Genomic DNA, 60,948 nt, shown 5'->3' with positions numbered 1-60,948 from the left:
AATCGATAAATGTCCGAAATCGGGACATTTATCGACCACAGTCGGTAAAACCTTGGATTTACTGGTAAACCCTCGGTTTTACCGGCATTCGTACTTATACCGTAACATATAGACATTTTATAAAATAATTTCACGTTATTGATTACATATATCTTAAACGTCCTCGTGCTCTTATTGAACCATATAATATTACTCGTGAGATTAGGGTTCGGACACTTATAATTAATAATATAATGGTGTTATTTTAATCCCAAGCTGCTCTCATATTTGTATGAATCAATAAACTGAATTTTCTATTCCCGAAGGGTTGATGTGACGAGATTAAAATAGATACCTATCATAGTCCGCAGACTGACACTCTTTCATCAGAGAGTTAATGAAATCCTCCAAAGTTTCGGTCCATTATACTCGAAATATATATTTAATATTATGTGATGCATAATACAATATATATATATATATATATTCTATTTAAAACTATAAGACTATGACCGGGTCTCCTACATTATGGCTATTGTGTAACGTATTAGGTATTTTCTTATATGTATAATTTAATAATTAATAAGTAAAAATGAGTATGACGTTATTAGAAGAATTAAATTATTATTTTAAAAACTTACCGTCTATAAATTTACCATTATGTTCAACGGTAAAATAATATTTTACCATGGCAACGTGTGACGTAGAAACCCTTATTTTATAGTATTTTATATTTTTTAAGTGGCTTACAGGTTAATTTTCGCAATTTACCACGAAACTACTATTTAAATTCAGTAAGGTATACTACCTTAATGAATAGAATACCTCTATTTACCTTCGAAAAAAATGCACTTCATTAATGTAAGTCCAAATATAAAACTTCGTTGTTTCACCCGTATTTGAATATTCTTTAGAGGACGCCACACCCGTATGTGCCGTGTCACTCGTGTCAGTTTTAGTCAGTTAAATATACCTACAACATAGAAAATTTTACGTTAAAAATAATCCATTTTATTCTATTATGACTATTGTGATTAGAATAAGAAAAAATTAACTGAAACATAAATTATTCAATTTAAAGGTAAGATTATATATTAACCTGCAAGGAATATATTATTATAGTACGTTTTTATTGATATTTTGATTTAAAATTTAAATACATTCGTAAGTATTTTAAAGCTATAATTTGTTTGTGTATTTTAAACCGATCACGATTTGCTTTAAAAATTAAATATCAATAAAATTTTCCAAGATTGTCTTGATAATGATATTACTTATAAATCATATAATAGGTCAAATCACTCCGATTTTAAAAATGACGGAGTAAAATGGATTATCGTGAACGTAAAACTTGCTATGGCCTATGTTGTACGTTCGTAAGACTTATGCAACTCACGCGGGCGTGGCGTCCTCTTAATACGTGTCGTAAACAGAGGAACAGTGTTTCGAACGCGGACACAATGGGCAATTGATTGCGTTCGCGAATAGCAACACAGAAATAGGTATATTGTTTTTCAGGAACCAAACGGCCCGTGTTGTACGGTGAACACGGGGCAAATGAAACGAAAAACGATTTTATCACAATATAATATGCGCCATGCTCTTTTTTAATTGCAGGTTGTTTATAACTGCAGTGTAAATGTGAACTATCTCGTACAGAACTTGACCGTTCGATGTCGAATCGGTGCGGTATTCGGTGCTTTATACAGCGTATCTCCAGTGTCCAGTGGACGCCGGTCAAAGAATCACATTCCGGCAGTGTTGTGTTCAGATTAAAATTGTCGACGTATAACACTTCAATGACGATCGTCAGGCAATATAAACAATATTGGATCTGATCGATTTTCTAAGAATATGACAAACGCAGACGTGTACACGCATGAATATATTACGATGTTAGATACGTTTATATGTATCATTTATAGGCGTACGCAGACCTGTTTTTCCGGGTAGATGTGCCTTCTCTATCGCGTTATCTGAACGTTATTTTAAACGTACACAATTCCAGTAAAAAAATGTTCACAAATTGCTTATAAAATGTTTAATTTTAAGCGTGTTCAATGTTAAGACAAACAGTTACAATGATTTATATTTATCTCTGATATTTCCGGATATGCAACTCTGAGTACTCACCTAATGCGTACGCCTAAATTATATGTTTTATGCAATATGCATACATAATATAATACTTCATGTACGATATGCATAGATACATGTTATTATAAAAACACGGTATAATATTGAATGCACGACATGATACTTCCCGGTTTCTGTACGTAATTTACAAATCTGTTATGAGGTTTAGACACACAGCCTATACATTGTTATACTATATACGATTTAATGTATTGTTATGTTTATAACTATTATAATACCCAATATCGTATCATGTTAAAATTATGAACCTGGTAAACATCACACGGTATATAACAATTGATAGCTTTTATGAAAATCATTTAATATCGTATATATCAGACCCTAGGGGTATTAACCTAAATATATCTGGCTTGTTTGATACTTATCTTTTTTGTTCACGTAAATCGTCCAGACGGTAAGTAAAAATCAAGACATTTTATACTGAATGCAATAGCGTGTTTTAATAACTCTTAACTTATTGCTATTTTCACCGATTAAACTTAATATTGGTATGCGTTTATTCAAACGGTATATTTCTAATAATAATTTGTATAATAGTACGATTGTATTTTTAACGTGCATATATGTATAGGGCTATTTTATAACACGACAAGACGACGAAATCTTTTCAGTGTTCGGTACAAATACTACAAAAACGAATCGATTGACGTGAACCCTAGCACTGTAATAGCAATAGCCAATAGGCTTATAATAAATATTTAAATAATCGTTTATCATCAAATGCTGTTTTATATAGTTTGAATTTGGTTCGTTCGCGTGTAATAGTGGTCTGTCGCATTTGTAGTAGAATTAATTTCGAGTTCAAACGATCTTTTCGAAAGGATATTCTGGATGGTCTGCGATTCTGGAAAAATAAAACCATGACCGAATATTATATTATGTTTGACTATAGCAAATCAAAATATAGATGTTAAAGTCACTAAATTTTAAAAGGTATAAACCGTGCGTTTAATATATACTATGTGCATGTAAACTGAACGATCTATTGAAATAATATCGCAAAAGTATATTAAAATCAGATGATACATATATTGGACCCATCGGCGTAGAATAAATTGTTTTCAAACAACGTGACGTCCCATAAACTTTGTTTACAAATATTATGACAAGTTTAAAGTGCACCATCTGGTTTTATGAAATTTAATCTATGATAATAAAATATAACTTACCCAGCGAAGAATAAAAGTCGTATAATGCGGCCTCCTTCTCCTGCATCCTGACCAATCATAGCCTCCATGTCTTGCTCGTCCAATTCAAAATCGAAAATCTATCGGCAAAACGAAATTTTTTACAACGACTAGTATGATTTATATTATTAATTATTATTAATACAATTTGTTTAATAATAAATGTAAATATTAATATCATAAAAATGTCATATTTACTTTTAATAATTATTAAAAATACAATATATTTTATTAGAAAAATATGTACCTCTATATTTAACGCTAACCGCTGTGGATTCGTACTTTTTGGTATGACCACGATGCCCTTCTGAACAATAAACCGCAACAACACTTGGGCCGGAGTCTTACCGTGTTTTTCCGCAATGCTCAATACCACGTCGTTTTCCATCATTTCCGGTAAATCCTTGCTAAAATAATACATACAAGCTTATAATAGATAATAATAGAATTGTTATCGCATTCTTTAATGAAGTCAATCAATAATATTTTTATTATTTTGTTGTCATTATGTTGTGTAAAAATATAATATTATTACGTCCAATTCAACCCCATGACTTCTCGGCCGCCTTTCGCACCCAAACACGAATACGCGGTCACAACGATATCGTTGCTTTTGCAATATTCTACGAGTTCAGGTTGTTGAAGGTATAGGTGATTCTCTATTTGCAAGTTGTCGGGCTTGATCTTACAGTTGTCTAGCACCCTCTGTATCTGTTGAATGTTGAAGTTCGACAAGCCGATCGCCTTTGCTCGGCCGTCAGTTACCTGTTTCTCCATCATCTGCAATATATAAATAAGTGTATCAAGCTCGATCGTCGCATTACAAATGAATCGTAATGGTGATTTCCACAAGTCGTTCGTGTAATAAATAGGTAATATACGCCAATTTTTAATACTACGAACGTATTACGAGTGACACATTTATTTAAATGGCTATGACGACGGCCTTACCTCCCAAATCGCCAAGTGATCAGTACTGGTATCGATTTTCATGTCGCTATAGGCAGGCGTTTCTCCCACGATCACGCTGAACGGAGTATGCACCAAGTACATGTCAATGTAGTCCAGCTGCAAGTCGTTGAGCGATTTTTTTAAGCACTCCTCCAGGTCCTCAGGCCGATTTTTGAAAGGGGGGAGCTGCAAAGTTATCAATTTTGTGTTTAGGTGGTAGTTATGTAATTTATTTCTCATGGTGATTGAATCTTGACATTCACAACACCATGAATTCGAATCGCAGTTATAAAGACAGGTGAGCATATTGTAATAGGTACCTTGGTGACGATAAACAACTCTTCTCTAGTCACTTTACCAGATGTGATCCATTCGTTCAAAACTTTTCCTATGACGTGTTCGTTCTCGTAAGCCGTAGCCGTGTCGATGTGTCTGTATCCACACGTTAGGGCTTCATTCAAGGCCGATTCCAAAACATTGTCCACGGCCTACAATAATAAAAAATTGCATTAGTTTTATTAAACGACAATTGAACCGATATCAAGGCTGATTGTATAATATATGCGTAAAAATACGCAGTGCAGTAACACGAAAACTATATCTATTTTGTTTCATACTTAATTATCTTATTTTATGTACAGTGGTATAATATAATGTGTACAATATTACTATCCGAGTGATTATTAACAGGAATAAATATTACATTTTGTGGGTGCACAACAAACATTCGGCGGTTGTTAATGCTGCGTTAATGTTTTATCGACTAATGCCGAAATGCAAATTAAAGCAAAATAATATTTATATTATACATACATATACATACTCTAATATATTATTATTATTATATATTTTATAAACGAGTACATAATATTAAATACGCAACAACAGTAGTTGATAAAAGGAAGGGCGATATACCTCTCCTTAGGCTATTTTTTATAATAGATTGTTCCTTGTGTGTTTTTTCATTTGGTGTGTATATTCCACACAAGTTATTTTAATAAGTCTTGTAGTTTCATAATTTTGAAAAATTACCCCTCCCCTACATCACTTTAAACACTTTTGGATTTACTACTAAAGTAGTTTTAATGGAGTAATGGAGTATTCTCATTTATTAGCGCCTGATGGTCAGCTACGACGTATAAGCTATAATTGTCATACAATACACTGCAGGAATGCACAACCTGGTACTTATTGACACATCTATTTGGTATGGGGAAACCAATTTGTGGAAAGATACATTGTTATACGCGCATTGATATATTATTGCACATGTCATATTATAATGGGCGGTTGGGCTAAATAATAAATACAGTACGGTCGTAGGTATACTCGTTTACATGTACTCCACAGTTGCTGCATGTTGGGTAATGTGAAACAAACGGTCGATTTAGTTTAAAATTGATGGTTTCATAATATACATAATAAATATATAATATATAAGCAATTTCGAATTACACACTTATTAAAATGTCTGACGTTTTAACGCGTACAATGTCGTCCCAATCATCCGACGGCATTTACACGTCCGCACACCGAGACGATTACAAGATCAATTTTTCTATACCTACAATTGGCACCCCGTAAGAACAATGAAGTAATTAAGTATTAAAAATGTAATGTTTTACTGTAGGTTCTTAACAATAAATTAGAGATGAAAAATAAATTACAATTAGGTACAATTTATGTGTATAAAAAATATTGATCTAAAACTAAAAATATCCAATAACGATTTTATACTCGACTATACAGTTATAATATTATGAAGTATTGTTTGTTTTAAATACTTGTTTGAACTGTAATAGTTATTAACTGAATGTTCTAAAATAAAAAAATAAAGAAATACTTATTTGAAATCATGACGATGTATTGATTCTACAAGTGTTTTGTTAAAAATAGTTATGTTTGATAAAATTACGTTATAAAAATTTAAAAAAATATTCAACATTATAATCGATATTTAAAAATCAAAGTTTTTAAAATTCTGAAAACAAAATTGAACTAATATAATTGAAACGAGAATACAGGTGATAACGTTGTTTATAAATGTTTTTAAAAAATAAAAATAAAATTAACAATAATTTAAACATTAATAGCCCATCAGAGGTTAGTTTAATTGAATGTTAAAATGTTCATTAATGGAAGATTAAAAACATATAGATCAGTGGTTCCTACCGAAGGATCTAGCGGATGCTGTATTGCTGTAGCGGATGTACATTGTAGATAATCAATAATATGATACGCAGAAAGTATTAGCTTACCTATATATTTTTACTACAAAAGTCAAGTTCTACAGTTTCAGATCATTATTTCTGATCATATCCATTTAATAATTAATAAAATGTTTAGGTAATATTTACCTATACCAAAATTAGCTCTCCAGTGAGTGGTTAAGTATTAAGTGTGACAAAAAATTGTTTTTTTAATTTGATTGACAAGCGAAATGCAATATATTTCACAAATTCACAACACACGATTTTTGTTTTTAACAATGCATTATTTTACATCATTGTTTCTCAACCTTTAGTCTCGTCTCTCCCCCTCAAAAAAGGTATAAAATATGGTCAATCACTTCGCGACCCCTATCTATTTATTAAGTATAAAATTGAACAATAAAAGTTTCATATAAGTGGGAAAACCATTATCGGTTTATTTTGTAAATCGGTGTTTTATTATTTTTGACTTACATGACCCACCGGTTGAAAAACACATTGTTTTACATTATAGGTACCTAATATATAGTTGAACGTTATCATAAAGTTATTAGACACTGACAAAAAAATAGTACTTATCACCATAAAACATTGTCCACGAATACTAAAAGTATCATTTTAAACTGTAATTATTACGGTTTTATAATTTATTGATTTGAATAATAAATTATTTATTTTTTTGGAAAAAGTATCGACTAAATATTAAACATTTTATGAGATGATATGTTTGAAGTGTAAAACTATTTTAACGTTAATAAAGTATAACGAAATTCCAAGAAAATACCATAGTATATTATTATCCTCAATAATAATCTTGGTGATTGTAGTTTTCATTACTATAGAATAACCTTTAGATATTAAACATCCCTCAAAATGATGATAACTGGTAGTTTTGTTGCGATTCTGGAGTTTGAAAGACTTATTACTGCGTATCATTTGATGAATATCATGGTATATCACACGGCGTAAAGCTGTTTACTATTATTCTTAGTATTAATATATTTTCATTGAACACAAATTTAATTGGAAAGCAGATCTTACACGAGAGTTTGTCCCTTGTAGTGGGTGTAATCTATCACATAAATTGTGTTGGTGTATTAAATTTTAGAATGACGATAAATCTTCTTTTACAAAAAACCGATTCCGAATATACAGCTCATTTACGCTTTTTGGTACTTCGTTGTAGTTTTACATTGCAATTCTTACATAATATCATAATAAACTTGACAAAAACTGGAAAAGTGATTTCCTAGAAGTAAGAACGCCGACATGAATTGACTTCCGGTCATTGATAGACAAGAATAAATGATGTTATATCTGACGAACTGCATTATCTGCTCGTCAAAAGTTCCGCCAATATCAACTTCGCCAGTTTAAGTAGTCTAAGTACAACTTATCGATTCCTTTACCTATCAGTTTGTGGCCAATGGTCATCCTATTTTTTTCTTAACTTATATATTATTTACATTTGACTTAATTATGTAACTAATATTTTTGGAAATAATTCGGTTAGGTGGTGAAAACGATAGAGTGTTTTTAGACTACCTCTAATGACCGAATGATACTGGTGGAATCAATATTCCATTCCCCGAGTATAAAAAGGTCTGACAGAATCGATAAAACCCTGTCAAAGAGTTCACAGAAAGTGATAATACAATAATAATAAAATGAATGTTTATGAATTCCACTGATTTACAGGTAATCTATTTTAGGGTCTAATTTATAACATGTAAATATTTTTACATACAAAAATTAAAAGATAACATTAATTGAAATTCCACGGATATTATAAAAAAATAATATTCACATTTGTTAGCACAATTATATGTAAACGTGTATTATAAGTATCTACATAAAATAAAAATAAATAAATTAAAACTAAATTCCCTTATACACGATACAAATTTAAAATAATGTAAATAAATAAAATTGAATAAATAAAAAAATAAATTCGAATAAGTAAAATTTAATCATATAAATACGTAATAACAAATAATTAAAATAAAATTTATCAACAAGGTCGCTATGATAACGCAACTCTAATATAATGAATCGATTTCTACTGTTTCTAGGGACAACATAGATACTACTACTATAATGTAAATCAGTCAGAAAAAAATTTTTAATCAGTAAAAAAATATCTATGAAAATTTAGTATGACACGCTTTATATGTTTTATCAGTAAACAAAATGTTAATATTATAAAATATGTTTTAGATTTCAGATATTATGTATCAAATCTACACGATAATAATAATAAAAAAAATTTAAATATTTAAGAAATAATAAATTAATAGTGTATGACACTTAACGTATTGTTAAGCTTTAAATTAAGAAAGAATATGTATGTAATTTAAATTTAACTTCGTTTTAATTAATAATTTAAAAATGGAATAAGGCCAAAAAATTTCGGTTGATTTCACGTTTATTTTATAGATAAAAAATTAGTTCCAGTAGTTTTTACATGTTTTACAGGTTAAAAATTCATACTCATCAATAGAATTTGCGTTCAATTAATAATAAGAAATTAATACACAAGGTTAGAATTTTCAATCGCCCAAAAAAATACCTTTGTAAAGCATTGACCGGGCTGACACCACATACACCTTCATTTCTAACGTGCGTTTGAATTTTAAACAATAAAAATATAAACTATAAAGTAACAATATTTTAAAAATAATTATTAAATAACGCATATATAGTATATTAGCTAGGCAAATTTTGAAAATGTATAATACTCATAATTGATGAATAACAGCTACAATTCAAAACATAATTTCAACACACTTTGACGTATTGTAGTCGTGAGGGTGAATCTGTAGGTACGTCACAACCGTTTTATGACAATAGATTAAAAAAAAACCGTTAAAAGTAATTTTTTTCTCCCAATCCATTGATTATGTTTTCCGATGAATAAAAATGTACTCCGATTGTATTATTGTTGTACACGCGTAAGTCTAATTCACATCTATACACTTGTATGCCTATACTGTGAGTGAGGGTTTACAGTATATAATATGCTTAATGTCTGCATCATCATTATTCGCATTGTCAATAAATGAAACGCGATATCCTTAGACTATCAACCTAATTATTGTAATTTATTGTACAGATAATATTATGTCGAGGTCATATTTATCTTACATATATTTATGATTTTTATATTTTTTTTATTTGATTGTCAAGGTTTGATATTTATTTGGCACGTACGTATGTTCTTACACGGGCTTATACATTATAAGTAATGTTTAAAAACTATTTAAAACATTTTTTTTTTTTAACTTTTTAACAGTACAAAGTAAAAATAATTTTATTACACTATATCTGCTTTGATATAGATGGGGTATTTAATTTTTTGTTTCTGTTCAATTTTTAAGGTTAAGTTAGACATTACTACTTACACACGAGTAAACGCACACCAAAATCACCTAATAGCGAATGTAACATTTCCAATATAATAATATATTGCCATACCTAATGAGTTAATTAACACATGTTGGAATGTGAAGCCGCTTAATCTAAATGTGAATGTCGTTGAATTATTTAAACGAAATAATTATTTACGTAGACAAGAAAAATATTATAAATGTATTATATATTGTACGGGAATAAAAGAAAAAAATTAAATTTTTGAGTAAATAATATAGTAAAATCAACTAATTCCTAAGACTTGATGTTTATCAAATATAAAAATAAATATATACATAGTATACACTATTAAACAAATTAAAGACTCCTGTCTGTAGAAGTAGTGATAGTACCTACGATTGAAAATATAATACTATAACTATAATGGTACTATAATAGAATACTATAATGATTGGTATAGTCTATAACTAAATTTAGAAACTATTAGTTATGTATACAGGTTCAGCAATGTATGATTAGACATGTATACGTAATATACTATCATAATATATTATTATGGAAGACGTCAAGACACATTAATAATAACTATTTTACATATTAGTGTCCATCCCAATATTTAGTCATCGAAGTAAATGGTTAGTTAATAAAGAAAATGGCTTATACCTATGTTTTATTAATAAGTGTAATACGTTTATTTATTAATAACCATTTTAAATAATTCCAAAGTATAACTTTCTCTGTCAATGATGAAATATTTATACATTATACTAAATTATCATGATGACTGCCCAAAAATGTAAACGTTTTAGCAAATACAAATAATTGCTTCGATATCAAATTAATAATATGATGATTCTTATATATTTTATTTCGATAGGAATTTTCACATCTTAAATAAATAATAATATATATTATGTTCCCTATCAGTAATAATTATTATACAAACAGCATGAAGATAAAACATTTTAAGAATGATTAGTTTTGAAACAAGTCCTCACTTTGTCCCAAATTTTTTTCCACATTACCAACCAAGTTATACTACAAACGTTTCCTTGGTTATGTTACATTATTTAGTTTTAATTTTAAAAAACATGTGGCTCATAGTGTGAAGTCACTTCAGACTACCATGTCCATTAGTAAGATAATTGTGTGTAAAATGTCGAACATCTCGTCGTTAACTAAATAATAAAATAAATAAGTTTATAACAGTGTTCTTATTGATAAGCTAGGAAAATAGATTTTTTTTTATTTTTGAACTGCTTGACTTAGGATTTATTATTTTTACAAATACTTTAATAATTTTGGTACGTTTAATTTAAATTCATTGTTATTATTGATTATTTTTTTTTTTTACAACCATATCAATCAATTTTTCTAGAAATTGGATTGTTGGAATAAGTAAGTGTAGTGATTTTCCGTTACCTAGAGCTGCTGATGCACAGTTAGAACAGGCGACGCGCAAAGGTGCTTTATAACATTCAACCATAATGGCATAATGTCACTGAATCCAATCACGTTACTCGTGATAGTCAATTATATACAATAAGAAAATGTCTAATATACCAAGTCAATAATATACATTAAAACGAATATTACAATTATTTTCTAAAATGATTCGTCTTTAAGGTTATTGCCTGGTACTTTTTAATTAATTATTAAATATATTCTATAATATACTAATCATTATACTTCTACTAATTATATGGCATACTAATTATACGTCTACGTTTTTACTAAGTTTTTAGCTAGGCATGGCGTGTAGGTAGCATATTAGATGGATGTGGTGATGTCATTAAATTTTAAAATGAATACACTGAGTTTTACCTACGAGTGTAGTATGTAGTTTTATGTAAAATCATTATTTGAGATTTTTATTCTTCAACTCTTAGTACATAATGCGATTAATAACTTAGAAACTGTTCGTTTGAAAATGTAGTTAGATAAGTACATCAAATCTTTCAAAAATGTCATCCATTTAGTAATTTACAGTAAAAAGATCTTTTAAATACCTATATCTTTGAAATAACGAAGTTTGTAACTTTATGACACTATAAATGGTAATAATGATATTAAAATCTAAGTATCTGAAAATATCGTCATTATGGTATACTTAAAAATTACTCTAACTAGATTTTAAATAAAGGAGTTACCATAAGGTAAGACTCCAGAATGAGTATGCATGGTGAATCACCTTATACGTGTATAATATAATATATGGTATTTACTACAGCAATATTATTTCTATTACAATGAGAATAGTGGTTTACTCGATTGTACAGTGTATGTTTTTATATCGTTTTTTGAGTTGTACCTACATTTTGGTCATCACTACGTTCCATCTGAGTTTGTTATAATAATAATTATATTAATAACAATAATCATGAAATATTATTGTTGTCGAATCAGAGTGTCATCATACACCGGATGAAATGCATTGAAACAATACAAACATAATATATAACGTAAAATTACTATGGATAATTTTAATATAAATACTTATATAGTTATACTTATATATTTATATAGTTGAATATAATTTTTAAATTTTTAAATTGGTTATATTAATACGACTAACAATCAAGGCTGGGCTTTAAAAATTTAATATGAGTCGAGTTAAGATAATTATAACTTAACGATATACTTTTAATTGAACCCAAGCTAAGTCAACTCATATACCTATATTTTAATGTACATTTAGTATTTGAACCACATATATGGTTATTGGTTACATAGTGGTATGACTTCTCGCAGTCCACTATAATAGGAAAAATCTCTCGCGAAAAGAAAAGGTATTCAAATCGATGTAAACAAAAAACTTTTTAAATTGTATTTTAATTAAACGGAGTTATTTAAAAAATGCAATTAACTGCAGTAATAAACTTTAAGATCTCGTCAAAATTGTTATTTATTCGCCCGGCCTTGATATGCGAGTACAATGTGTACCTATAGGCATAGTATTATAATGTTTTATTCCGCTAGTAGCACTTACCTGCCATGTACCGTAGCCGACCATCGGCATGTTTCCACCGGAACTCAATTTCAGGTACTTCATTGCGTGGTAGTCTTGTACCTCTAAAAATAATATGATATTAGGACAAAATGTATTGTGTGCTAGCGGACGGACCGGCGACGAGTGACGACTGCGGCTAAGTGTGGGCACCTGCCGATTACTACGGCAGCGGTCCACTCGACGTTGTTTATGGTATGCGTGCCGTCTCGGGAGGCTTCTGATATAATATAGAGGTAGGAATAGATATAGGTATTGTATCGTACACAATATTATAATAAAAATAATAATATCAGCGAAGTACGAACGACTACAATTCGAAGACCGTGGAGCGCGACGTGGAGCGTTCTTCACTGCACAGTTACTACACTGTAGGTTATTATTATACCTGTTCAACATAATACCTAGTTGACAATGTAAATAATTGTAATAATAAATAATTTTATATTGTATTTTATTGTTAAAAATGACTGATCACACTGACGTGTGGATTTAGTACATAGTAATATTATACCTATAACTTATAAGTTTATGTTACTTATATATTATGAACTTGAATTGGTTAAAAACGAACAGGTATTGTTATGACTTTATGAATGATACCGATAACGGATCTGAAAATACTTTGAAGTAGAGTTTTCTTCAGTCTTTGTAGATACCTATTATATATGTTAGACCGATCTTTTTTTTTAAAAATAAAAACGTTCGGCTGATTATAGTTACAAAATTAATATGAAATGGTAATATTCTATACAATAGTCAATCTAAAATTTAAATAAATAATTTTAAAATACAGGCAATATTGATTACATTTCACTTGAACTATCAAAATAAGCGTATTTGTATACAATTTCGAGTATATTACAATTAATGTTATATTAATTTTATGTAGGTACTTTTTTTCTAATTCTTTAAAAAGATAAATTGGAAATAGGTAATATATCGTATTAAATACAACTTTAATTTTATGTTTCTAAGGACTGAAACTAAGAGTTTTTAAAGATTTTTTTATAAATTTACATTAGAAATTTCTAATGTTAAAAGATAACTTTTTTAAATTTATTTATTTATTTATTGAAATATTATGTGGATCTTGACCCATTTACATAAATTAATTTAATTAATACATTTTACATTATAATTATTTAACTATCAAGTAAGTCAAACCATGATTAAAAAGTTGAACAAACTATACAAATGCATTGTAATAATCAATCACTAGTTTGATATTTTATGTTTGAATACATTTTATAACGTTTCGTTAATATAATATTTATATTAGCAATAATACAATATATTATAATATGATAAAAATTATAGTACAATATATAATATACTATAATATTCATTACATGATGTATTTAAATTTTGTTATTTTATATAAACTTATTCAAATAGGTATGTTATAATATGTTATTATTTATACATTGATAATAATAATAGTCAGTAGGTATACTGTATAAAATAATAGTTTTTATGGGGTTTTATTAAAAACAAACGTTATGCAATGTATTAAAAATATTTGGAAGAGCTAAGGCCCCCAATTCCTTTTTAACTCGAGTTATGTCCTTCACACCATTATAATATTCATTGATCATTGAAATATACATGATGTCTATTATGTATATTATATGATATCATACTGTTCAGTTCTGTTACAATATTGTTTATTATGACAGTTTACTATCATGATTTTCGCGTGGCACAGTGTAACCATACTATGTAATATGTATACAGAGTGATTAAACAAGCATGTATAATTTCATTTTTTCTTGTTTTTGGAATTGCATAATTAAAGGATAAATGAGGGGTAAATATGATTATTGAATCTTTCTTTTTGAATATGTGTTTAACAAAATGTATATTCTTGTTCGTCAGCTGTTAAATTTCTACTAAAATATTTTTTTTATTTTTGGAATACTTATAAAAATACGTACTGGTGCATGAAACGTAGGTTTAGAACGATTACCAAATATTATAATGTTATTGCATGTTTAATTACTAATTAATAATTATTTTACAAAGATATGTTATTTTAACAAGAGTAAGAATTCGAAATTTATTCTCTACCCATACATTTTGCCCCTGTGTATAATATAAATTATAGCAAAATTATATGTTGAAGCCTAATATTATTGGTAAACAAGTATACATTTTACTAGTTATCCTCATACACTTCGTTGCCCGTACAAAATGCAGCCATGTTAAATTTGGTTGTCTAATACTATCATTTAGCGTAACGCGTATAGATAAACCATTTTATTTTTGTTCTCTGATTTGATGTATAGATCATATTTCCGACATAATATTAACATAACATAGCTATACCGCGATGCCCATGTACATTTTTTTGACCATTTTAACTCGGAATTTTTTAAAAATTATTTTTTGCTCAGTTGGCCGATGTTAAAATAAATATTTTTCGAAAAATATTTTTTAAAGTTTTTATCGATTTTTAATATTTCTTTGTAAACATTATTATTATTAGTTTTTATGGTCATGGGCATAGATGTATACATTTTTTTCTGAGCTTACGTGGGAGCAAGCAACATAATATAGTAGTTATATAGTAGTTATCCTCGTGCACTCCATTACCCATTAAAAGTGTGCATCTTATGTGGTTCAAACTTTGTTCAATTTGTTATTTATCATCGTCTTTCATAGATGACACGGCGTTCCTTCTATACCTTTAATTTTAAAAATGAATAACTTTATTGTTAATTAATTTATTGCACCGGAAGACGGAAATAAGCTTAAAACCTATTTCGTTCAAGCATGTGGTGTTACAAAGTTTTAACTTGTTTCTAGTGTACAATTACTGACAAATCATTAATTTTTTTTAAAATTATTTTAAAGTTAACGAAAACAATTTTGTATTGTTATTATGAGAGAGTTAATGCTTTTAAACGATTACTATATCAATATTGAACATTATTTTAAGCAGTTTTTATTTTGAAAGACATTTAAAAAAAATGATATTGTGAGTCGAGTAGGTATAGTGGTGAATTACTAACATAATATATTTATGATCGTAAAAAATATCTAAATTTAAAAAAATAATAACTGGGTTAACAAAAATCGAAAACAACTTGAATAATAAATAATTCAACGATTATTGAATTTTAGTAGGTTGACATTATTTTTAAATATATCTACAATCTACATACATATTATGCTTATAAATATTTTTTTACAAATTAGCTTATTTTTCATTATAAAAATAGATAAAGTAATTAATCTTAAAATGTTAATTTACATAGTATTATATTGATTAAGTTAACCGAATAAGTCAAAGTCGTTTAAATAAATTAAAAACAATGCAACAATGAATGATTTATCGGGTCATTATAGAAACGTAATTTATTTCTACAAAAACGTAATAGTATTTTGGTATGGGCACCTATTATATACATAATACAATATTGTAAATTTAATTGCATTTTGAACAACGTTTTAACTGGGCTGCAACTTACACTAATTTATACAATTAACAGTATCTCAATATTTTATGTCTATTATTGTGACTTACGAATAGTCTTCTAAAAATGTTGTTTTTGTCTTAAACTAAGCTTATCTATTTACAATTATACACTAAAATATGCTAAACATGCTACGTTGCCTATAACTTGACTTTTAAATAAATAATAAGTTATAAATATTTTTTTTTATTTAAAATAATACACAGATAATAGATATGGTTATTTAAATGATGAAAAAAAAAAATTAATAAAATAGTATATAAAAAAATATGTAAAACATATTACTAATTAAAAATAAGTGCAGGTTTCAAAAACTATTAATTTAATAAGAACATGTTATACAAGCGATTGGGCTCTTAAATAAATTTGATTTTTATAGTAAGCTATTTATAATACATTGTTATAAATAGCTCTTTATCGATGACTATAACAATCATTATTTTATTATTAATTGTATTGGTCTAAATAAATATATATACTTGTACGTATCTGTGAGAAATCGGTCGTATTTATTTTAGAGTAATCGATTTTGCACCATTATGTGCAATCACATCGTACAAAGAAATAACAAAAAGACGATGGTACCGCCTATTGAATATAATATTGATAGCCATCATGTCAGTTGGGCTAGATTTAAACACACTTGAAAAATAAATCGTTATTAATTGTATTTCCCGCCATCCCGTTTTTTTTTTTTGAAAATTGAATATTTTCATTAATAATTTTTGCGTACTTTTAATAGGTATATTTTGGTAATAAAATATGTTTTAATGATTAAGAAAATATAATATTATTATTTAACTTATTATACAATGTGTTGAATAATATAAACCAAGACATCACATACAGTGGGGAGAAAATAAATTGTCTATAGTTCTGCATTGTTTACAACGAGTAAACCGGACTTCCTTGTCGACTCATTATGTTAATATGCAATTTTAAAATAATATGTTAATAACACGTGCAGTTTATTATGGATTTAGGTATGGTATAAGCATATTGCCTATACACCATAATAAAATATTGTGCAAATACCTGTAACATACAAATGCAGGGCAAGTGATCTGTGCATTAGCAAAATCAGATAATACTACGTAGTAACATGAAAATACTTTGTGCACAATCTAATGGTTTGCCATTTTTTTCAATTATGTCCTATATTGATGACTATTATATTTTCATCATCATTATTTTGGTTTATAATTGTGTCTATCATGTTTATTTAAAAACACCAAATCAAAAAAAAAAAAAAATTAATAAAAAAAAATGCATTTATTTTATTCAATACAAATTATTATTATTTTATCGTTTATTTTGCTTATCGTAGAGCATACAGGTAATTATAATTCTTATAGTGTCACTGTATTATCATCGATATCTTATTTCATAAAAATAGCAGTTAAGGAATTGTTAATATCAAGTACATAATTGTTGTAATCATTACATAAAAAGATATTATGTACAATAATGTAGGTAATGATTAACGTATAGGTACTTTTTTTATTTTAATAATACTACAGACAAGCTCTATACTATAAAATCTCTAAGTCTATAGTATAAAATACCACCTGTATGGTATATACAAATATATTAAGATATTAATCATTTTTACACAGACACATATTTACCAACAAACTACCTGCTAGTAACTAGGATTTCTCAACAGAAAGATATAGGCGATTTTTAAGTAATAAAAATATATAATTTACAGAAACAAGTCAACACTTTTTTTCTAATTTGGGTTTTTGTTCTGCTATATTTAACTTTCTGGAGCTTACTATATAATATTGTATGATTTAATTAATAGATACTCAATAATATGTTATTATGTATATTTTATTAATATGTACTATATTGTAAAAGTTGTATGGCGTTTAAAATAAAATAAAAAATACATAAAATTTAATTTATAATTAGAACTAATATCTAATAAAATATACGAATTTAGTTTTTATTGGAATTATAAACAAAACACCCTATATCATGTAGTGTATAAGTAATATGTTCTTACTGTATTTCAGCAGACGCTGATTATACATTTTTATAATACTATAGTACAGGGGTGGCCAACATGACAATGTACTCGAGCCACATATATTAATGCAATTATATCAAGAGCCAAATTATCTAATCTGTACTTTTATATCACGAAATGAATAACGATAGCTAACATCCGATAAACACATCAAATTACGAAATATAAAATTATAAAATAATAATAATAATAACAAAACATTCTTTTTTATAAATGTATGCGAATAAAAATAAAAATTTTGGTTTTTATAAACAAGATTGCGAGCCGCATACGTCGATGAAGAGAGCCGCAATTTGGCCCCTCCCCCTGCTATAGCATATATGTCTTGTGTAGTATAGTTGGTATGCACAGTTAGTCATTGATTTATATTATGCCTTATAACACTATCGTACATCGTTTAATTATACTTATTATTATATTATATGTGTTCTGTATATCTGTGTACTTCAACAGTTTTTTTTCCGTGATTCCAGAATACTCTTCTTTCAGTACCTAGTCCACACTTTGATACTTAAAATAAAATGTTTTAATAACGTTAAATTTGTTGAAATTGTTATAAAATAAATAAACAACTAATATGGTAATATTATAAAAATAAATTATATAATTTAATACGATTTAAAAGTCATAACGGATCATATTTGCAATAGATGGTTGTATTGTATACCATGGGTGTCATCGGATACGTTTGATAAGTGGACTTGACGAATCGTATTCTGAGTATTTTGAGACAAAATATAGCAGTGAAATTCAGGTGTATATATATTATATAATATAGTACCGTTTGTTTGCCGCTATGAACGTATCAAGAATGGATTTAGTCAAATGTAGCAAGATTTCAATTAATACTCGTTTTGTTATTGCTATCTGTCTTATCGAAATAAAAAGAAAACTATTTCCTTCAATGCCACAGTTTATAGTAAGATTTATTGTTTAAAAGTGTCGGCGGGATAGCGGTATCCACCACGCCAATTTGAATATCTGTAAATCTTTGTGAAAACTCTGTATACTATGCATGTATTGTATATTATATATAAATAGTTTAAATTGACTGTTCGGATTTGAGAAACGATTTCTAATTAATACAACACAAGACTCACTATATACCAATACAGTATTGGTAAATATATTGTGTATGATTATAAGCGTATTGTTCAAAAGTAATTAATGTTTTTATGTACTCAAGTAGGTATGCAGTATTATATACAACACGATATTACGGACTTTAATTACTTCACGAGTGTAACGCTTCCTTTCCGATCGTTATCCGGGGATCCTTTACGCCTTTACGGTATGCTGTTAAGTCGTCGTACGTATTCACAGCTTATATAATATATCTTCGTTAAATAATTGGATCAAATATCAAAGGAAAAACCTACTCAGAAAGGTATAAATTCTGTCTCAAAACTTAAACCATGTAATATACGGTTGGTTCCTATAGTTAATAGGTACTTATATTATATATAAACGTATTTATACTGTTTAGCTGATCATGTATGTACCCTTTCTTAAACTATGTTAAATATAAACTACACAGATATTTAACAGAATTATATGTGTTCTCTTGACCAAATACAAAAAAAAAAAAAGGTCTAAAATTATATCAAATCATAAAAAATATTTTATTTTCCTTAACCAATGGTACCTAACAATAAGTATAATAATAAAAAAAATTATAATTTTTCGTGAATCAACTATGTTCAACAAAATAATATAGCCTCTGACACATAGATCTTGCTGAATATATTGACGAAAACTTAATCAAGATTGGTTGAAGACTGTGGAAAGGTGTAAGAGTTATCCGTTTTAGGCTTTGATTTTATGACATGTAGATAATATATCAAAATCTATGTAGATAACTATTTTTGATCGTATACGGCGTTGTCTGTGGCAAATTAAATAACACTAGTGGATTTACCTTGTCTTAACTCTGTTAAATGTAAACTACATATGTTTTTAACATAGTAGTTTAGGTTGTTTTGATTAAATATAAAATACAGTCAAATATTATATCCAATTATAATAACTATCTTATTTTGGGTAACCAATAGCAACCTTATAGAAACAAAAAAAAATTCTTATGAGTTTTTTGTGAGTCAATATTAATAATAATCGATGTAGCTACGCGGGGGAGGGGAAATTTGGGTATTAAATGATATTATGTCAATGTGCTTAAAAAGTTTTGAATTTTTAAAAGTTATACTGTTATACATATTTAACTATCATAGAAACGTAAATCATTTCTTAGCAGTTAAACCATTAAAAAATAATAATTTATAAAATTTTAATATTATTAGCGTCCTATGTACATAATTAAAATTTTTTTTTATAATAAAATATCTCTATTTATTTATTATTTGTATTATTGGTTAAAAAATTAATATTTTACTCATTATATTATAATAAGGCGAATAATTAATTGTTTTGCATCGTAGCCTTGTTGGCATAATTAATAGTTTAAATGATGTTGACATAGATATAATGGAATATAACAGTTTTACGGATTATTATTAAACGGCAAAAAGTATAGAAATATATGTAAGGTACATTGACAAGAACTATATTGATCATATTTTATTATTTTTGTTCAGAAATTATATATATTTTACGTTTAAGAATATTATCTTTACAGGATCAAAATGGATATTCTGGGTGATCTTCAATACTAAAAAAAAAAAAAATTTTAAACATTTAGTAAAAATTGTATTTTATTTATAAATTAATAATAATAATACATTAGTTGATAAATATGTGTCATTGTGTTAATAATGGGGACTAGAAACATAGATTTTGTTAGTTTCACCGTCTCATAAAATAAAAAATAACTTTCGATTTCAATTTAGATTCTTTTGAATATAAATTAAGGTTGGATGTCAATATTAACGGCCACCAACTTAACTTTTATAAAACGGGGATATCCTGAGTGCGTCCCATTAAAATCTCAAACTATATTAATTTATTAGTGTTTAATTTTTATAGCTATAACTGTGAAGCACTGTAAATGGTAGAGAAATTGCATTTTATTTTAAGTTCGATAATTGGGTACCTCTAAATGAATTGAGACGCATTAGACTCTAATTATTAGAGCTATGTCAAAAATATAACATTTTTTCTTGGGACGCACTCGAGTGATACCTTATTTCGGACGCACTTGGAACATTTAAAAAGGTAATTTTGGGACGTACTTAGGAAACTTCATATAAAACTTAAAAAATATATACGATTTTGTATTTTAAACTTAAATAAATATATACGATTTTGTATTTTAAACTTAAATAAATACAATTGTATGTATTTTATACTATATCTAAAATAATAATAGTATTTTCTTAGGTACCTACTTATTTTTAATGGTATACAGAGTGTTTAATAAGTTTGAAAACAGTCACTAGACTAATAGGGTCTGATAAACGATAATGTGATATAATTAATGTGGTAATTAAATATTTTATATTTTATATTATTAATGTGTAGAGCAGTATTATCTGTTATTGCTCTATGTAGGTATAAAAATATGTATATAGTAATTAAGTGTTTCCAAATTTATTCAATTTTTGGTATGATATATCATGTGTATAATATATATATGGAAATTGTAAAAACTGAACGTTAATTTCATATGGAAAAACGATTAATCAACTAAGTAACATATAGTTAAGGATTTATTTAGGTAAATAAAAATAAATATGCAGTAAGAACTAAACAAACTTTTTTACAAATATTGGTTCGTATTTCGATTTCTGCTTTAAAAAAATTAAATTTGGGTTTGAGTAAGATTTTTGTTTATAATATGAATTTGACGATTATAAAATTGTGATAACATGTCATTAAAAAAAGTAAAATATATTCATTTAATTTAATAAATAGCGTAATCCGTTGGTTTGGAACTATCAAACTTTATAGCTTAAAATTGGACTTCAATTTAATTAATAAAACAAGGAAATGTGACTTACTTTTTAATCATTGGGAATCGTACGATACGCCCTCCTTCTCCGTCGTCCAGACTGCGTAGAGCGTGCATGTCTTCCGTATTCAGTTTAAAATCGAAAATCTTTCGGGTAAAACGTACAAACCGTTAATATTATGATAAGGTATATAATTATTTCGTCGAATGTAATTAATGTTAACAAATAACTATACAAAAAAAAAATATATTTATATATATAAGTACTTTAAAATTCTCTACTATTCGTTGCGGGATCGTGCTCTTAGGTATGACAGCCATACCCTTCTGATTGATGAACCGCAACAACACTTGAGCTGGAGTCTTGCCGTGCTTTTTTGCTATCTTGACTAATACATCGTTTTCCAACATTTCTGGTAACTGTTTATTACTGTTTAAAAAACACCAAAAACACACACACACACACACACACACACACACACACACACACACACACACACACACATACACATACACACATACACATACATACAAACATTTGATTAGTTATTAAACCTTTTTTTCAAAGTTGAGTAATACACGAAAAATCTTATTTTCGTCTCATTACTTCCAAGATAATCCCGCGGCTTCTTTAAATGCCTTCATGCCCAGACTCGAGTAAGAGATCAAGATTATACCATTATGTTTGCAGAATTCCACTACTTCCGGGGATTGAAAGTACAAATGATTTTCGTTCTGGAGACTATCGGGTCTAATTTCACAATTATCTAATATCCTTTGTGTTTGTTTAATATTGAAATTTGACAAGCCGATTGATTTCGTACGACCATTGTGCACTTGTTCCTCCATTTTCTGAAATAATTGACGTGTCTTATTAACACTGGAACATAATTGTTCAGTTATTATATATTTTATTGTTGGCAATATAAAAATAAGTGATAACATCTTGAGTTATAAAGCTGGTTATTGATTAATGATTACCATATCCATCGTTAAGATAAAAATATGTTTTAGCAACCTACCTTCCAAATTTTTAGGTGATCCGTACTTTTATCTAACTCCATTTCACTGTAATCAGATTTACCATTTTTAAAAACACCAATTGGAAGGTGTATTAGATACATATCAATATAATCTAGCTGTAAGTCTTCTAGTGATTGTTTAATATATTTCTCTACATCTTCAGGTCGATTTCCAAAACACGGAAGCTGCGTAATAATACACTTATGTCATAATGTTTTAATCTTTGTTTAGGAAATAATTTTGAAACTACTTTAGTTAAGATGAACAGTTCTTCTCTAGTCACTTTACCAGCTGATATCCATTCATGTAAAACCTTTCCGATGACAGGTTCATTGTTGTAACCAATGGCTGTGTCGAAGAACCTATAACCAGTTTCCAGTGCTATATTTAGAGATTTTTCTAATTCAAATCCTGTAGCCTAAAATAATATTTAAAGTCATAATTTAATAGAGTAAATAAGTTATTGTTAAAAAGTTTTAATATGGTTATACATTTTAAATTATAATCAAGCTAATTAAATGATATTATATGTTATGTACGTAATTATATCAAAATACGGTATTTATTTTTGTATTAGGTATACTATTTTATACCTTGTATTATATTTGTATACACGTTTGTATAATACTGTGAGTACCAAAGTATGGTATAATACATTTTTGTATTATATAAATTGTATACGCCTTATACGATTACATTATACTATATGGTTTAAAAATGAAATTATTTATTTAAAAAAATGCAAATTTGAAATTACTTACTAAACTTAGACTTTATTAAACAACCATTTCCCGTTTGAAAATTGAATCTTATTAATATAAATTAGAGTAATTAAAAATTAAAATTAAAAGTAATAAGTAATAATTAATAACCAATGACTAGTAAATTATGAAGTAATTAATAACTATTTTAATAAAATATTAAGCAAAATACTTTTGCTTTCTCATTTCTGTAGTCCTGACAGTTAAAGTTTTGTGTATAAATATAATTAAATTAAAATTTTACTGTACAAATTTAAAACCATTGTATAAAATAATTCTATTTAGCATGTATAATACGATAGTGTATATTTTATACATTTTTAGTATACAAATGTACATCTCTGTAATATACATTTAAGCTGGATCAAAATAAAATTAATTTAATAATGTACAACTATTAAAATAAATGATTATTCTAAACCATTTCTTATATTTGTTATTTAATTTGAATGAAATTGCATAATAAAATGAAAAAAAAAACAAGGAAGTCACCCTGCTATATTGTAGGTTTCGAGTGTATCTGTCCTTTGAGTCTCTGTAATGGATGTGTTCAATCGTGTGTTCAAAATAATAAATCATTGCATACGAAAACAGATTCTAAAGAGTCAGTCTTTGTTTCTATGGATATTTTATAATTTATATATGAGGGTACTGGTCTGTTATTACTACACTATGTGCTGTAAGTTGTGTATAGCTCTGTCGAACGGAAATCTTACGATTAAGAGACGTGTTAAATAAATCAATTATTTAGTAATATAATTTTTATTAAACGAAAAATTAAATACAATTCATAAAAATTTATATCAAAAAAATTCGTTAAATATTAAAAATATAAATAGATATTAAATACTATAGATTATAATATATAATATATGAGTATATCCCAATATATAGCGCATCAATAAAGTTATTATAATTTTATAATTAAATATTTTTAATATTATTTTTTACCTTTGTTAAACTTAATTTTAATTTTAATAAAATGTATAATAAGTTCTAAATTAATTGATTCATTGATTATGTCCCTTAATCGTGCGAATGCGAGGCGTAGGGAACATACAGATTTACGGACTAGGACGATAATTAGTCATTATTAGTAAATATATAATCGGTTATATAGGAATATGTAGTTCATATAATATAGTGCTCTATATAATATAATTTTTTAATTTGTTTTTTATAAAATTAATATTTAATACTGATGTAGAAATATTGTACAAAAATATAAAACTTGGAAGGATGGTTTTTTAAAATGTTATAAAACTTTGATAACAGTTTTTTGATTTAAATATTTTATAATGTTTCTAAACCAATTCCATGAAGTGTCCAAGTTTTATTGTGTTATCTAGTATTAGGTGCTTGATATTTAGGCAATTGGAAGATTAACATTAAATATTAGTTCTTAATATACTTTAAAACAAAAATTAAACGGTATGTAAATAATTTAAGTTGTAAATAACTTTAATAGAAATATAGAAATTAGAAGTTTGATCGCTCATATTTTGAGTATGATATAACGACATAGAGGACAATATGATAGGATAATACGAGAGACATTGAGAGTAAAAAGAGAATAATTACTTAAATTCGTATATATTAATATTATTATTTACCAATTCGATTAATATTAGTTTCAAAAGACTTACCAAAAATGTCCCATAACCTATTACTGGCATTCTGCCACCCGATTGTAATTTATATGTTTCCATTATGTCTATTATGTGTAAATTAAACTTGACGCACAATATAAAACGATATTAACACTGACAAGCATTAACATTAAACACTTTTATTTATAGTGAATAGTTCAACAGTAATAAACACGGCTGGCTGTGTAAATTGTTCACACGATTTCGAAATCAAATTAATTGTATTGAAAACATACAATACATAATTAGGTATAGGTATCAATAATAATATAATTAAATTCATTGGAAAATACATTAAATAGTATATGTTTATGTGACCCAATTGGTATTGTATAAAATTAAATGGTCATTTAAAACTTATCTAATTTTGAAATCGATTTACTTTAAGCAAATATATTCATATTATATACCTACTATTATTTTTTAAATAATTTTAAAAATATTCAAAGTTACATGTGTGACAGAGGTACTGAAATAGATGAAAGTATGGTGAAGAATTAATATTATTATCTTAAAATTTATGTATAGTATGGTATTAGTAATTTATTTTTCCAATGGTAAATTAATAGGTTGAATACATTTTGTACAACACATCACGCATAATATCATTATAATAGATGGTATATCTATAGAAATTATCTAAAAATAGTATTTATTATCTATCATATTATAATATATAAATATTACGTAGGTACAATATTGTTATTAATTTATAAGTCAATACCATGTAGTTTTATACTAAAGCATGAATAGGTTTAAAGTATAAATAGTTTAAAATAATTATGTATAATAATAATGATTTAAATAACAGTGAAACGTTTCAAGTCGTTATGATTGTTGGTTAATATTTTTTGAATGACATGAAAAATGCAGTATAATTAAAGACGATTTTAAAAATTAGAAGAAATTAGGCTTTATTTTTTAATTCCAGTAATAACAACTTATGGGTAACCTTTCAGTACATTTTTATATTTTCGGTATGAGTATTTTTTAATACTTATACCAAAGTATACACAACTTAGTATACATATTTTTACAAACTTTTAATTATCTTTAAATACACATATATAAACATAGGTATAAAGCCAAAAAGTGTGAAAATATGTATAAAAAGTTCTAATTAAAACATTTGGTGAATATTTCAATTGTCAATGGTCACTATTCGGTTTTGAATATAACAACAATAATAATAATAAATTCTGTTTTTCTTAATTTTTCTATTATATCTTATTGATTATTATAATAAATATTGGGATTTTTTTACTTTTGATTCCTTAAAGTATTAACTATAGTTCTAATTTTCTACCAGAAACCACTTTCAAAGTTGAAAATCTAAACATGTTTTCTACTAAAAAGTGTCTCCAAACACAAAAAATAAAAAACAACACTAATCATTATATTGTTATATTATTTATTATAAGCTTAATAAATCTTTTTAAAAAAAATACATATTAGCACGATTTGGTTTGTTTAATGCATAGTCAAGATAAAACATGAGTTGATAGCTTCATAGTCTTAGTAATTTGACAGGATATTATTTTATGTGACTCTTGGAAGTTAATAAAAAAAAAAATTTAAAACGGATAGTTATGAAATGCATAAATAGTCGAATATTATTATTATTCACAGATCGCATTAATTCGATTAAACCGATCGAATTTCATTTAACAATAAATAGCTAACAGTTTATACTACGTAAATGGTATTATGGTAAAATACTATTTATTTATTCGTAAAATTGATACAGTAATATTATGCCGCACTATGGCTACCAGTCGGTTTACGAACATATTTTTATCTGTCCGGTGTCGTTTTCATACCGGAATAACATTATCTGAAACAAAATTATTCAAAACCGTCTACATCGTGTATATATTAATATTATTAATATTATTATGATATCTTGTGCAAACGCATGACTCGGACGCGTGCACTCGTCCGCAATCGGTTGTATTCGTTTTCATCAGTGCAGGCCACGTCGAAACGGCTCGTGACTAACCATGAAGTTTTCAAAAATCGTACGCTACACCAAAGTATTCTTATTTTATTTTATTCTTATTATTATTGTTATACTTTTGATTGCCTCCCCCGCACCGTTATATTATTTGCGTTTGTTAAAAAATGTTCAGGAACAGAAACAGAAAATTATACAATTATTGTTGTAATATTATATTTCGTATAAATGTAATGTTCGTCCTTTTTTGGTCTCTGTGCATAGATGATCGTACACCGACACCGGCGGATGCTTGTTTTCGGTAGCATAGCGGTCGTGGTAGCTCTGATACTGACAGCCAAGCACGAGAATAACGTTCGGTTCATCAGCAGCGACATGGAAAATGCCAGGCCACGCGATGTCTGGGAATACGTGTCGGACTTCTCTAATGTGATGAAGCTCAATCCGACCATGTAAGTTTACTGTGTGTATTTTATTAATACGCTTTTATTACAATTATTTATATTGTGTATATTTATTAGTAACAGCAATCCGCGAAATCTATGGAAGTAATTATCAGAAGACAACAAATCATAATTAAATTAAATTTTTTTAATTTTCTAACCTTTCCAAGTACCTTTTTTAATAGTAATGATTTAGGTTGAATATGTTATACTGTGTGCGATGCAGCGTGTGCATTATTTCATGTTCATTGTGCATTTCGTGGTACCCACATAAAGTTCTATAATTTTACATACAATTGAATTTTTATAAAATAACCTTGAAGGGTGTTACACGGTTCAAATGATATGTTGAGAAGAGAAACGCTTAAACTATATTATAAAGTAGTATACACACGTTCGCTATAGATATATTGCAGCAGTTCTTAAGGGCACCGCGAGCTTATTTCAGTGACTCGTAGGAGAGCGAAAACAATTTTTTTTTTCATTAAAGAAAACTAGTGTTTATTTTTATCATATTCCTCGAGGAATTATACCATATTATAACTCCATAGTTAAATTTGGTCCTACAAAATGGTACCACCAGCTTAAAAGGTTGGGAACCGTATATATATATTGCATTTTATAATGGAGGGAAATTATACTGATACGATATATTGTAGAAAACATATAAAATAAAGATAATGCATAGGAACAGTAAGTATATAATATACGGTATGAAGTATTACTGCATATTAGGCTAAGTTTAAGATTTAAAATTATCATTTGTCTTTAGAAATTGCACATTTTGACGTCTCTTGTATTATTACAACCTCTATAATAATATGGTATGCGGAGGATCATTTGTATTTTGTGCACCTACCTGCTAAAAAATACAAATACAAAAACAAAATAATATTTAAAAATACAACTTGATACATTTTTTTAGTTTGATATTTATGTTAATTCATGTACTAGAATATTTTTATATTTTTAACGGCGAATTTAATATGCATTAATTTATCAAATCTTTAATATTTATACACGTATCGAAAGATAATAGTATTTTTTATAATTTAAATTTGCAAGCAGTGAAGAATAATTTGATGTGATCTAAAAAGTCTATACTGTCAAATCGTATTTAGATGAATTAATTAATAAATGCTCACTTTCGTTTTTAGTTAATTAGATAATTATTATTTTATTACGAAAAATCTGATAAAACTATGATTTGTGAAGTCATGAAATTTAATATTAGTATTTCCAGTATTCACGGTAAATTAACAGCATACAGAAGGAAAATAATAAGTATATTATACAACAATTAATATTTTAACTTTTAACATTCGCAAATTATTCGCATAAAAAAACATATTAACTTATCTCAAACACATTCAATAAAAAAATTAAATTCATTGATTTCAGTATTGTTTCATTTTTATAAAATAATCTACTGTAGAATTAACTACTATAGCGCACAATACAATCTTATCTATATAACTCGTGTACCTACTATATATTATTCATAGATCGCATTTTTGTTAAATGGTATGATGTAGGTTAGTAAAAATATATAATATTAGGAATATTAAAATAATAATATAATATAATATAAGGTTTAATATCTAAAACAACTATATTTATATAAACTTGTAACTTCTACGGTCGTTCGGATACTTATCGATCTAAATTTTACAACTGAACACCATGGATGAGTTTAGAAATTTAAATGTTGAACAACTTTAAATTTTTTAAGAGTATAAAAAAAGATAACAACAGTGAACTTTAAGTTGATGGTTGCATTTAAATGTTTAAAAACAGTTATCGAGAAATGAATACGAATTAAAATTTGCGTACAATATTGTTAGAATACCTACTATACATTATACATAATGCATAAATATATTTAAGCAAATTCTTATTAATATAAACAAATTGACAAGGGTTATTTTGAAGTATAAAATACCATATTTTTTTTTTTGTTGATTAACCTCTAAAAAAAAGTTTTCAGAATAATAAATTGTCGCCCATTTATTTTCTCCCCTAAAGTCTATAGTATAATATACATCACATCAAATGAATGATAAGTATCTTTTATGTTTGCGATTTTAGTCAAATAGGTTTTAACTCAAATTGGCCCTCCGAGTGTGTCACAAAAGTTTAAATTAAACTTTCTACTGTTCTACCTTTATTTTTCGTAAATAATTTCTTATAAATTGCCTTGCGTCTCTATTGTATATCCTATGTATTTTTGAAAAATACAATTTAAAAAAATAAGTATGTTTTCATTATTAATGGTTGACTATACAAAAAGACTTTTCGTAATTTCATTGCAGTTTAGTACATTTTATACTCAATACAGCATCTTAATAGACCATTTATCATTTGCCTACATAATCGTATTACTGAAAACGTTTGGAGAATGATATTTTACCCCACTGCCTGTTATATGCTTACTTTTTTCCATTCTCCTTACTTTTGTAACATATTTGTGACAATTCTTAGTCGAATATCAATGTGGGACCGTATGCATTTTTTATGCATTTCGACCGGTCACAAGTACAGTACATACTTTACTTATGGTAAAACAGTTTATCACACGTTAAATATTAATTTTAATAACACCACAAGAACAATAATTATTATGGCATCATAATAGGCGTATATATCATTACGTTTGTAGTTTCCCGAAGGTATATATTTATCTATAATACAGTTGGTACAGTACAGACGAAAATAAAATATATTGACGTTGTTGGTGGTTTTTTTATAAATATAATATATTATATATCACTGACTAGACTACTGTTATGTAATTGAATTTTATTACCCAACACACGGTGGTGGTGTACCAGAATATAATATACTAAACGATAACAATATAATTTATTATTTTTGTATGGTCTAACATGGTGCGATTCTCGTCGGTCACTCCTGTAAAACTTTACCAGCGAAATTGAGATTTTCTTGTGAACTACATAACTACCTATACCTACACACACACATACGCATCACATCACATTGAACATTTACGTATATAAATAAATATATATATATATATTTATGCAACATCGATATCGGCAGAGCACGCAGAAAATAGGTACATTATTATAGTATATTGTGTATAAAAGCTATCTCGGTGATACGTGTTTACGAAATAAAAATTACGATCGGACGGTACTATGTAACGATTCACAGTTTATATTATTGTTACTATTGCCTATTATTTTTGTTATATTGTCGATAAAAACAATAAAACTGCAGTGAAGTCTGTACTAATGTATACTATACAGTATACACATATTCACTTACATTCATAGTGTACGCAATGGACAAAATATTATGCTCAATGGGTATTTTTTTGTCCATCCTCATGGAATAGGTAGGTACTCAGTAGGCTAAAAATGTTGAAAAAAACATATTTAAAGAATGTAAGTCTTCCAGTTATCAAGACCCAGAAGTTCTTGCTGAACGGTTTTTTTTTGTATTTTTAATAGTAGTCTGTCAAGTCTGACCATATAACTATTATATGTATTGGAAAAAATATCATACAATATTTTTGATTCATGTCTCACGTTCTAATCTTTAAATTTATTTATACTCATGGATATTATTATATGTATCATATTATAATAAATGTATGAATACACCTATATAATTTTACATTAGTTAAATAAATATACAACTCTAACGAAGAATTTACTCAGAATTAAAACTTTAGAAAATTATAATTTTGTTTTTATGATTTAATTATTATTCATATGAGTATGAAAAATCAAATCAACAGAACATAATATTGTGATATTATGGTAGTAACTTCTGTATCTATCTAGTATAGGTTTGTTATGATCAAATTATTATGTCTGATGGTGGCACAAACGTTATATGTATCGGTAGTTTTTAAAATTTATTAAAGATTAAGAATGTTTTATGAAGGAATTATGTAAATTAAATGTGATGTGTTTATTACAATTGTGATTGAATTCAAACACTTAATAATTATAAAAATGTCAATAAAATAAAATATTTATTATTTTTTCACGTGGTTTCCAACAAGGCCCTAATGCATGCAATATTTTAATATTTTATATTAAGTACCTTAAGATTTCGATTTGTGTAAGCATTTAGCTCATGATTTAGATTTATGTATTTGTGATATAGACTGTACAAACTTATATCATATCAAATAGTTTTACTACATACTTATGTAATAATTACGCAATGAACAATATTACTATTTGCTATACACAAAAATACGTAATATTGTGTTTAAGAGATTAAAATTTTCAAATATTTCAGTCACAGTCGGTGGTTAATGTAAAAAAAAGCAACAATTATGTCATCTATTATTTATGTAGATCTAAGAAAATCTGTAGGCTTAATAGACACAATCGGTACTTGGGATTTTGGGAGGTATTTTTTTTTAGCGAATCTATTGTTGACAACATCCCATATTGATTTGTAAGGGTTCAACTAGATGGCGCTACACTGTTGGACGCAAACAATTTCGTTTTGAATTCATCATAATGGTAATGAAAATCGGTACTATAACATTATTATGGGTAAATAAATGTTTCAAATGAATTTCTGTACTGAATATTCAATTTTTTCTAAGCTATTATTATTACACTTATTATTGTTATTATTATTGCTATTATTTTGTTTTCGAAAGCATACGAGTAATATTGTCAATTGTGAAATTACCAATGTATGGGTATTACGATTTATTTCATTATGTGATAATTTTAGAATAGTAGAATTAACGACATTGAGTGTTTTATTATTTCTGTTATTTTTCACAATATCTTATACTAAAAACGCATTTGCTCTTTTTTGTAGTGTATTGTATTTTTTTTTCATATATATATATAAAAGCAAACGAGCTTTCGGGATTTGCTCTGCCGCGATCATAATATTATTATTATCAACGGGCACTTAACGGCGCAAGCCCGGATTTCGGGATTTTCCCCTAACATATTATTATTATTATTATTATTATTATCATATAAACGTACGGTCAAACTATTTCGTAGTTGATTCGATTATGATGGAATAGAATTAAAATAATAGTGTACGCGCTATTATGTGCACACGGTCAATAGTCTCGTATATACAAAACAATACAAGTACTTATTATGGAATTTTAATATAATCCTAACATACTACGATTTTCATAATATTACTCGATTTGACATAATATTTGGTTGGGAGATTTTCATTTTAGCCACCGTTTTATAATGTTTTTATGTCTTACCACAATATTAGAATAATTCTAACAGTAATCATTACTGTATTAATATAATGTTGTACATATTATCATATTATGTAGTATAAGATATGTTTGTATAAAATGAAATGAAGAATTTTATAGTTCACACACTAAGATACAAGTTTCACGGATGTTTCTTAAATCATTTCACAGATAATCATCGTATTTTTTAATTATTATTATTTTGTCTCAATAACATTGACTCGGGGAAATTTAAAAACAAAACTAGAGTCCATTGAAACAATGCCAATATCTACTTTGTATCTTGTTTGTAGTTAGAAATGTTAGAATATAGTATTTATGGTGTAATTTAGAGGTAATACGAGTACTCACCTTTGATGAAGGTCGTAAATTATTATTATTGTCTTTGATTGACTTTAATTTTATAAAGAAGTCTGGTAGTTGGTCTTCGTGGTCTTCTAAAATCATATGTTGAGTTGGGTACGGTCTTAGTTTGCAGGTTTCTTTTCAGATTTTGAACTTTATAGCTTCTTTACTCTAATTTATTGACTGCCGTAGAAATTTTAAAATTTATTTTTTTTATCCATGTCGGTTAATTCCGTTTTGTTGTGAATCTATTTCGCATGAACCCAAAGGATTTTAGCGGTATTTACAGGAATTTATTTTGAAGAGTTTGTAAGGTTTTAATTTGTGCTTTGGTTAAAACAGCTGCAGCTTCTATTGGGCATAAGTAGGTTAAAAGCGGTCTTATTTTTTTTATGTATCATTGTAGATAACATTTCATCTGTAGGGCTTGACTTGTGATTTAATAAGGGGTACCTATATGATTTTCATCCTTGCGGGATACGTATAAACAATAAACATCATTATGTCAAGCTCTATTATATGTGTTTTATGTAATAATTTAATTTCATAATATAATCAGTCGGGCTTTATTGTTTCTTTTAATTTAATCAAGTATGTTATAATTACTACCTGCAATAGGACTAATATAACTTTTTTATTTTGTTTTATCAAATATGCTTATAACAACGATTTAAGATTATATGATATGTTTATCTACGACGGATACATCTTTTTTACAATTTCATCCAAACATTCTAAAATCTGAAAAGTATGATAATATTGATGATTAGGGTTTGGGACTTCATTCCTAAAAAACCTTAAAATATGCATGTATTTATGCCCTAAAGAATTATTAAATATACTATTAAAATATGCATTTAAAAAAAGTTTATTTGTAATAAATAATAATAATATTTGTAGATATGATGAATAAATAAATACATTTGATTATATAGATTAATTTGATTAATTATTTTGTATTTTTCAGATTTGTATTCATTTTACATTGAGTTTTAGTCTAAAATAAACATTTCTAATTTTTTTTAAAAAACAACTTAAATTGAATATTTTTAATATCTAATAGTATTAATTACCTTGAGCGTTATATTGAACTATTAGATATTTCCTTAAGTTGGGAATTAAAAACTTACTCATTCATATAAATAATTGTCAAAATATATGCACTTATAAATGAAAATGGTTAAACATGCAAAATATGCAACTATACATTTTAAATATAAACTCGTATTGCTATGAAACAAATGTCTATATTACTTAGCTATATTTTTAATGATTATTTAAAAATATGCAAACTCCTAGAAGTCCCGAGCCCTATTGATGACAGTAGTTGACAATTAATTATGAATTTGACCTAATTTTATTTTATTCAGATTTATTCGTGTTTAATGTGGTAGAATTTAAATTTTATGTTTTTAACAAATTATATATAGATGTAATATATCATAAGTATGCATATTGACTAAACGTATTGCAGTTAGGTAATAATATCATACACGATTATTTAATGTAATTTTAATAGACAAATAACGACTATTATAAGGATATATTATATATAGTGAATAAAATCAATTTAGATGATTTTTATTATTAAGAAACATAACGTACTTGTAGAGATATTCTCAGCTAATATTGGTTTTTATTTATTTAAAGATAGCATGGTCAACAAAATTGAAACTTTCTTTAATACCAAACACAAATCAATAACATGTTTTACTGATACAATTGGATACTTTAGAAAGAAACGATATTGATATTTGTAAAATTAATTTTATTTCTAAGTGGTATATAAGTTGTAATATATTTTTCATTTTTCGATATTATTTCTTTTCAATTTCAATTACTTTTTAAACAAATTATAATTGAACAACTTAACACAATATTAAATTAGCTCTTGATTTTATCTCTATTTAATACTTTTTTGGTTTTTTTAAACAATAAAACTTTTATTTATTTTAGAGTTATGAAAAAAAATGTAAATGTATTAATGTAAAAACAGTATTAACAAATTGACCATTATAATTATTAAAACTAATTTCAAAATTCTACTTTTGAAAAAATTAAATAATGAATTATTTCTGATTTTTGATAAATTATGTATAGAATTAATAAAAATTGACAATGGACAGAAAAGTAATTATTAAGTAAATAAGTATTGATACATATTATTATGCAATTTAATTAAATTCAATAATAATATGCCAAAAGTGATTTGAAATTGGTGATACCATTTAGCTATTACTGGAATAAAGCTGAGAATAATATTTAATTATACAATTGACTGTTAAGTATACTAAAAATGTTTTAAATAAAACAGTTTAATCAAATTATAATTTTATTTTTATTAATATAATAAATCGATTCTCTTATTGAAAAAAAATGTAACCAAATTGCCTATTTATAACGCCGTATTAAAGTTTTATTATTGAAATGGATCACTATAATAAAGTATAAACCATAATTATTTAAAAGAGATAGCAAAATACTAAATAGTGACTCAATAATTGCAGTAATTCCAGAAAAAAAAAATGGAAAATAGAGTAGGTATCATAGTATGAATATATTGCTAGTTAAGTCAGTTGTGGATATGAATAATAATATAAATAATCGAATAGAAATTAATTCGGGTGTACATTTTGTCTGATATTTAAAACTGTACGAATCATGTGCGATACAGGCAACATCATTTGGCTTATCTGGCACATGATGCTTTTTGTAGACAGAGAAGCGTCGTTTGAAATTTACGTTGAATAAATGAAAATTTATGCCACCCAGCATTTGAATTGTACATAATTGTATAATATTGTATTTGTACAATACATACGAATTATTTGAAATGTTTAGTATCTATTATCTAACTATAGAAAGTCCGTGCGCTGATGACCTCCAAAATAGAGGTTAATTTGGGCAGTATCACGAGCGAACTCAAATACATTTTAATACTTTTTTGGACTATCCTCAAGTGCCATACTTAATTGTGTTCAAGATGAAGTGGCATTGGATGAGAGGTGGTTGGTTTTTAGGTTATGAATTACGATTTTGTTTACTTATTGCAAATTCATATAATGATGTTTTATAATAAATATTACTAGAATACATTGTACAAAGAGTTGTAAAACAATATATTTTTTAAAATAAATAACTACAATATTATACGTCACAAGAATAACCATATTTTATTTTAGGGTCATTTTGAAAATGCGTTTGATAAAGGCTAATGCCTCGTTGATTTATTATTTTAAACATGTAAATATTGTAGACTCATCACTCCCGCATTGGCTGTAACTACGGTGGTTGTGGCAAAGTGTATTACTTTGTTATAAACTGTACTAACGTTTCATTGACAATAGTATATTATTATATGTATAGACAACTTTCTATACGCTATACAGACATACAGTTAAATACAATAACTTTCAAAATATATTATTCTATGTAATCGTAACCGAGTAAATGTCATTTTTTCACATTTTTCATATTATATAGAATGAAATTCATAATAACGCACGAATCGACGGATTACAAACAATGGAACTATACGGTTGAGTATGAAGAACACTTATCTCAGATTCCGTTCGTGATCAACAAGATTATCGGCGATTTCATTGTAGACAAATCACATTCGCAACCCGCAATCAAATCAACACACCGGACATGTTTTGCCAAGATTTATTGTTGTAAGTATAGCGTGCGCGCACTTACACATACACTAATTTGTACACACACACACACACACACATACATTTGTCTAAGTCTAAATTTATATACCTATCTGGAATTATCTAAATATAGGTATTAAACGTAATTTAATTTGAAAAAATAAACTTTTTTTCACAACCTATTAAAATATTCACTTTAATATTGAGCAAGCCTAGTGGAAACTTTGCATCATGTAAATTGAACATATAACATAGGTAAAATGAACATTATAAAAAATAAACTGTTGTGTTTATGTTTATATGATTGTGAAAATCGACTACCGCCTTTCTCACTTTTACGAAATAGAACGTCCCCCTCGAGACAATGGTTCACCTTTGATTTATTTTATTTAGTTTAATATTGTATATTATTTAATAGCACGTTGTATTCTATGGAAACACGTTGCCACTCTCGTAGCCAACTACCCAGTTCCGGCCGACCTCATTATCAATTCATTATATACATGTTTGATTTTTGTCCGCCCTTTAAAAGCAGTATACATTTATATTTACACCAAGTAGCGCAGTTGAACTATAATTACTATACCGTTTTTCATGGCGTTGGTTCACCTTTAAACCATGTGTTTTAGTGAACACTAAATCGGAAATGATATTTGTGGACCTATTGAACGGCACTAGAATCGTGGAGAAGATCAAGTACGAATGCCCGTGGTTGTTGACCAGGTTTTGCATGAATGAAGTCCTCTACCAGCGGAAAGAGATATTCAGACAACTCCAGACCGTGTTCTCGTACACAAGACATTAATTTTATTACTATTTATTATTTATTATATTATTATTAAAGTTACTTTGTTTAGTTTGATTTTATTTATTTATTTAAAAAAAACATTTATTTATTTATACTTCATCTTTATCGTAAGATGACAGTGCGCAGTTAGTTTTCCTATACTATAGTTTAATTAATAGTTTCCGAGAAATAAAGATTCCCCCCCACCTTCAAACAAGAACAAAAGAACAAAATTTAAATTGTTAATTCTTATTTTTGACTTTTTTATTTTTTTTTTTTTTATGTAAGGGATTAATTTTCTTTTGACTAGATCGAAAAGAATAATAATAATAATAAAAAAAACCGAATAATATTATTATTAACGCATTTTTTTAACAGAGTTTTACTTTTTGCACTGCGTAAAGAATAAAAAAAAAATAAAATATTGTATTCTGGCGGTAGCTGAATGCAAATGAAAGAGCTCGATTAACATTAACGTTTTCCTTACATATTAACATTCCAACAAATATCTCTTTAATATAAACAATATTTTTTTTTATAGTTTTGTGATTTTAAGTATCAGTGTATACATTTTTTTTTTTACATTAAAATATAATAATATTTCCGAACCCACACCAATCCCAGTGAATGACCGTCTACAGCTGAATGTTTATGCTATATTAATGCACAGTGCACACAGACAGCCTAAAACGTTTCTCGTTATTTACAATATCAAATTTTCATATTTAATTCGAATCATTTGAATAATGTAAAGCGCTTTATTATGCTTTTGAACTCGCAATAAACATGTGAAAATAAACACCTGTTCATAATTTATCAATATTATAAAATCTCGACTTTTATTTCTACATGCTTAAACGTCAAATAAAAAAAATATATTCCTCGTTTATTCGTGAATAAAACAAAAAAGTGGGTCACCGATAGTATTGTAAAGCATATTATAGTATTATATATAAAATAATTATAAAGGGTCATTCGTAAAATTAATAATGGTTTTATTGTTTTAAACCAAGAACCGAAAAAAATTTAAAAACTATTAAGCTCCGTTTCACCGTAATAGTGCTTATTCAACTTTTTAACAGTCTCTTTATTTTGTTTTTGAAATAAATAAATATTAGTGGTGTGAGTGTTTTATTGTTTACGTATATAAATTATATTCATTATAATATATAATTATATACACAATATAATGACGTTTAAGTTTTATTTACAACACAGTATAAAAACATATGCCGTAACACACACACATACACACACATATATATATATATATATATATTACATGTATTATAATATGTCTTATATTGTATATTATATATACATTAATATATATATAAAAATATATTAAAAAGCGGGGAGAGCATATGTTTTATTTTTTTTAATAATAGTAACAATACTTATTACACTTGTTCCTTTAATATTATAATATACTAATTTGTTTTAATTTATGTATAATAAGTAGTTGTCAACATTTATACTTTTGCATACCGAAATGACAATATTGACAATAATATTATACAATATTATTTGCTAGATTAGCTAACACCCAAACAATTATAGCACAAAAACAGTCGCTGTGCTGCATAATAATAGATGTAAAGTGTACTTCTTTGTAGAGTAAAGGATAACTTTAATGGATGTATTATAATACATCCATACCATTGCATAAGAAAAACTATTTTGAGTGAAGATGGATCTGTCAGACTATAATTTTAAGAATATTTTATAATACGTTTGTATTGTTATTATTAATACAGTAGGTAAAATTAAAATTAATTTTTGAAAAAATAAAAACCATCAAATTTATTTTATAACAATTAGTTATGTTAATACTATTTCGTATAATATTAAGTATAGATAATAATTATTGAAAATTAGAAACAATAATAAATAGATTGATAATCGACCGTACCCGCTTAACACGCATAACGATTACCTCATGAGAAACAAAGAGCCGCTAACCGGCATTTTGTGTGGATTGACATTAAAAGTCAAACGCAAAAAAAAAATAAGCAAAATATAATGTTAAGAGTTGTAACTTCTAATTATACGAGCACACGTTGAAGACTCGCGGTCGTCACAATGTTGGTTAAGAGCTTCGGTCACAGAGACTGTTATTAAAACGGCAAATGCTTAGTGGTGTATACAATATAATGTATAAATATGATTTTAATAATTATAACATGATAACGAACTGTTAGTACTTATTAGTGACGAGTAATTTTTCCAGGCATTCGTTATTACAATTTAAATTATTTTTAATTTTAACACGAAAGGAAAGGGGTGAAAAACGTGAGAATATCGTCATGGATACGTATCGGTATTATATAGACATAATCAAAATGTATTTATTTATATATTTCATAATATTAGTAGGTATACCTTCATTATTAACAAATTTGAACTGCGTTATTATTAAAAATATATACCAAACATGTTTTTTGTAATTAATAAAAATAATTCAATATCATATTATTTTAATATATTGAAAAGTAACCTATATTACCTTTTATTAAAAATATTATGAAATCTTATGTAACATAAGATAGTCGCGTGTTCAAAACTCATTCTCCTTTTATAGTGTTTGGGAAATTTAAACATTATTTGTGCATAATTGCGCATCTTCTGTATAGGTGTTATCAGAATGTGTCTGATAGGAAAGCTCCCCCCCTAAAAAAAAAAAAAAAATCCCACCACTTTAAACGAGTTTTCTCGCGTGAATAAATAATAAATCGAGTGCAAATGTAATTTAATAATACGACCATGGTATATTCGTTTTCTATTATCACGCGAACACGCAAAGTTATACGACCACGACAACGACGTCAATGGCTTGTCAGTTGTTGCCACAGCCGCGGTGAACCAGATAGACGGCAGTTCAGTCTCAGTCTCTATCACTGTGCTTGATCTATATAATATAATATAATACCAATACCTTGTACGTTAATGACTTAAACATGATACTTGCAGGGATTTTTTTTTCTTCTACCGAGATATATATATATATATACATTTTTTACTTTGATCATCATATTATATTATCTTGTTATGCGGTTGACGTTAAATGACATTCCACGCGATTCCAGTCTCAATAACCAAATATGATAAATACAGACACGATCAACTTTGATAACTCGAAAACAGTAAAATCGCAATGCGCAAGCATCAAATTCCTATCGGTTTTAACGTGCCATATACGTATGTATGTATGCCTTTACATCCATAACAGTTCAATATTACTTCGTAATCCTGACGTACTTAAAGTAACAAAATGTCTGTGGATTTTATTAAAAACTTGCGTGTCGTATATTTTGCAAGGTTTATTTTATCTCAATTTTCTGTTTAAAGAACTAATGGGAAATTTCGAAAAAAAAACACAAACTTCTCTCTCTCTCTCTCTTTCTCTTATGAAGGTTACTAAGGTATTTTCATTTCGTACATGTACATAGATTGGTAAGGTTATACGATAAACTATTGTATCTTTCTTTGTAATTCGACGATCACATATTATTATAAATAATATAAATGAGTATGTAAAAAAAAAAAATAAACGGAACTTCCATAATTATTGTAAAATCAATACATTCTTCGCTTCACCTTGAATCTATAAAAGACAATAAATTATTCACCTAAATGTAGCTTGTAAAACGTCGTTTTTTTTATTAGAAGTAAATGACATTTTTATTCAACCTTCATAAGACAGTTTACGACGCATACATATTTTGCTCATTAAATTACAAAATGTAATGTAACGCAATGCAAAAACAATGCGTATTCATAACAATTGCAACAACTAAACATGTATACTCGTATGTTATGAGATGCACGTTTTCACTCCAATTAGATACCGCATTCATTATTTTTTATTATTTTTTTAAAAGTAGCGATTTTAGTAAATACGCGGTGATTAGTACTTAGTAGACAGTTCACGTTGAAACATAATTTCGTGTCCAAACTTTTAAGCTCATATACGGTTTATACGGAATGTTTTGTAAATTTGTGTTCATCCGTGCATTGCTGATTGCATTTTTTGTTTTTATTTATATTTTGCTTTGTTTTAACACAATATTTAATTCAAACGCAGAATTTGTAGTTATCACATTTTCACGTATTTAATTTAAATATTTCTTAGATAACTTAAATGTATATTCATATTTTTAATAATATAATATAGTTTTTTAAGTCAATTAAGTTTCTATATTATAACAGTAAACTTTGAGATTAATATTTTAAACATGTAGTATATTCATATTATGAGCGTGTGTATAATTTAATTAATAGTTTTGATCATATATTTAATATCTTGACTTTTAGTTAATTGAAAATCTTTAAGATTAAACATTCTACTGTTGATATTTTTAAGCAAACATAACTTTAGAATAGCAACTAAAATATTTTCATTTGATTAATAGTTTATAGTTAATATATTTTACGTAGGTTCAGAAGAAATGTATGTTTAATATAAAAAATCGAAAATGTAAGTCCCTAAACTGGATGGTAATCTAAATATAATTTAATTTCTAGCATTTGTCATGATGTGATTCAAATCAATTTACTCTTATAATCGTATTTAGATCAAACCATTAATTTTAACCATATTGTTATAAACGCATTAATAATAAAACACAAAAACATAATTGAAATATGTTTGATTTGCGCAAAAAATTAATTAAAATATGATAAATAGTAACTTTATTTTATTTTTAAACTATATTAACATTAATACTACTGTTAGCTATAAAAAACTCAAATTAAAATATTATCACCAATATAAAAATACCTATTATAGAGCCATTCTCGCAAAAAATACAGGCATATATTCTAATAAAATAATTGTACTTTCTAATATTCTATCTATCTAATCTATTTCATAAAATAATATTTTAGTTAAAAAATTTTAAATGACTTTTTTCATATATGATAATCATTGGTAAGTATAATATTTAACTATTTGTTGCTTATCTTTTTCATGCTTAAAAATATTTATAATATTATGGTAACAACTTAATATTTTAATACTTATATTATATTACTTTAGTAGGTATGCAAAAAAATTGTCAAAATTTAATTTATAAAAAAAAAAAATACTATCCTAATTATGATGTAGGTAAGTATTAAATTCCACTGCATTGCTATTTACTAATTTAACTTAGTGATTTAAGAACATCATTCTTATATATTCATGCCAAATAATGATCAAGAAAAAAATTAAATTAGATAAATATATAAAACGAGTACTTCATAAATGTATCCCAAATAGAGTGTTAGTAAGTTAATTACTTTTGGACGGTTTTTCATATCTAATGTAGTGGTAGAAATTTTCCGAAAGATATTTTTATGTACAAATACAAATGCTCAAAGCGCTTAATCAGTGAAGTTAGTTAAGATGACGTTAACATTCAATTAATGTTTATTTAGTAAAAATAAAAACGATGGTTTTATTTTTAATTACATTAAATAATTATCGTAGTGACAGTAATCATTCTTGTAAAATGTTAAGTGTCTCAATCACTTAAACTATAAACGTTCTTAGAACAGTTAAATTTTAACTGGTACTATGATGTAAAAAAAAAAAAAAAAACAAATAACAACTCACTAAATCCTGCAGTAAATCTAAAGGGATTTTTTTGTCAAATCCATTATTCCAATCTTGAAAATTTTCATTTAGTTGTATACTAAGAAATTTTGTTCACTTAATAAAACTGGCAGCGTTGTTTGTATGTATATTATACAGCATTATAATAATTAAATTCAGCATTATTTAGCTATAATCGTGATTTTGAAAATATACACGGATTAACCCATTTTTATACATTTTAAGTTTAATTAATAATATTATTATAATATTAACTAACATTCAAAATTAATGAAGTTTAAAACCATTTAAGTTTGTTAATATTTAGTGTTTATGATTATTGTTTTTCACAAATATATATGTATCAATATATATGTCATATATTAAATGCAGCATATTATACATAGACTATAGAGATATGTGTCAAAGTATTATGTAAAGTGGATAATTAATAAACGAAAATGTGATATAGTGATGTAAGATGTATAAAGATAATTATTTAATAAATCGTTATTGATGAACATTTAGTGTGCAAATAATAGGATATCTAATTTTTGCCTTTATTGTTATAATTAGTAAATAAATTGACTGTTGTTATACAAATGTTCAGTCGATTTTAGAAAATATGAGATTTAAGAAGTTATATCTATATAAACTTTCTTATAAGTCGAGTTAAGGTGTATTGAAGTTTTTGGTATCACACATATACTGATATGTATATTGTATAAACTATAAGTTCAATGTTGCTTAAATACGATATTATATTTTCTCCAGTATAATATTTAAATACAATAGACGGGCACCATAATTTATATGCATTTAATACTAAATTTAAATTATACAATTATAGCTACGTCAATCAATATTGAACTAAATAGATTATCTAGGTAGATACTTAAACTAAAAGAATCCCATGATATTTGGACTTAAACCACCACTGCAGCTTAAAAAATAAAATAACGTCTAAATCCTTCAGTAAATCTTGAAAGCTTTCTGTCCAACAAATCTAAGTTGTTTATATATAGTAAGGTTTCAACAAAAATAATTGGCAATTTATCTGTAAGAAAATTCTGTAATAATGTTTGTAAGTCGAAAATCTAATAGAAATTTAAATAAATATTTAAAGAAAGGTTGTTATATAATTTTTACATTATACAGTTTATTATTATTATTATATGCTTTATTAAACAATATTGTTTCCATAAAAAATCGTATCAACTGGCTGGTTTTAAAAATGAATATTATACTAACCTTTAACGTAATAATATCAAAACTTGAAAGTGATTTAATGAAAAACCCAAAATAACGAATATGGTGATGGTATTTATATCTATATGGTGGTTATAAAAGCGTAGCACAGTGTGTGGATGAGTAATGAGTATACTTGATGAGTATCACATGTGTGTAAGTGAAAGTATATCAAATATTCAGTTCAGAAAATTACAAATATATAGTTTGAGTAATAATAAAGTATATTAAGTTCTCCTCATTTTAGTATTATTATTACCTGTGCATTTTGAAAACCAATTTTCAATAAATTATTTAATATTTAGAATATAATAGTATACTAAGTTATAAAATATTTTTCTAAAATAAATAATTTTATTTTTGTTTGAAGTTAAGGAAAGGGTGTATTGGAATAGCTGCAGTACATAATTCACGAAATAAATTGACATTTTGACAGTAAAATGTTTTGCTTTAGAATACGATAAATAGAACATTTATTGATGCTATATAAACTACCCAGATTAAAAATAGCGATTGATAGTCAATTTTTATAAGTACAGAATAGATGCCTACGTTAAATAAAAAAACGTATATTTTTTAAAAAAACACTAGAAAAACACAATATTTGATGAATAAAATATTATTATTTTATGTTAAAAAATAAATAAATGACGAAATCGCCCCTAAAAAAAAAATAATTAAATAATAAATTTACTCGCATACACACACACACACACACACACACACACACACAACACACACCTAATAACAATATGCGAACGAAGAAATATCGGCATTGCCGGAAATATATATCGGAGCACGCATTAGTGCATTACAATCTCATATGTCTTCCGGCGCGATTCGTGCACACTTGAAACGTTATATTATATACGTACATACTCGCGTACAGCAATATCCACGTCTTCTTTGTACAACAGTAACGTAATATAATAGGCGCGGCACGCGTTCGCATCACCCCTACACACACTCCCACGACAACAGCCATCCAGCCAGCTAGTCGACTCTTCACCATCCGGATTGGGGGGAGGGGGGGGGGCGGGCAGACCGGATGTACGGAGTTCGCTATTATTAATCGGATGTATGTGTGTATGTGTGTGTATGTATGTATGTATAGCGTGTATTTATCATATTATATAAATATATATACACGAAAATATTTCCCGTTCAGCCTTTCGTGATTTCATATAATATGATATAATAATATCAGCATGTCTTAAAGCTTACACTATGTATGAATACGCTTATATAATAACACAGGGTGATATTTTAATGTCGTGCTCTAAATCTGAACGCCGCTGTTAAGATCTAGTTCGTTTTAATTGAACGTCGAGGCAATGGTTTATCGCCTATTATTTGTGAGCATTTCGAGTTGACGCAAGAATAGTGCGAATTATATGGGGATATTCGCAGTGGCAGGTACGTCTGGACAATTTGTGGCTATTGCAGACACTATAATATCGCATTAGTCTACGCGTCATTTTCAATCTGTTAAACGATAATTATGGTAATAAGTAATTATTTTAAATAAAAAAAATACTTTCGTTCAGTATTCGATATTTTTACACATCATTTTATTATGAGAAGTGTTTTTTTATTCGAAAATCACTATCAAGAGTAGTTATTATTATTTATAAGAATTTAAGAAAAACCGAGATAAAACTTGGATACTTTACAAACATGTCTTAGCTTAATTAATATTGGTAGTAGTTTACATAAAATACATTGTTATAAAAACCATATATCGCAAAATCATTAAATTGACATATCGAAGCAGATTATTTAATTACTTATTTCAATAATAAATATATATAAAAAAAATAAAATATAAATGCGTTACCCTGTATAAAATATCATACAACATTATATTATAATATTATACAGTAAAATACACTATCTCAGTTATTATAATTCATTCCGAGAACTGGTGTGAAATGGTATGTTACAGCTGGAGAGGTGGTTTGGATGCCGAGGCAAAAATAATAAAAATAAAAAATTGGTCTTAAATTTCAAGTTGTCTATACATATATAATGTATTATATTATATTTTATTGTATAAAATATACTTATACGCATTCATATGCAGAGAAATGGAGTCATCCTCTACATACGATAATACAACTATTATAAATATTTTTATTTACAATTTCATGACGTTTATATAACTATATATAACATTGAACAATATAGAATAGGGTAAAATATAGATTTGAATCGACATGATACATAATATATATGATATATATTTATATATATACTAGAGGTATCTATATCAGAATATAAAATTTCAATAACTATAATGTTTTTTTCTATTTTTAATCGATTACAGCAGTTGGAATATATGAAATTTGAAAATTATATTAATATGTTACATAAATTGATTGTAAAAATCTGCAGTAGAAAATAGAAAATGTATACGTGTGATAAGTAACATGTAAACTATGATAATATTAAGTACTTACCTATTTTATAATGTAATTTATATGACACACTCATACACAATGGGGAAATATTGATTTTCTTGTAGTTATAGGCACATAGGAACCGCTAGTATTTGTATGTGGTTTATTGGATAGTCAAACAGGTAGCTTGATATAAACATTTTATTTGAGGTTTCTAAATACAACAATTTATTTTAAATATTTTAAGGATTCTGTTTATTATTCTATTCTAAAAAAAAAAAAAAAAATTCATCCAAATTAAAATTTTCACATTTCACTATATTTTAGTAACTCTGTGCAAATATTGTATGCTTTCCACACGAAAAGTTCCTCACCGCCCATGCCAATGACATTATTTTTAATCCAAGGATAGAATGACATTGAATTAGAAAAAAAATTAAAAATTAAATTAAAAACGAGAAATTATATTTAAAAGAGAAAAATAAAACTAAAACAACGATTTCAATAATTCGGTTGAGATTTGTTTGTGATAATCTATTCAAGCTTTTTTTTCGGTACATATTTGATGTTTGTTGACGCGTAGTTGTGTGTGTATTGTGGAGCTATAATAATATACCTAATATAAATCCCCAAAGCCTATAATTATAATGTACTTATATCGTATACCTATAATAAAACGTGCGGATAACCACAGTAATGATACCGCGCGGTAATCCGTAATAATAAATACGCGTGCATGTTTATAGGTATTATTATGTATTTGTTTGTATACTACTATAGTGTGAACCTAAAACTATCCGGTATGATATGCGTTCACACACGCGAGTCTATCTTAATTAATTTACCGAGAACTCGAGTCGCGTTTTGACAATTTCATGATTATTATGCCATTTTGCGTGTCAGACAATCGAAGCAATAAGCTAATTGGAAATAGTGATGGTGTATGTTTCGATGTTCGGTTTGCTCGAAGCCGTTCTACAAAAATCAACTGCGCCAGCCTGTTTAAATGCGTTCTATTTTTTTTGTTTTTGTTTTCGCTCAGTCGGTCCGTAAATATAGGCTTGCGTAAGTATAAGTATCTCACGCGCCAGAGACCGCTTCAAAAAGACAATAATATAATTGTTTGTAAAACATTTGATAAAGTTTAAATTCCCGACGGTTCGACAAAGTCGGGCGATACATTAAGAAACTCTTAGCGAATTCTCAAGCATTCGTTGTCTTTATATATACATTATATATGTACGACTGTAGACTGTATCCATGGTGGTTCAGTGCTCTACGGTTAAAATGTATTATTATTTTTAATTAAATAAATACCTAAGTTCGGAGTCGCCGGACTGGTAGAAAATGCCTGTTACACATTTGATACTAGGTCTGTCTATTTATCTAAAAGGAAACTCGCATTGCTCTTGTTTCCGTACATTTTTCGCAATGTACCTACAGTATATAGTTATTTATTCTCATTCAACATAGAGATACGTTTTTTTTTCTTTAATCATATAGATAAGACAATATTACAACTATACTTACTTTCATTACACGTGTATATATATATACAATGGCAAAGCTATTATAATATTATATCGAATAATATTTCCGAGCACAAAAATAATAAGTGTCAATATTGAACGAGAATACCTGCAGGACCCATATTATGATATCATTATACAATTGCATAAATAATTTATTTTTGTGTTTATATTCAATTTTCCATCAGGATAAGTATTCCACGAATATTTCCAACTTAAATAGTTAATCGTATGGTTCGGTACGAAATATTCGAGCTCAGCGTTTTAAGGGAAAATAATCAATAATTATTTTCTAAGTACCCGTACTATACATACAAGCTAGACTCTATAGTCTATACTCTACTGTTAGAGTACACCAAATTACTTCTCATAAAATATTGGATTTCATATTTCAATGGTGTAAAGTTTACTTTAAAAGCAATGAATTGCATAAATGTTTCTGTATTAAATTTAAATTTCACAAGGATTTCGAAAAATGTATTACAATATAAACTAACAATAATCTAAAAAAACCGAAAGTTCAAATATATCAATTTTAAATCATAGTTATTTCAAAAATATATTACGTATATCCGTGTATATGTAATATTCTTTGTAAACAAATCATTAAACGGAAAAACGGGCTTCAAACGTTGTTCAACAATGATATAAGTGACAGGCATCATAAATATTGAAATATATTATATCAAAAATCGATACGCTATAATAGTGCTGTTGACAGATTATAATCAAATTAGTCAATCAGTTAAGGAATGATTTTATGAAAATGTTCCCTACGTTTTTTAATAACATTTCTGAAAACTTTAAGGTTCTAGATTGACTCCCATATAAATTCACCATAAATAATAATACCGACCGATTCAAATAAACTTGAACAATTAGGGCGTTAAAAATCGTATATTTATTTATTAGTTCTGTGTAATTATTATAATGTATGCCGTGTAATCGATATTTTCTATTTAAATATTTAAATGTGACAACACGATAGATTTTTTACTATTAAAGATAGTACATCACGATATTATAATATTTATAACAATTTACAATAGATAAAGTGCATCAATATGTACACAGTGTAATATTATTATACGGTTTATATCCTTAAACATAATTTAAAATTTCTTGTTATTTAAGTACGTTTATACATTTTGTGTGAGTCTAAAATAGGTCACGCATATCATATGATATTTATGACAGAGAAATATTATTTTAGTTGTTATAATAGTTATTAAGACAATAAATTCAAAATGTTTATGTTCTTATTCATAACTTTTATTTTTTGGTTATAACATCATTACATGAACCTGTTCCTTAATGGCAGTAGAAATCGAATAATTTGTTTGATGTAGGGTATCTTTTCATAATATGGAAAAAAATTTAACGTATACTGTATATGAATTCATAATATAAATAACTATTTATTTTGGTTGTTGTAAATTTAAATGAATATTTTTGCATAAAAACATTCCACTTAGTTTGTACATGTTTTTCAAATTATTACAAAAATATTTTAATATTATCAGAACCATTATTTAATATTTTTAATGCATTTTGGAATTCGGTAATTATGAAACGGTATCGCAAAAATGTCTGATTCAATACCACGAAAAAAAACATTTAGCTTAACCTATATTAAATTATTACTTTAATTATTAAGCCAATATTTAATTTATTTATCTGAGAATATCCGTTTATTTTGGTTACTTTAGAGTATATTATAATGTATATAAATCATACGAATAAGTGCAGGGTTGAATACTACTTAATATCGTTTTATGCTGGATTATTCGCATAAACGGGTTTTTCATATAATTCGCATCTACAATATTACAAAGAATAAACCCTCAGGATCAACTTACACGTGACCGTATTCCAAGTGGACAAAACATGGATTATAATATAATATAATTGTCCATTTTTAATATTTTTTTTTTATAATCATTGTTTACAATTAAAATACGAGAACTTCACATCAAGTATGCATAACTTCATACCGTTGTTGCACTGTGCCGTACGGTACGAATATAAGCGAATAATTTATTTTTAACGTTTTTATACTGTTTTGGATATTATTATTAATGTTCAGATAATAACGCATACAAAGTTGGGCACGCGCCATTGTGATTTTCATAACAAAGTGGCGATGGTGAGCCAAATACAGTTCCAAACAATTTCATGAATTAAAACTATATACGGTACCATATGTACAACGTACGATTACGAATCTCGGTCTGCAGCAGAATACACAATAATATTATACACATATAATACTCACGTTCGTACACATATTATAAATTTATAGTAAAATATAGTTACACTTTGCAATGGGTTTTTATAAACTTCGTTCAATGTGTTGTTTTATTATTATGTAATGCAGCGGTATATGGCCTATAGTATAGTTATTTATATCAGACAGTAGACACAACTATATTATTAATTATACCGTGTAAATATATATATATATATATCTATATGTGTGTATGCTTGACATAATAAATATTTCGTTTGCGTCATTATTATGTACGGTGTACACATATAAACTGACGCACCAAGACCAAACTATACTCGTGCATGGTGTATGTATATTATTTGTACACTATTTAAGCCAAATAAATAGATATTATATTATAGAAAGATTTTTCGGAGTGTATAAACAATAGCTATTTATGTGATCATGATGGTACTCTTCGAGTTTCTTAGATCGAACTTTTTTTTAACTTCACAAAGCATGTTAATTTCAAACTTTTACAAAAAAAACCGTGCTACGTATTTTCGATATTATTAAATTGCTATAATGTATAAAATTGTATTCAATTATCAAGCGTTTTCCCCCTCCTCCGAAGAAAAAAACCAATTTCTCTCAGGAATTATTAGGCAATAAAAAAAAAGTTAAAAAAATAAAATCAAATGTTAATAAATTATAGTTTTAGTAATAATGGAATGTTTGGAATTTTTTAAGTTATCAAATATTTTTTAAATTACATTAAAATAACAAAGATTATTGAAATAGATATATTATTGGTTTTTAAAATTTGAACGATTATACATATATATATTTTTTGTGATTTAAAGTATTTTAAATATATAGACTAAGATTATTGCAAAATCACTGAAAAAATTTTAAAATCATGTCGGACGATTATCCTTTATTTTACTCACTAAGTATTAAATGACGATAAAGGTTCATCTGAAATCATAATCAGAGACCCATTTTAAAATATTTCCAAACAATTTCGGCTCACATTTAAAAATACGTGCAAAAATGTGGCCATTGTACCTTATTAATGGTGACATTATAATTGTTGATATTCTACATCTATTATGGTAATGATTCATTATTAACGAAGATTCGGTAAATGAATTAGCTGATGGCTGATTTGGTGCTTTCCATTAACGCACAAACACAACCCAATACTGCACAAAAAAATGACACGATACCGCAAAAATTCATCAAGTTATTACATATGCGTGATAATTATATACGTCCGTGATTTAAACCATGCGGTAACTTTAAAATATACGTGTGGTTTAGACCCATGCGTTTTTCGATCATGAGTGCGATACTGCGATAATGGGCAACGCCCACGTGGTCATAAATATCTGAAAATTAAATTTTTCAAATTAAAAATTAAGTTTAGAAATTTAAATACTAATGAGATAAAAGTTAATTTTAATTTTCAATTTATATCTATCGTTATTATTTAATTATTTAAATTCTGAGCGAAATGAGAATATTGTTTCGCTATGATGTATTTTTTTATTTTTATATCTAGTTATTGCAACACTCATTACTTATTTATATAATCGAAATACAAATGGGATTAAGTTTTGGCAACATGTAGAGCTTTTCGGGATTTATGCGTTTCTTAATCGTATTGTATTAGATGCGTATTAAATTAATTTTGAAAATACAAAAAAATTAACGGGTTTACCTATATAGATTTAAAATCATGTTGTAATTTGTAAAGGACAAAGTTATTACAAGTTATCAAATTGCAACTTTTTGATAAAAATTGCATAAGAAGCCTATGAGCCAATAACTTAGCAAGTAATAATTAAAAAAAAACTGTATTTGAAGTAAAATAATAATAGTTAAAGTACCTATAATAAATTATATATATATATTTATTATATGTTTATAATATATATAATATATATCTTAGTAAAACCTTTAAAATAAGTCTTATAAGCGTTAACACTTTGAGGTATTAATGAAATATGTTAAAATACATGTTTTACTGTAGGTTACTCAAATATAATATAATATTGAAAAACGAAAGTGTATAAATAGTTACAATCGTTTTTATAAGTCTTTGAAGTTTTAGTTGTTAATAATAAAGACTTAATGTTTAAATCAGTTCTCGGTATTATGGTACGTATTATGAATTATGTTTGTAGTTAAAATAAAAATATTTTCTTTTTTTTATTTTATTTGATAAAATAACATTTAAATGGTAAAGCGTGAGAAATTCAAAAATGTGATCAATAGAAAATAATAAATATTAATATATACATATTATGTTTCATTATGCATTATATCTGAATAAATGATTTAATATTAATCGAGATAAAATGAAGTTTATTCATAATTCCACATTTGTTTATATTATTCATCCGGCGCATTAGTCAATTCCAAAATTTTGCCAATTTGTCATAGATACATACCGATAAAGAATCATTCAAAATTCTTTTCATCATCATCGATGGTATATTTTTGCTGAACACCGGTTTTTTCAACTTTTCTCATTAAGAAAACCTGTAAATTATTGGTTCACAGATGTGGATAAAAATAGCACTAAACAAAGAAAAATATTGAAAAATAATGAATTTTAACATGCGTTTTTAACCACCAACACATAGTCTTCGAGTTGGATAAATCGAAGTACGGCAATATTTGAAAATTGAAACGTTAATTTAATTTCGAGTTTATTTTTTTTTATTAATAATAATTTATCAAACAATTTTAGACATTCAAAACTAATTTAAAAACTTTATTTCTCTTTTTCCTAAATCAATGTATAATGTTGTAAAATTACCTTTGAACTGACATATTACAAATAATGAACCAAAATGCTGTGTTTTTTCATGTTTTTTTGTTTTAAAATTAAATTTGCTTCACATAGCAATACATTTTGAGTTTTTCTTAATTAATTTACAATGATTAGTTATACACTGACCAAATTACTTTAGTTTTTAAGTTTAAAAAAATCAACTGTTGTTTATTGGCATTAATACATTTTTATTTTATATGAAATTAATTTCTAATATATATATATATATAGAAATGCCATTAAAATTTAAAATATATAATATGAATAAAAACAGATTATTTAAAAATAAATTGTGTAATTAAAATAAGAAGATTTTAAGTTTTGTAAAATAATAAATGTATATACTGGTGTAAACGTCAATTTTAACAGAACTTTTAGAAAAGTTAAGAAATGCATAATAATTACAGTAATTACTGTTTAAATATAATTGTAATTCTGTTATTTATATATATTATTTTATTTCTCAATTTTCTACTATTATTCTAATAAATTGTACTGTACTTTAATGTTATAGGGGAAACCCGTATATTTTGTAATAAATAAATAAATAAATATATTAATGCTGCGGAGACATAAACATGGTTTATCATAATATTTTCTTTACCACTGTAGAAATATTCCCAAATTACATTGTAAACTTTTGATTTTTCAGTCAATTGGCTACAATTCATAAAATATATGAATGTACTTAATTACGAAAATAATATGACGCCTACAACTCTTTTTGTTTGCGTAGTACGTCAATTATTATAAAATCGATTATTACCATATAATTTACTATATACATAATTAAAATACATAAAGGCCAAAAAATTAGATCATTTAAAAAAAAAAGTTCAAGTTCTTTAAGTATACACCACTTACCAAAATACGAAATATTATAATAATATTGATAATTTACCTAATATTATTTATATTATTATTATTATTATTATTATTATACTATTATAATATTGAACATATATTTATGTAGGTCCTATACTGTGTACGCGAAAGTAAACGACTGGCTTCTGAGGATGAAAACATTCCTGAATAGGAAATTGTATTGGTCGTTCCTTTTTTTTTCTGGAAACGTTCGGTTCCGTTTATCGTGAATCGGCGATATCAGACCAACACTTAATAACATTGCTATAGCTTCAGTATAATAACAATAATGACAATAACAACATTAATACTGCTACTATCCAAACACAGTGCAGTAGTAATATACATTTTAATGGCGATTATTTTTAACGCGCGATTAAATTTAAATTAAAACGTCTCTTTTATGAGCATGCAAGTGTATGCGAAAAAAGATGGTCGAGTTCTGAATTTGCGTAGTATTGTTATAGCCGTCGTGCTGGGTACAATTCCCAGGTGTATCCTTCTCCGTGGAGGCAATTCATTAACTTATTCCACTCCAATAGCTATTATAATGTACAGTATCGTCCCGCTACTGGTTAATAATTCGATTCAAATATTTTAGACCGCTTACCGATGTGTTTTATACGTGACCTCTATTTATCGATATCAGTCTGAACACAACGACGGTGGTGTGATTCGAACAGCAAAAAGACAGTTATAATATAATTACAATAATAATAACGATTAAAATCTACAATGACGATAAAAAAATCTTATACCCACCTAAATACGATTTTAAAATACGAAAGTATTTTTTGCGATTCGTGTGCTGCAATTTAACGTTTTACTCACGAATTGCTTGTCTTACTCCAACTATAACCGACGTGCTACACTACGTAGCTACTGGTAGATGCATTAACAAACCATAATATTATACAGCATAACTCGTAGTTTTATAATATATCCGTAGTGTACTGAAACGCCATGTGATCGTGATTTTGATTAGAATAATATACTTACACAATTCGATAAAAAAACGATAATTTAATATTATTACCATAGTATTCGTATTTTTACCGATTTAAAAGATATAACATAACGATAGGAAATCCACCTAAAATGCCATGCTATAGATATTTGTATGCTATTACCTATTATGTTTACCAACTTCTTTGGCGTTAACTATTATTGTATAGATTAAAATGTTACTATATTACAACTTAAATGTAAATAATAAAAACTATAATTGCTCATTCTGCTGTTAGAAATGTTGATAAAATATATTAAATTCGTACAAACCAATTTTTATAATGTCATTGTTATATTATAATGAATCAGTTAAATTTAAATTATTAAGAATATAGGTACCATTGTAACAATCTGCTATATAAAAATGAAGAAATATATCGTATAAATATATTAATAAATGTTATTATCAATGTTATAATGTATTAATAAATAACCCGTAAGTATTTCGTGGTCAATAGTCGTATGAAAATTAAAATTGTATCCTTTATACGACCATTAATTATGCATGTGTATTTATGCGTGCATTTATAAAATAAAATACAGTGTGGTTAAATAATAATATAAATTATATTTAAATGTAATTTTACCAATACTACTCTACTGTGAATAATTTCTACCAAATGTAAAACTATTTATCAACAAATACAGTCAATTAATTTTATGAGTTAATTATAAAAAAAGCTTAAAGTTAATTATTTTTAAATGTTCTTATAATAAGTATATTGAATATATATTTTTTTGGACTTTGTTTTGAATTGTGACTAATAAAAAACGGATTCGTTTTCCTGGTAACGAATAAATCCGACATAAATTAGGAAAAGTTAACATTAAAATTAATCGGAATTAAATTCAAAAGGAACTTTTTAGTTAAAACTAATTTGACTTGAACTCGTTAATACCTAGCCTACATAAAACGTCATTCATAATTAAACACTACTTTAAAATTTTGTATGAGACAATACTTTTTTTTTTTTATTTTAAAAGATTTTACAGCAGAGGTATATAACGTAATTTGATTTGATAAAGTGTTTGTACAACGATCACTTATATTGTAAATATCATGATATTAAGTTGTCAATGTGTATTGTGTAATTATATTTTTAAAAATGTTATCTAGTTATTCTTTATTATATTCAACGAGTTAATACGCCGATTCTGCGAATCTCCAATCGACAACCTGTCACTAAGACCTGTTTCACTATGGCCGAGTGTCGTGTAGAGATGTGCAGAAAATCCGATTACCGTCCGGCTACGGCGAATTGTCTTGCCGGACTGCGACTTGCGAGTATAGTGTGACAGTGATGTATATTAACAATTAAATACAATTTTAAATTACAACATTCTTATCTGGTAAATCAGTATACTTAAGTATTTACACAATTTTTAAGATAAAATATATAAATATCAATAAAATGTCTTAAATACAATAAAAACATATTTAAAAACAAGTTACAATATGAATATTTTAATATTATTATTAAATTATATTGTTGCTTAATACTTTGTTATTTATTATTTTTTAAATAATTTACATGGTAATATTCGTCATAATATCATTATATTACATTTAAATTGGTATATCATTGGAAGATTACTAACTACTAACCTTATACAATGGTTTAGAACAAAACAATTAGGTACATTTATACTGTCACCAATTAGTAATTGGCAATTACCATCTTCAGTTTGTATAATTTAGCATAAAGAGTGTTATTAAGACAGTGTTTTATCTGTTGTTTATTTCAAGTTGTGTGATATTATCACGTTTATATGGTGCATATGATATTAGTAGTTAAATACCTAGTGAAGTATCGACATTTATGAATTATTAAAACATTTTATGTAATTGTTTTGTTGATATACTCTAATACTTGAATGATAAAAACAAGTGAAGGGGACACAAGACGAAAATCGAAATTTGATAAAAATTACGCTTATAATTTTTTTTTCGCGATTATCATTGATCGTTAGTTGTTGTCTGACGTTCGAGTTAATCAAATTATAACGAATTTAAAATTAATCTTTTTCAATTCCTGTCCAGTTTCAATTATTTTGATTTTTAATAAAGTCGCTATATGAAGCTTTTTGAGCACACCCTTCTACCGATTTCTACCCAAATATTAATTTACAGAAGAGAAAATAATATAGTTATAAAAACTAAACTATCGTTGAAAAACCAAAATAATACATTGCTCAATTCACACGGGATTTAAAAAAAACACGAAAAACTTAAAAAATGCTCTAGTAAAAAATACATAAATCATAACGTCGTTTCTCTTCATACTCTTGCCGCGATTATTATTTCGAGTGCGACCCCGAGGAGCAACCAACTGTATCATTTTATTTTTTGCATATATATATACATATAATATTGCGCTCCCACACGCTGTGACAGTGGGAAGTCCTAAATAGGTCTACACGCGCGCACACACATTATTATGTATACATATTTTTTTTTTTACGAAGTGCGCTAAACGCATATTTTTCCCGTCGGCGTTTCGCCCAGACGACGCGCGTCAGCACGATACCATCTTCGGATATTGCGGGGCGCACGCGACGACCAACCCTCGGAGGACCCAAGATATAGAGGTGGAAGCAGGGGTTAAAAAGAACGATCCCTAACCGAGGCCCCGATGTTCGCCCCGGAGGGAATATCTCGTGCGACGTTTATATTGGATTTATTACCCTCCTACCATTCCTCACCGACGACGCAATGTTTTTGTTTTTGCTGGGCTCCGGGCTCGTGTTCGATATAATAATAATAATAATAATAATAATAATAATAATATAATTGTGAAACGGCTTATCGAATGCGCAATGTTATTGTTCCCTTTCGCCCGTCTTCCTCAGTCGACAACGCCACCGTCGGCTACTCACACATAAACACATATACAATATAGTACGATATAATCGTAATACGATAATTAGTCGAGAACAGTCCACTTTGCAGCCATCCTACACCACTTACTCGTTGTTTGTATTGTCGCTCCGAGACCAAATAATCTACCCGATCGTACTGTATATTGCTGTACATGTCTTCAACAACGGGCAGTCGATCGATGTGTAGTAACTAGTATTATCTAATAAAATATATCATAATACATTTACACTAGCTTTGGTAGTTTTGGTACTTCACCTATTATTATTAGCGTGGACTCCAGACGAAGTAAGAACTTAATTAATTGTATAATATTGCGTTTGTTGGAATATTATTCTTAGTAATTATTCAATAGTGAAATATTGTCTCATGTACGTATAATTTTCAAAATTAAAAAGTCATAACGCAACGCTATTAAATTGTTTGAAGTTTGTAATATCGCCCAAACTATGTCTTTCTATTCTGAAAATTAGGAATTTCGATTTTTCATAAAACTAATTAGGTAGAATCTTTTTGGAAAGTCAATATAAATTCTTATATAATAACAACTAGAAAAAAAAAGTTTCTGCCAGATGCATTCTTACATAATATTTTCAATGTTTTTCTTCGTATTATTTAAGTTTTGAGTAACTAGTTTTCCTTATAAAGAAAAATATGTAAAATTTATTTAATTAAAAAAAAAATTATCAAATAAAAAGTATTTATGCAAACACGAATTTTCATTATTTTTTTTTTTTAATGTTTACTAACTTTAAATTGTGTAATTTAAAATTAAAATCGTAGTAAGTTAAACATTAATTTTTAGTATTCTGAAAATTAAAATGATGAGCAATATTGTATACGAATATAAACTTGGTTGTAAAATGGATTATTTATTTAGCTTTTTAAGATACGAGTTTAAAAACTCAAAAGTTAAACAATTTTTAACTCGACGTTAAACTAGAATTACAGTGATAAAGTAATATATTATGATAAACAAAAAACACTGTAAAATATAGTTAAATATTGTATGTTACATCTTAAAAGTTATGTAAGTTTATAGTTAATAAATAATAATATACATAAAAGTGACAGTAGTGTCCATAGTCACTTTACACGAATGTATTAATAAAAAAACAGTTATAAATATAAACTAGTGGAACTGAATAACAGTTGTCAAAGCCGACAGGTAAAAATTATAATTTAACACTAAAAAATCATCAATTTTCTCCTAAAAATAATCGAACCAAAAAGTTTAAAAAAATATGTAACTTTGTTTAACTTTAGCCCACCTTTGGGAAATCCTTAATTATATAACAATATACAATATAATAATATATTCATATCTATTCAGCGGTCGGGTCTGCGCCTAATCCCCTCTTCTCCAGTGTGTTTGGATATTTTATTCTGTAAATATACTAAATACATTATATACCCATGTGTTGCAAGCGTCCCGCAGCGGTGTCAGAACGGTTTCAAAGTCCATTACGCGCACCGTCGTCAAATAAAAGTCTGAAAGCCACGTGGGACACTCTGCAGGCTTAACGGTTTGTGTGTAAGTACGTATAGTTTCATTTTAATGTAGGTAGACATGTCATCAGGTAATAATAATACTAATAATGATGATGATGATGATAAATGCAGAGGACTATGTAGTCTCAAAATAGGCACGGACAATCATAGTATAATGTAACCAATATAGGTAGTAATCGTAAATTTTGGAAGGACTTTAAGGTAAATAAAACTAAAAACGCCTCAAAACGTTGTCGTATATTAATATGACAGTAGTAATTATTATGGATTTCTGAAATCAAAGCTTACAATATTATCAATAATATTATAATTACTAAGTATTATATAGGAAATATATTGTCAAAGTGTCGGAGTTATTTGAAATTCTAAGTAATAAGTACGGAAATTGTATCTAATAAGTTATAAGTATTTTAAGCATGCATCGTTTAATATCGATCCTTTCCGCGACGGGACGATGATGAATGCTGTTATGATGAAATTAATTTACGATTCCTATCACTTGATATAAGTATATAAGTATAAGTCAATTTATCGTTTAATAGAACTGCTTCATAAACTGGCGTAACAGCTGGTCAACAGTAGAAAATTACGGTTGCTATTCTATTATAATATTACCGAAAGGTTTCTTTTTGTTTTTATTTAACATTTTTATGATATTAGACTTTTAGTATGAGTATTATTTTAATGAAAAACCATTTATTAAAATAACCAATAATACGAAGAAAAAACCATATTTTGTAATAACCAATATTTTTTTTAAT

The 60,948-nt window shown here is 26.8% G+C and overlaps 3 protein-coding genes across 4 annotated transcripts; 1 reads left to right on the top strand and 2 right to left on the bottom strand.

Moving 5' to 3' along the window:
* Window positions 1–2,779: 2,779 nt before the first annotated feature.
* Window positions 2,780–13,034, bottom strand: LOC113551133 (1,5-anhydro-D-fructose reductase-like). The gene is made up of 7 exons (XM_026953180.1): window positions 12,843–13,034; window positions 4,595–4,762; window positions 4,275–4,460; window positions 3,859–4,103; window positions 3,571–3,730; window positions 3,306–3,403; window positions 2,780–2,980 (listed from the first exon to the last, which is right to left on the bottom strand). The coding sequence occupies exons 1-7, from the start codon at window positions 12,903–12,905 to the stop codon at window positions 2,938–2,940; spliced, it is 963 nt and encodes a 320-aa protein (XP_026808981.1). The 5' UTR covers window positions 12,906–13,034; the 3' UTR covers window positions 2,780–2,937.
* Window positions 13,035–20,954: 7,920 nt separating this feature from the next.
* LOC113551134 (1,5-anhydro-D-fructose reductase-like) lies at window positions 20,955–25,812 on the bottom strand. Its single transcript, XM_026953181.1, has 7 exons — window positions 25,709–25,812; window positions 23,552–23,719; window positions 23,301–23,486; window positions 22,886–23,130; window positions 22,546–22,708; window positions 22,328–22,425; window positions 20,955–21,039 (listed from the first exon to the last, which is right to left on the bottom strand). Exons 1-7 carry the CDS (start codon window positions 25,769–25,771, stop codon window positions 21,009–21,011), a joined length of 954 nt encoding a protein of 317 aa, XP_026808982.1. The 5' UTR covers window positions 25,772–25,812; the 3' UTR covers window positions 20,955–21,008.
* Window positions 25,813–27,610: 1,798 nt separating this feature from the next.
* On the top strand, window positions 27,611–38,193 carry LOC113554437. Of its 2 annotated transcripts, none has more exons than XM_026958287.1 (4): window positions 27,611–27,729; window positions 27,930–28,117; window positions 37,164–37,354; window positions 37,966–38,193. In XM_026958287.1, the coding sequence occupies exons 1-4, from the start codon at window positions 27,712–27,714 to the stop codon at window positions 38,139–38,141; spliced, it is 573 nt and encodes a 190-aa protein (XP_026814088.1). In that variant the 5' UTR covers window positions 27,611–27,711; the 3' UTR covers window positions 38,142–38,193. The 2 variants fall into 2 exon arrangements, with proteins under 2 accessions (XP_026814088.1, XP_026814087.1); XM_026958286.1 differs by having other exon boundaries at window positions 27,624–27,744.
* Window positions 38,194–60,948: the final 22,755 nt, after the last annotated feature.

Source organism: Rhopalosiphum maidis, chromosome 2, assembly GCF_003676215.2.
Source record: "Rhopalosiphum maidis isolate BTI-1 chromosome 2, ASM367621v3, whole genome shotgun sequence".
Taxonomy (NCBI): Eukaryota; Metazoa; Arthropoda; class Insecta; order Hemiptera; family Aphididae; genus Rhopalosiphum; species Rhopalosiphum maidis.
This window is presented reverse-complemented; position numbering and strand designations above follow the sequence as displayed.

Bases quoted from the DNA above. Each gene is read 5' to 3' on its own strand.
- LOC113551134 (XM_026953181.1), bottom strand. From the start codon at position 25,771: ATGGAAACATATAAATTACAATCGGGTGGCAGAATGCCAGTAATAGGT. The intron at 22,709-22,885 runs GTAATGAGACGA...TTTTTTAAACAG, and splicing joins GCCGCGGGATTATCTTGGAA to TAATAAACAGTTACCAGAAA. The intron at 21,040-22,327 runs GTAAGTCACATT...TTTTTTTTTTAG, and splicing joins CGATTCCCAATGATTAAAAA to TATTGAAGATCACCCAGAAT.
- LOC113551133 (XM_026953180.1), bottom strand. From the start codon at position 12,905: ATGAAGTACCTGAAATTGAGTTCCGGTGGAAACATGCCGATGGTCGGC. The intron at 4,104-4,274 runs GTAAGGCCGTCG...TATATATTGCAG, and splicing joins ATCACTTGGCGATTTGGGAG to ATGATGGAGAAACAGGTAAC. The intron at 3,731-3,858 runs GTAATAATATTA...GTATTATTTTAG, and splicing joins GTCATGGGGTTGAATTGGAC to CAAGGATTTACCGGAAATGA.
- LOC113554437 (XM_026958286.1), top strand. From the start codon at position 27,712: ATGAAGTTTTCAAAAATCGTACGCTACACCAAA. The intron at 27,745-27,929 runs GTATTCTTATTT...CTCTGTGCATAG, and splicing joins AAATCGTACGCTACACCAAA to ATGATCGTACACCGACACCG. The intron at 28,118-37,163 runs GTAAGTTTACTG...CATATTATATAG, and splicing joins ATGAAGCTCAATCCGACCAT to AATGAAATTCATAATAACGC.